The 72,089-nt window shown below is 40.4% G+C and overlaps 2 protein-coding genes across 7 annotated transcripts; one reads left to right on the top strand and one right to left on the bottom strand.

The window, feature by feature from the left end:
* Positions 1 to 7,652: 7,652 nt before the first annotated feature.
* On the bottom strand, positions 7,653 to 24,372 carry prodhb (proline dehydrogenase (oxidase) 1b). 3 transcript variants are annotated; one of them, XM_061673456.1, is made up of 14 exons: positions 24,044 to 24,372; positions 18,805 to 19,013; positions 16,021 to 16,046; positions 14,389 to 14,496; positions 13,529 to 13,593; positions 13,320 to 13,436; positions 13,155 to 13,228; positions 12,708 to 12,789; positions 11,191 to 11,283; positions 10,943 to 11,089; positions 10,678 to 10,853; positions 10,099 to 10,197; positions 9,927 to 10,015; positions 7,653 to 9,002 (listed from the first exon to the last, which is right to left on the bottom strand). In XM_061673456.1, the coding sequence occupies exons 1-14, from the start codon at positions 24,356 to 24,358 to the stop codon at positions 8,812 to 8,814; spliced, it is 1,791 nt and encodes a 596-aa protein (XP_061529440.1). In that variant the 5' UTR covers positions 24,359 to 24,372; the 3' UTR covers positions 7,653 to 8,811. The 3 variants fall into 3 exon arrangements, with proteins under 3 accessions (XP_061529440.1, XP_061529443.1, XP_061529441.1); XM_061673459.1 differs by lacking the exon at positions 24,044 to 24,372 and adding an exon at positions 21,701 to 21,749; XM_061673457.1 differs by lacking the exon at positions 14,389 to 14,496.
* Positions 24,373 to 30,410: 6,038 nt separating this feature from the next.
* scarf2 (scavenger receptor class F, member 2) lies at positions 30,411 to 59,163 on the top strand. 4 transcript variants are annotated; one of them, XM_061672137.1, is made up of 12 exons: positions 30,411 to 30,916; positions 34,881 to 34,939; positions 35,484 to 35,585; positions 37,222 to 37,741; positions 39,458 to 39,676; positions 39,888 to 40,016; positions 40,998 to 41,101; positions 42,491 to 42,605; positions 42,916 to 43,013; positions 49,059 to 49,214; positions 50,455 to 51,646; positions 52,853 to 59,163. In XM_061672137.1, the coding sequence occupies exons 1-12, from the start codon at positions 30,807 to 30,809 to the stop codon at positions 52,857 to 52,859; spliced, it is 2,811 nt and encodes a 936-aa protein (XP_061528121.1). In that variant the 5' UTR covers positions 30,411 to 30,806; the 3' UTR covers positions 52,860 to 59,163. The 4 variants fall into 4 exon arrangements, with proteins under 4 accessions (XP_061528121.1, XP_061528119.1, XP_061528122.1 ...); XM_061672135.1 differs by having other exon boundaries at positions 42,889 to 43,013; XM_061672138.1 differs by having other exon boundaries at positions 50,455 to 59,163.
* The last annotated feature ends 12,926 nt before the right edge of the window (positions 59,164 to 72,089 follow it).

Below are 72,089 nucleotides of genomic sequence, written 5' to 3'. Positions count from 1 at the left end.
ACTGAGAATTCATTTGTTAACCAGTGTATTTAATGAACCACCGATATTTGTGAGGACACCTATTAATTGATCAAGGCGATCATTGCCCTCACAATCGCTTTGTGACTCCAGCACATGCACTGAAAAAAAAGTCCTTTGAATTTACTTCATTTGAACATGTACATCGGTTGCACATGATTAAAATGTGTTTAAATTGACATAATTTACCTGCTGCGACTGCGTGTCCTCTCCTGTGTATTAAAATAATAAATTGAGTCATCAAAAAGGAGTCAAAGTTTTTGCTATCCTCTTTGATATGCTGATGTGCTTCTATTTGAATTCAAAAGATTTATGACAAATACCACACATACAACATTGACGCATGAACCTTTATCTCACAGGGCTGAGTGTAGGTTACTGTATGAACACATTTGTTATGAGTTCTAAAAAATACATGATATTAACCTTGTGGGGTGGTCATAGTCATCATCTGAGAGAGCAGCGTCACCCACGATCGCAGCAATTCTCTCCTCGAACGGGGTGAGGCCCTCTGCGGCGGTTCTTCTGGCTTTTTTTGGCCACACTTTGGCGGTGGGCAGCTGTCCTCTGCTTCACATCCACCTTAATGTCTGATGACTTATTTTTTAGTTCAGCGTGTGCGCGCTATTCTGTCTCCACTTCATTGAGCAACTTCACATTCAGAAAAAATATTTTTATTCATCACCTTACTCTTTTTTTTTTTTTTTTCTGATCATGCAGAGATCGGCATCTCAGGTGCAGGGTTCATTTAAATATGATTTGCATATTCAAATGTAGGCGTGGACAGGGAGGAGTTGGCTCCTCCAACGTGCCCTCATTTCCACGTTGATTGGAATGTACGAAGGAAATGTGCTTGGTTTCATGAGTATGCAGAGTTTCATACATCTGGATATTTTTGTGCATACGACGTTTTCTGGATTTGAGCGTATGCCATGTTTTAGGAGGAAATACACGCAAGTCTTTGTACATGAGGCCACAGGTGGCCATGATATAGCAGTCATTTTTCATCACTGCAGCTCTCCATTAGACCAAACTAATGACCAAAGCACTGAGCCACTCCAATCATCTCTCACCCCCAAGACATGATAAATGACAGCAGGATCAATGTACTGTATAGCTCCAGACCAGTGTGGACTATAGTATGATCGCACACCTATTTCTGTTCTGCTCTGTGGCCATTTTAGCCTGTTGCAGGGCTTTTCCATGCCACGATAACGAGGCGCTCTAAAGCGAGCGTGCTCGTGCGAAAGTGTGGTCCACACGCTGGTTGTCAACCTCCTCAGACGTCGCAAGGTGGACCAGAATTTCCTCAAAGCCGTCGAGAAGTCTCTCTCCATGGCCTCACTGAACTCCCGAGTTTTTGTCTCAGCGACGACCAAAGCTACATTCCGCTTGACCTGTCGTACCCATCAGCTGCCTCCGGAGTCCCACAAGCCAAAAAGGCCCGATCGGACTTCATCTTCAGCTTGAAGCCAGTTGGGCTTTCTGCCACGTTAGGCACCAAACACCTTAGGGCCAAAGCTCCGGTCAGCGACCTCAACAATGGAGGCATGGAACATGATTCACTCGGGCTCAATGTCCCCCCGCCTCCCCCAGGACATGGTCCAAGTTCTGCCAGAGGTGGGATTTGAATTTCCTTCTGACAGGGGACTCTCCCAGACATTCCCTGCAGACCCTTCACAATACATTCGGGTCTGGCAGGTTGGACCGGCAACTTCCCCCCCCACCATTGGAGTAAAATAATCAATCATCAAACTGCAGCCTCGGGTGTCCTGGTGCCAAGTGCACTTATAGGTTTACTATATAAAAAAACAAAAAAAATGATTATGCATGGGTGTCTTTGAGGCTGTGTTGGATTGAGATTCATTGACTAGCAGTTGTTCTGCTTTTTTTCCTCATGTTTCCTCAACTTTGTACCACACGCACACACACGGACACACACACACACGCGTTGTTCTTTTATCCGGTCTTGGCTAATTCGTGCTGAGCCATGCCTATTACTTTCAAAGTTAAAACAGCATGCATCTCAAAGAGGGGAGATGAAAGTGTTCTAATGATCCATAATACATGGACGCAACTCATTGGCACAGGAAAATAGGCTTCGGTGTTGGGGGGAGGGGGGTTGAAACACAGCGTGAGACGTTGAGAGTTTGTCATTTATTATTATGTTGACCATGTAAGAACATTTGACACAGCTAACTCATTTAAAATTTATATTTACCTCAACATGTATCGTATACCTTTATAAACCAAATCAGATTCTTTACACTCCAAAATAAAAACAACTTGCCAACATGTTGAGTTGTGGGCTAGCAATTTTAAGGCAAACCATGCTAACTGCAAGCTAATGTCACTATATGGTTTCGTTGCTTTTAGTTATTCACTATACACTGTTTCACCATGACGTCACACATACATCTGGGTGGCAAAAGCTCAAGCATTCTCATACAAAATAAACCATTACATGTCATTTGACCAAGGCAGAGTGATTGAGATGATTTTAGCATTCTTCTCCACCACTTTAGTTCGAATGTGTGAAGTGCCGGTCGAAAAGAAGATGTTACGTGGGATAAATTGCTTCCAATAGACACTAAATTCACATTTCAACAGGTACTTTGATTACAAAAATAGATGTGGTGGAAATTCAGTTAACACGATCACTGAGGGGCTCGCTGAAAAATTATTTTTCTGTTGGCCAGATTAATAGCACAGACGTGCTCTTTTGATGAGGAAATGGACAGCAAGACTGTCGCACTGACATTAGCCAGCTGGCTAGCTATTATGTTTTTCTAAATTACTCAAAAGACAACCCAACCAAACATTTGACACATACCTGTGAAAAGGTTTCTCCCTCAAACCCAATAATGGAGGTCTGTTTTGGTTTGTCCCTTTCCAAGTTACTACTACGCCTCTAGGCAGCCTTTACAACAGCCGCTAGATTTATTTTCCTCACACACAGGTTCCGCTGGATTAACATTGTATGGTGGGGGGAGGAATTTGGAAAATATGTACCCCTTGTGGTTGTATTAAATATCTTGAACTGCAACCTTAAAAAAAACAACACAAGTTCAATTCAAGTCAGTCGAACACTTTCTGCCACCTGGAAGTAGCTTGGTGCCGCTAGTTTACATCCATCCATCCATTTTCTGAGCCGCTTATCCTCACTAGGGTCACGGGCGTGCTGGAGCCTATCCCAGCTGTCATCGGGCAGGAGGCGGGGTACACCCTGAACTGGTTGCCAGCCAATCGCAGGGCACATACAAACAGACAACCATTCGCACTCACATGCACACCTACGGGCAATTTAGAGTCTCCAATTTATGCATGTTTTTGGGATGTGGGAGGAAACCGGAGTGCCCGGAGAAAACCCACTTAGGCACGGGGAGAACATGCAAACTCCACACAGTCAGGGCCGGGGATTGAACCCGGGTCCTCAGAACTGTGAGGCTGACGCTCTAACCAGTCGCCCACCGTGCCGCCCGCTAGTTTACAATCACTGTCAAAAGGTCTATACTTAAATAAGAATACTACATTGTGTATTCAACTAACTTTTTAAACATCACGACCGAAGTTGCCGTTTGTTTATGCTGCATAAAGCAATCACATGTAGCCACGTTAGCAGCACTGCTAACCGTCAGTTTTTTTTAGGCTATAAACCATACAATAAACCACTTTAAATTCAAAATACATCATTTTTCCTATTCTGGGTCTTTATCTTGAAAGCTCGTTAATATGGACTCTCTTGAATGTATTTGCACTCCAGTATGATATTTATATTTGTTGTTTCATCAAAATATAAAATATTTCATCAATATATAATATTTATAGAATACAACCAGATTTTAATTTTTTTATTTTAAATATATATATATATTATTGGCATAGCGGCCATGGTAGCACATCTGCCATAATGTTATTTTGGGTATTTGCTGGTTTAAGCATAATTCAAGACTTTTTAAGTCCACTGCAATTAAATGTAAGACGTCTCATTCACCAAATGTGCACACTACGAAAGCTAAATTTTACATCATTTTTATACAAAATAACGCTATTTTTTACAGTGATTGAAGCTTTCAGGTAGCACAATTTACTAAATATTTAATGTGACTTCCTCAACAGTCGAGCAATAGCAAGAACCTCCCTCTATTACACTTTAAAGTGATGGAGCCCTGACAATCATTGCTACCACTTGAATCTGACCCACTAATTACCTTTATATTATGTGAAAGCTCACTAAAAAAAAAAAGTGGTTGCCCGCAACTTTAGCTCAGTATTGTACAGTATTACCCCATGACAGCATAACTCTCAGCAAAAAGCGGCTGCTTTAAGACAAACTTTGCAGTAAGGATGTCTGGAAAAGAATCAAAGTCTGCAGATGATTTGAATCACTTTGATGCGGTGAAGAGATGATTGAGCCCACTGTGTGTAATATACACACTCTGCATTCCACGCCTCCATTGCACTTCCACTGCTTTTGATTATTCGTGCTATGCAGTGCCTCTCAGCTCAGGCCGGTGAGATTAGTCATCATCTGTCCCATCTGTTGTGTTTATTCATAGGGCTCATTTGTTTACTCGCTGGCTCACATCCGATCGCTGTGGCCAGGGGGATTCCTTGAGTACAGACGTGGTCATATCCTCTCATTTGAACCAGTGATTAATTACATTTGTCATTAATAGCTTCGATGAACAACACCATTTCTTAAGTTATATAATAATTTCATAACTGAATGAAAGGGGAAAAAATGCCCTGACATATCAAAAGGATACAGTATATGTATGTCAAAAAAATAAAAAAATGGACTGAATGTTTTTATGTCAATCTGTTGACCATCACCTTTTCTGTGTCTTTAAATAACATTATACAATTGTATTGTATCTCCTAACATTTATACACCCTTTTCTTAACCATTGTGGAAAACATAATCTGGTCAAGGAGAGATAAAAAGGTTCTTCCTTTCAAACATAGGAAAAGACAACACTGTTTAAAATGAATGCGAATCCACTTTTCCTTATCAAAGTCATCACTCGACGGTGAGTATTGGTGACTCAGTCTCTCGTCTGAAACTAACCATTTTCTGAAGATTGACTATAAAAAGCCCTCATTCATATATTTCAAGATGGTTACCGCCAACAATGAGGATATCCTAAGAGGCTAAAGTGGAAATTCACTGTCCCCAGTAGTCTTTCTTAAATGTGAAGTTGGCATTTTATTTTATTATAGCGTAGATTATGGGCAACAAAAATAACTATTATGATGTTGTCTTATACAACCCCAATTCCAATGAAGTTGGGACGTTGTGTTAAACATAAATAAAAACAGAATACTATGATTTGCAAATCATGTTCAACCTATATTTAATTGAATACACTACAAAGACAAGATATTGTTAGCAAATAATCATTCACTTAGAATTTTATGGCTGCAACACGTTCCAAAAAAGCTGGGACAGGTGGCAAAAAAGACTGAGAAAGTTGAGGAATGCTCATCAAACACCTGTTTGGAACATCCCAGGCTAATTGGGAACAGGTGGGTGCCATGATTGGGGATAAAAGGAGCTTCCCTGAATTGCTCGGTCATTCACAAGCAAAGATGGGGCGAGGTTCACCTCTTTGTGAACAAGTGCGTGAGAAAATAGTCGAACAGTTTAAGGACAATGTTCCTCAACGTACAATTGCAAGGAATTTAAGGATTTTGTTATCTACGGTACATAATATCATCAAAAGGTTCAGAGAATCGGGAGAAATCACTGCATGTAAGCGGCAAGGCCGAAAACCAACATTTAATGACCGTGACCTTCGATCCCTCAGGCGGCACTGCATTAAAAACCGACATCAATGTGTAAAGGATATCACCACATGGGCTCAGGAACACTTCAGAAAACCAATGTCAGTAAATACAGTTCGGCGCTACATCCGTAAGTGCAACTCTACTATACAAAGCAAAAACCATTTATCAACAACACTCAGAAACGCCGCCGGCTTCTCTGGGCCCGAGCTCATCTAAGATGGACTGATGCAAAGTGGAAAAGTGCTCTGTGGTCCGACGAGTCCACATTTCAAATTTGGGCAACGAGGAAAAGAACCATGCGGACTGTTATGGACGCAAAGTTCAAAAGCCAGCATCTGTGATGGTATGGGCTGTGTTAGTGGCAATGGCATGGGTAACTTACACATCTGTGAAGGCACCATTAATGCTGAAAGGTACATACAGGTTTTGGAGAAACATATGCTGCCATCCAAGCAACGTCTTTTTCATGGACGCCCCTGCTTATTTCAACAATACAATGCCAAACCACATTCTGCACGTGTTACAACAGCATGGCTTCGTAGTAAATGAGTGCGGGTACTAGACTGGCCTGCCTGCAGTCCAGACCTGTCTCCCATTGAAAATGTGTGGCGCATTATGAAGCGTAAAATGGAGGTACACCCTGGTGGAGGTACACCCTGGACTGGTTCCCATGCAGCCAATCGCAGGGCACATACTGTATGTATAGACAAATAATAGGAGACAATTTAGAGTCTTCGATGAAACTAATCTAGAAAATTACCACACAAGCACAGGGAGAACATGCACACTCCACAAAGGACAACCGGAGTGGGTATTCAACCTGAACTTTAGAACTGTGAGGCAGATGTGCTAACCACTAGTTCAGTGTCTTAAATAGAATCGATAAATTAATATTTTTTCATCCTGTTTTGCTGCCAAGAGCAAGATATTCCTTGTGTTGTTCTCATTGTTATTGTTTGTCTGTGTATTGGCACACAAACAGGTCAGTGATTCATTGGCTTTGAGAACCCGAATGGCGGTGCGTGAATCGATCAGACTTGTTTTTGTCTTTTCAATCGTTCAGTCCATTTCACATCAGGGCAGTTTTGGCATATCAAGCCGTGTGTGCAAAAATACAACAACAAAATGCTATGGGCTGCTTTGCGGTCGCAGGGAAAGCATGAAGCCAAGGTTGCAGTCCAACAAACAATTTAACAAACACAACCGTGTGGAACCATTCAGTAGTCAACCCGAGGAACCCAAAAGAATGTCTTGCATGAGACAAAGTAAACGTTCATTATGTAAAGCAAATTAGCTCTGGCTTCCTCCATTACTGAGTTGTGTGCTTTAATGGAGGCAGAATTTACTGAGCCTGCGCTGTTTTGACTTGTGGCCTTTTTCACACACAATTATCTTCCTAACTGGAAACTGCAGCTGTCTGTAAGAAGGAATTTCTTGGCAAATGGATGCCCAAAAGGCACATCTTTCATTTAAAAAAAAAAAAAAAAAAAAGATTCCTAATTAAGCCAGTTGAATATAGGAGGACTAGCAACTCTGTGGCGCTTTTCTACAGAAAAACTTAAATGTGACAAGTGTCTTCTGAATGCTGATTATTGCATTGGACCTCTGTGATGTGTAGTGAGCAAAAGTGTCAACTGTAATAAAACAACATTGTTCAGAATGTGGATGGCCCAAATTCACGTAATTATCATGAGGATGGGTTGCCGTCAAGTACTGACTGAGCGTCAATAACATGGTGAAACATGACACGTTATTAAACTAACAGTAAACAGTATTTTGCAGTAATTGCAGTCAAACCCACTGTTGTCATTTACATTTTAATAAGCAAATGTAAAATCCTCAAATGTAAACCGTTGCCTTCACACGTATTTACAAGCAAAATTAATCAATCAAAACCTCCAAACACACACATATACATACATATCTAGTACATAATGCATACATATATCGACAGTACGATTCAGCTTTACTGATGCCATGTCTGCCCCGCAAGTTGAGTGTGTTGTCGAAAAGATCGCAAGCGGCGCCCATCAGTTAATTTTTAAGAGTCAGGGGGGGGGAAAAAATGTTTATTTGAAGTGCTGCGTTATTTTGTTTCATTGAGGCACATCACCTATCAGAGCTGAGTGCACAATTTGAGGTAACTCACTGGCCACAACATCAGGTGCAACTGCACAATGTAATGAGATCTAATACATGATCATCAAGTATATCAAGAATACTGCTTTTACAAAGTTAATATGGACCAATTTCAGAAAGGCATTAACTGCTGGCTACTTCAGCTACATGAGAAGGTTCTTTAAAAAAATTTAATAAATTGCATTATAGCGACGTGATGCACTGGAGTTCTACACCAGTCCAAATTATAATAACAAATGTATCTATGATAATAAAACAGTACTGATACTTGATTGGATCTCACTAAAATGTGTAGGTGTACCAGTGTACCAAGATAAAAACAAGCGCACAGACTTACAAGTATTTGTATAAAAAGAAGATTCCCTCCCTGAATCCTTAGCACAATAACAACTTAAGTAATGTAATGAGGTCACACTGGCTCATGAACAGGCTTAAAACACAGATATACAGAGACACCTCATCGAGGTGAATTGTGGGTGTCCATTATTAAACAAAATAAAAGATGGACAATATAGATAATGGAGTTATTACCATTGAAATGATGCCTCTTAGTTGCGCGTGTTGTTGTCTTTGTGCTTGATGAATAGGTGGAAGAAAAAAAATGGCTGGCCAGGACTTGTTGACATTTTCACGAGTCTGATTAAAGCACTTGAGATGCCCACTTGATTGATACTAGTAATTTGAAGACAAAAGGAGAGCAAAATGAAGAATGGACAGAAATGTAAAGGGGGAGAGCATGTGGGAGACATCAACAACTGATGGGATGGGGGGGGGGAACACAGCATTGGGAGAAATAAAAGAATGAAATACCGACAGAAGAAACATGAAGACAGCAAAAGACACCACATCTCTTCCTCACTAATTTCAGTATGCCGGTCTATAGAGAAGCTCCCTGGAGGCCAATCTACGTTTCAGCTCCTTCCACAACAGTTCTCTCTCCTTTTGGGCACCCTTCATGAAGCCTCGGTTCTCCTGGGCTCTGCGACTCAGGTAGGGCATCACCTCGTTCACTGGGCCGTAGGGGACATACTTGTAGACGGGGAAGCCTGCTTGGCCTTGGGTTGCAGATAAAGTGATGGGAGACAACGGGAAAATGTCAGGTTCATTCTGTGTGGAGTTTCTCACTGGATTCTTCCAATGACATGTTTTCTGCACATGTAAATGAGAGTGTGCATTGTTAGCTGTCTTAGTCTGTCATCCCTGCGACTGACAGGAGATCCGTCGAGGGTGTCGCCGCCGCCTTCCCCAAATCAGATGGGATGTGGCGTAGTTTCTAAAAGGCTGTGTTCCCACATTAGAAAATATCAATGTGTGGTTCATTACGGACTCAAAATTGACCGTCGGTGTAATTGTGAGTGGGAATGGTTGTTTCTCGATGTGTGCCATGCGACTGGCTGGCAACCACTGCAGGGTCTGTCAGCTAATGTTTTTTTTTTTCAGGCTTCTGATTGGGCCACACGTGCTGGAGAATAAATGTGTTCTCTTTCTATTTCAAACCCTGTTAGGTGTGGACGTAAATCATTTTGACCCCCGATGTAGGAATATGTCCAGAATTTATTAGTTTTTTTTTTTATTATTATTATTTTTTTAAATATCCATGTGCTCCACTCTTCTATATCAGATATAATAAAAGTCCTGGGTTTCAAAGCCTCGCCGCACTGGCTGTTTTGTCCCTTCAGAAAACCACAAAAAAAACCACGTCTTACACGAATGCAAGACCCTTTCAAGTGGAGCAGACATCTTCCCGATGCCGCTGCTTTTGTGTTTGATTGACAAACAACAAGGCGAAAACCGACAGCGGCGGCTCACAGAGACAACTTGTCAATGCCAAGGTGACTCACTTAATATGTCAATGCATGGGCTTGTGGTCACGCTGCTAATTCTCACAAGGCAGAGTTTGCCATTAAACCATCCATCCCATTAAGATTTCGGAGGGGAACGTAAGGTAAGCTGTGACTTCATGTGTGTGTTTTGCTCACCCAGTGGGAAGCTGATCTGATCACACATGCCCAGGAGCTGGCCAAAGAACACTTTGTTTTCCCTGGGCAACAGAGCCAGCTCATTCATTCTGATGGCCAGATAGAAAAGAAATTAATAAAAGATGAGCATTTATAAAGATTCAGACGAGGATGACCAGAAGTGAAAATATACCTCCATAATGTGTGTTTCACTGTGGCCTCATTATGGGAAGCAACCATAATGTTGGCGTTTCTGTTAAGAGCAATCTCATCCAGCACGAAATCCAAACATCTGGATATATGAATAAACACACACACACACAAATATTTACTGTCACTATGACATTTTGAGGTTACCAATGATGCGTAATAAACTAGTTTGCACAGCGGTGTAAGAATATGTCGTCACGCTGCGCAAGAAGGAAAGCTCAGTTACAACTGTACTTTCTGTTCATTTGATTGTTTTAAATTTATACCCTACAAGTGTTTTTCATACAAATATTTTCTATGATTAAGACATTGTCCATCACATTGTGCATCATTTGTAACTTCACAATGAACTAGTTTGCACAGCGGCATAAGAATACTTGGTCACACGGCATAGAAGGCACACTCAGTTATCGCCCTATTTACTGTTTTTTATTTTATTTTTTTAAAACTTTAATGATAAGTGGTGCCATCTATACTAAAAATCGTAATGGTTGCCGAGGTGACATTGGTATTGTTTTTAACCAAAAACACTATTGTTGAAAGATCAAACTCCTACGCGTACCTATGGTACGTTCTGTTGGTGGTCTCGTAGTCAGGGTTGATGGGGTCCTCATAGTCAAACTCCAAGGCCCTTTCCCGCTCCTGGCGCATGTAGGCCCCTCGCACCAGCTTGGCAGCAAAGTGCCAGCCCTCACGTCGCGATAACACAACATCCAAAGTAATGTTGTCAAAAGCATCCTGTGTACAAACACTGAAGATGATCAAATCTAGATCTCACAGCACCTTTACAACTGCATAATGTTACAACTGTGATATTGCTTTCTGACCTTCAAATAGCATTGGTAGGTGTTGAAGATGACTGGCTTATCTTTGTTGTAAATCTTCTGCATATCCAGTGTTAGTCTGCGAATGGCCGGCTGCATGTAGGTCTGTTCTGCATCCACCATCAAGCGGACGCCGTTTTTTACGGCGTGCTGTGATTAAAATAAATGGATAAATAATAATAATAATCACTATTTGTTACCACTATGTTTAACACACACTAATACTGTGCAATCAGGCTCTGAGAGATTACTTTTGCTAAAATATCCATGCGCTGCAATATCCTCTTCATTTGTCCCTCCTCCTCTGCAGTGAAGTCTTGCAGTAGAGGCTCCAGTTCACCAAGCTGACCAAACAAGCAATAGGACTATTAAGACACTAATGGGCCCTAATGGAATGACAAAGACAAGGTAGTGATTAACTCCTGATCATTCGCTAACAGGAATTGTGATTTGGTTAGTATAATAACCTCCCCCAAGCACAAAGGCAGAGGGTATTGTTTTGTCAATTGGTTTGTCTGGATCCTGCAAAAATTGCAGAACCATTTTCCACAAAACTTTTCAGTGAGAATCTAAATAAAGCTTGAATTAAAATTTTATCTTTAGTCCATGTTAAGACAGTTATGGGATTTCACCCATGCCCCAGAATGAAAATAGTACATTCAACCCCCGCATTTCTTAAGGGTAGGGATCGAGCCCTGCCGTGAATATCAAAAATCTGACAATGTGACTGATCTATCAAATAACTGACAGACCCCCTCTACATAAAGGGGTTTGTAATTGCTAGATGCCAGCAAGCACTTAAAACTGAGAGGATCATAAAGCATCAGCACCTTGCATCTACCATGTACACAATTATGAACCCATGTTAGGAGTTACAGGAGTTAAATTATTCAGCACAAACAAATCATGTCCACATGAAGCTTATCAATGTTATTAGCTATCATTCTAGCCTTAATAACATGCTAGCACAAACTGATCTGACATCACATATGGGCAAACAAATATGCGCACCAGCACTTTGCACAAATGGTATTAATTCATTAAACTCAGCTTTTGGGATTTACTATACAAACGAAAGTAAATGATGGGGAATACAAGCAAATTGTAACGGCTAAGTAGACTACATGGAGTATTAGTAGCTGAGAGAAACACGAACAAGCAAATTTCCTTTCTGACTATGCACAAGGTACATTCAAGGACCAAAATAAAACACTATCAAGGAATTAAGCCCAACAACAACACCGATATTCCACTAGGCGGGACCAAAGTAATGCCTAAATTCCTCTGGCCTGTGGGGAAAAAAACAGCAAATAGGTAAGATTTTCTGTGAATAACGCAGGACAGGCTCAAAAAACAAAAAATCTGTAAATATCCAAATTCACAGATCCTGACTCGCGACTGCGGGGATTCACTGTACAGTTCCTGGCACAAATGAAAATGGTCCCTCTTCCATGCACTCCCTTTAGCTCACTGAAAGGGGGCTCTTAACACCAGTTTAAGCCCCAGCCCACTGCTATAACTTCACAAAACTTTGTCCAGGGGGTGGTGAAGGGACTATTGTAGAACTCAAAACATCTAAGTGAGGATCTAGATAAAGGTAGAAATACAGGGATTTATTTTCATTTTGAGTCACTTTCGCATAAATGGAACAGCCCAGGATGTCCAGATTTGCCCATTCGAAGCATCTCATGTCATCCATGTCATGAAAGAGAGAGATGGACAAATGAACACAAGAAAGGGAAAGGTACTGTATTTCATCATGACTGACCTGAACATTTGGGACCACAAGCAGTTCCGCCAGGTTTGCTCTGTCATCGAAAAGGCTGTCCCAGTCAAGGAGGTCAAAAGTGCTGCCAAAACAGAGCGTCAGAAATATAGCCAGCACCCATTTAAAGTTGCTGTTTTTTCAGCAGTTTATGTTTTAGCTACGTGATCATCGTGTCCCACTGCTTTACCCCAAGACATATTAGATTTGTCCCCCTCCACAAACATTTTTTGTGTGCAGAAACTAAGTCACAGATTAAATTTGATGCAATTGAAATTGTGTGTGTTTGTAACAGTTGTTATCTCAGTATGGTTCAAAAATGGTCTTGCTTTCTTCATGGTATCTGATTGGGTAAGGAAGCTGCATTTAAGGCTTTTTAGGAATACAACAGATGCTATTACAATGTAAACTTTTACAAATGAGAGATATTCTTACAATATTCATACTTACCCTGAAGTTTTCTCCCTCTGTGCAGTCAGCACACTGTAGAAGTCCCCATTTGCACCCACACTGCTCAAACATTCCTTTAATGCATTAGCATTAAAAGTACAGTACTTTATCAACACAACAAACATTGTGTCTAGAACAAGCTCAATATGAGAAGAAGCAAGTCACCTGCATCTGTTTAAGATCCAACTTTTGCTCTAAGACATCAACGCCATCTTTACCCTGCATGGATGCCAGGAAGCTGAAAAATCGCTGCCATTTCACCAGGACTTCAGAGAACTGGAGCTTGGAGAACAAACGTACTAGATGAGCACAATGCTACAACAAGACGAGTGATTATATTGACGCATTGATGTCGTCCAGCTGAAACATCTCACCAGAAACTGAGGTCGTCCCAGAGCGGTCATTTTGATGGCAGAGAAGCCATCCATTGAACTCCCACCTATTGTAGATGTTAGATAGACATTATTTTAGTACAATACTAGTATAATTCATTTTTTACGACTCGGGTGAATTTAGGGGCGCTCAACTCCCAGTTGCAATGTTAAACATGTTTTAAATTGCAATTGGTACATACATAGCGCAATAAGAATTCTCATTACCAAGAACACATTTTAGTTGGAAATTACTATCGTTTTAATTAATATTTGATTACGCTGCTTAAAAACCTATTTAATCGTTTTCGCTTATGATAGCACGTACCCAGTTAGGTATGCATCATGTAATTTATCATTTTTATTTTTATTATTTTTTTTTAAATCAGCCTAATGACTCAATGTCTAAAATTATTCAGAATTAATTATCACTGACTTTAAAACATCTCACAAAAAGTTAAACTTTTATGATTGAGGGCTTTTCCAAATTGTCGCTTCAAGGCAATGGTACTTCCCGGTTGAGAAACCTACGGACCCCAGGAGCTAAAATAGAAAATAAATAGATATTTTATTCATCCTGTGAGGAAAATTAAGGCTAAGAAAATGACCTCTAGCAAACTAGCTTGTGTTTTTAGAAAACGCACCACTGATTATGTTTCATAAAATCACAACCTAAAATTGATTCAAACGAGACATGTACTACCTGAGGAGTGGAGGATATATATGACAACACATCAGCTATTGCGTTGCATTCTGGGACCAGTCTCATCAGCTATGTATGCATTATACACTAATTGGACAATTTATTCATTGAACATTGTTTTACATATCTTTTAATAGGTAGAGAACCTCTGTTCGCTTACCAGATGCCTCAATACATTTAATGAATGTTTCCATATGTTGGTCGCATTTGCTCTCATCTGCATAGAAATATGTTTGAGATCCACCAAACGTATCTTTGTAGTCCTCACCTGGTGGTGACAACAAAGGTGCAAGCTTGCAATCACACAGATTCATAAAATTAGGTACACTTGCACAAACAGTATAAAAAATCTATATCACAAGACAATACAGCTCAATTTTCAACAGTGGTAGTTATTATTATATTGTGAATGCTGTGCCACAGCAGTGAGCAAGAAGCAGCAGGACAAGATTATAATACAAGTCCTAAAGAAAATATCTACATACTGTAAATACAGCATACACTACTGAATATAGAGCATAAGGCAATATGATTGAAATAGTAGAAAGGAAATGGCAAAGAAGGTAAACAAGAGTTCACAAGTCCTGGCTCTCCGAAGATTATTATTGCTGTCCAATGAAACACGTCCATCATTCCATTCATTCATTTTCTATCCCAGCTGACTTTGGCCAGTATACTGTGTACACACAGGACTGGTCACCAGCCAATTCCGAGGCACAGGCGAACAAACACCCATTCACACTAATGGACAGTTAAGTCTTCAATTAAACTAACATGCATGTTTTTGTAATTTAGGAGGAAAGTACAGGGTGGAACATGCAATCTCTAGACAGGAAGGCTGGAGTCAAGATTTGAACCCTAAGCCTCAGAACTGCTAGGCAGATGTGCTAACCACTGTGCTTTTTAATCCTTAGTAGTAGGGCTGTGCACGAATCGAGTTAGGATTCGATTGGGCCTAAAAATGCCATTACCAAATCAGAATATTCCGACTGTAATCACACGAATCTTAGAATATTGTCATGTCCTGTGTGAGTTGCCTTGTAATTGTCTTGCTTTGCCGCTCTGTGCTGGCATTTTAGTGCAATCAATTATTTTCTGTTAAATTCCAGCCTCTGGTTTTCATGACACCTTCAATTCATAGTGCACAGTCTGCTGAAAATTGCGTCGCTTCTACAGACATACAGCCGACTCCAGTAACTCCAGTTCTCTCACCATTTCCTCTCACTGTTTGTGCCTAGGAGAAGCGTCCCTTGTGAGTTGTATTCTGCTTTTCTCTAATGTAACGGCTCTAAAGCGCTTAACATAAGCGTAATAAAGCTTAACCATGTCCGAAAACTGCCATCATTCGTCAGCAAAATTTATGTGGACAGCTCTACTCATGCACACTTCAACCTCTGAAAATATCAAAACGATAACCCCAATATGACGGATTTTGTGCACGTTAAGCCTTTTCCTCTCCATAGGCGCTCACTATACAGAAAAAAGCATCTCCTAATGTCCAAAAACTGAAATTCGTTACTGTTAACATGAATAACAAATCAGGATTTATAGTGCTGGTCCAAGCCCTACTTAGTAGGGCTTGGACCAACAAAGTCTTTTTTGTCAGTTTTATTTTCTGGTAAAAATTTGAGCAGATAAAAAGAAACACCTCACAAAATGTTGGAGATACAGTACATGCTTTTAATTGGACCATATGACAATCACTTACCAGCAACCGATAACACCGTACCATAACCAGGAATAAAGTTAGTGCTGTATATTGTGTGAAAGAAAATCAAGTGAGGCGACTGACCTTTCTCTTCACTGGATGCATTTGAGCTAAATGAGAAGAAACAAGAGTGAATTAAGCACTTTCAAAAGTAGAGTTTTAAGGGCTTTATCTCTGTTAAGTGTTTTATTTAGATTGCTTCATCACCATAGTTGTTTGCTAGCAGGACCCTTTATAGCGATTTAGAGGGGAAGGGCAAGGATTCAGGATTCTTTTTTTACACTATTGCAAAGATTGCAAGGACATTTGCCTTAATCCTAATGACAAAATGGAGGTACGGTACATGCTGGTGGTGGGTACTTGTGAAGGTGTGAACAATGTGAGTTACATTGTCAAGTCAGTAGCACTGCCAGCCCACTCTGTAGCTGAGGCCTATTTGAAGCGAGTCAAGGTGAACGAGTTCAGAGTTGCGATCCACACACGTTTGTCACCTGTCGTCTTATCACAGTCAATCTTCAAAATCTTGCGTCGAGCGCGAGATCTCTATTGATTTTGAAAGATCTAATCCAAGGTATTTGAGGTCAGACTGCTAAGTGATGTCAAATTACTGTACATTGGCTAAATTTACACTGCAGGTCTGCAGTGGATATGGAAAGTCTACACACTCCTCTTCAAATGCCAGATTTTTGCGATTTATAAAAAAAAAAAAGAGAGAGAGAGACCAAAATAAATCTTTTGAAAACATTTTCCACGATGAATCTGACCTATAGCCTGTACAACTCAATTGAACAGAACACAAATATTTCATTTTTATTAGAGTTGTACAGGTTATAAATTCACATATTAGTGCGTGTAACATTTTTTAATTATTTATCTTTACTCTCTCTTTACTCTTTTACTATTTTTACTTATATTTAATATCGATGTTTCCAATTACTAAACACTTGAAACAGCCCTCACGTAAACAACTACACAGCATCAGGCAATGACAACAGTCCTACCATCCATTTTCTACACCACTTCAAGCACACATTGAAGGAGTATAATCCAGTCCAACCATTTCTACAGGAGTCAGATTGGCAGCTTCTTCTTTTTTTATGCTGCCATTATCCATATCCTAAATCACTGACTTGGAAGCAAAAAATAATAATTTGACTGTGGTCACTTGAAATCCTTTCTACAGTAACCTACTTGAGATTGAATTGAAAGAACATTTGCCAGTTCCATCTGAGTAGCACAATCCACTTTATCCCAGTTGCTTCAAGACACGATTAATCAACAATTCCACACGATGATACCATGTAAAACATGATGTTTTGAGATGGACCATAGAAGTAATTATGCAATGTATGGAAAGGTTAAACTTTAAGTCAGCTGTCAGCGTACGTCAGCATCACTAAAACACATACACACTGCAAGCTTTTATTCTGTCCTTCATTAAACTAAACGTTTGAAATGGAAAAGGTCAGCGTTACTATGAGAATTAACCTGACAACTCCATCTGTCTTGTTGAGTGTAAATGTAATTAGGAGAGAAAAAAACTCAGTTAGTTAGTTCAAAGCCATCATGCATGGCTTTTGACGCGCTCCAAATAGTGTGTCCTTGCTGCTGCTACTTCTGTCCGGACACAGCGTTCACATGCTTTTACATGATGTCATATCAGCCGCGTGCTCCTCATGTGACATAATTCCTAACAAGTGAGACATGCTCTTCAGTAGCCAATCACAGGAGTGATATATTTGCTGTATGGTTTTGGCATCAAACAAGGATGAAATACCATTAAAATGTTCCCATTTACAATAAGCCTGTGCCATTAGTAGTGGGTAATTTTGCATTAGGGTCAAAATCCAACAGATAAAGCTAAAGTAAATGCCTGTGTGGATTAGTGCCATTGCGACAAATTATTATTATTATAACACTTATTATTATTTCAATCCAAGGAACAATAATTTCTCCAATTCCTTCATGTTCCAGACTAAAAGGTGAACAGGAAAACATATTTTCGTAAAATTTTGAGTTGCATAAAAAAATAAAACGTTGACTTTTCATTATTTTGTTTATTATTTATGATTATTATTCCTCCCACATCCCAAAGACATGCATGGCAGGTTAATTGAAAACTCTAAATTGTCCCTCGGAATGAAAGTAAGTGTGAATAGTTGTTTGTTTAAATGTGCCCTGCGATTGGCTGGCAACCAGTTCAGGGTGTACCCCGCCTCCTGCCCGCTGTTAGCTGGGATAGGCTCCAGCATGCCCGCGACCCGAGTGAGGATAAGCGGTAGAAAATGGATGGATGGATGGATGTATCATGATTATATTTTATATATTGATATATTGAAAGGTGGTGAGTGGGTAGCACATCCGACTCACAGTTCTGAGGTTGGGGTTTAAATCTGCACTCCGGCTTCGAGTTTGCATGTTCTCCCCTGTGGTTGGTGGGTTTTTACCGGGTACTCCAGCTTCCTCCCCTCTTTCAAAATATATGTTCTTATGTTAATTAAATACTATATTGTGTAGGCTCCCACTCACTAGTGAGTAAAAGCGGTATAGAAAAATGGATGGATGCATATCTACTGGTAGATTGATATTTTATATCTGTGTAATTTTTATATTCCATACATCATTATGTTTGAATGTCAAGGTATATATTGTATTTGATTATTTAAATAAAATTTTTTAAATGCTATTGTGTGGAAAAAGTTTTCATAAAAATATTTTTTTACCAAGAATTTGTCACTTTTGCTCAACCAATGTATATATAATAAGGCCACTGAATTCAGTTTTCCCAGTACAATATGATTGTTGCTAAAACTATTTTGTGAGTAATACGCAGATATTTGTGGAAATACAGTAGTACAACTTTCTTACTACATTGGTGTCTGTGGATCCTCCTCCTGGATGATGTCCTCTTCCACACTGTAGTCCAGCACGGAGCCCACACCAAAGGCCAGATTCTTCTGGATGAGCGGCCTGATGGTCATGTGATCCTCGCCGGCCACAAACTGGCCATAAAACGTCATCTTCATCAACTGATCAAAGCCTTTCTGCCCCAACACCTTTTTACCGAAATCCATTATCTGAGCAGGGAGAGACAGGGTGATGTAACCCTTTCATGAATCATTTAAACACATTCAGTTTGGCTAGTTGGAAAGAACTACTGCAGGTATTGCATTTTTTCGCTCAGCTTCACAGTTTATTGAATATTCTAACATTGTGGGTGCCTGTGTTGCCTCATCAGGAGTATTTGACAACACTTAGATGATGGAAGGCGCTACGGAGCTCATGTCAGTCACAATGTCCCTACAGTGGCAGGTTCTGTCTCGGCAAGTTTTGAAAGGAACCGTCTAGTCTGACAAGACTGGTTGTGCAAAACTTTTAAAGCAGCGATACATGTCTTTATTAAGAAGGGAAGCTTCTTTGCAAGTCTCAAGGCAGAAATTCCTCTAAAACAGGGACACATAAAGAAAGGCAGCCCATTTAACTCACCTTGTAAAGTCAAAGGTGATAAGCGTGAAAGGGAAGCCTTTTTAAATCTCTATAATATATTATATACAGTATGTCTTATGAATGCAAAATAATACTACCTGCAATTTCTGGGATAATCGCCAGCTTCAAAGTGACCTTTGTGTAGAATGAGATGTAGAGTGGCACCTCTGAAACCTATCGCAATCCATTCACTTCCCTCCATCCATTTTCCGTACCGCCTCTCCCCACTCAGGTCGCGGACGTGCTAGAGCCTATCCCAGCTGACTCTGGGCAAGAAGAAACTGGTCGCCAGCCAATTGCAAGGCACATATGAACAAACAACCATTCGCACTCACATTCACACCTACGGGCAATTTAGAGACTTCAATTAACTTACCACACGTTTTTGGAACGTGGGAGGAAACCGGAGTGGGGAGAACATGCAAACTCCACATAGGCGAGGCCGGATTTGAACCCCGGTCCTCAGAACTGTAAGGCAGATGTGCGAACCAGTTGTCCAACATGCCACCCCATTCACTTCCAATGTGCTAAATTTTGTAAAGACACTGTAAAGTGAATTGAGAGAATAGTTTGGAAATATATATACATGCCCACAGCATTTGAGAGTGGAGAGAACGGCTTGATTTTTCACAATTTTGAAGCCTCATTTTATATACTTAGCATTATTTTAAATCAGCATTCTTCTTTGTGGTGTGTGAAATTTTAAAAAAATTATATTTTACAGGGACTTTAACCCACTTCTCAGAATAGTTGGCAGGAATTTCGGCCCATTCCTCCAGACAGAACTGTTGAGCCAAGCATGCTAGCACATGCCTTTTCATAAATTCATAAATTTTCAGTAGGATTGAGATCAGGACTGCGATGGCCACTCCAAAACCTTTACTTTGCTATCCTTAAACGACTATGTAACCAGTTTGGCAGTATGCTTGGGTGAAGTGTCCTCTTGGAAGACCCATTTGCACCCAAGCTTCTTTCCACGTGATGCCATCTATTTTGTGAAGCGCACCAGTCCCTCTTGAAGCAAAACAACCCCACAACATGATGTTTCCAACGCTGTATTTAAAAGTTGTGATGGTGTTTTCAGGCTTGCAAGCTTCTCTCTTTTTCCTCCCAAAGCAAAGATGCTCATTATGGCCAAACAGTTATATTTTGGTTTCATCAAACCACAGGACGTCTCCAAAAATATATGTGCTTGTCCCTTTACAAACTGTAATGTATTTCTTTTGGAGAAATTGCTTATTCCTGCCAGAGTGGCCTTAAAGCCCATGTCGATATATAACTCGTTTCACTGTGGATAATGACATTCTTTCCACTTTCAGCCAGCATTTTCACAAGTTCTTTTGTTTTTGTCCTTGGGTTGATATGTACATTTCAAAAGCACATTCATCTCTGGGACAAAGAACCTGTCTCCTTTCTGAGTGGTATCATGGGTGGGCAATCCCATGGTGTTTATACTTGCATATAATTGAACAGATGAATGAGGTGCCTTCAGTCATCTGGAAATTGCACCCAAGGATGAACCGCACTTGTGCAAGTCCACAATGATTTTCCTGATATCTAGGTTGAGTTCTTTTGACTTTCCCACAATGTTACTCAAAGAAGCAGTGTGCTTCCATTGTGTCTTCGAAGACATCCACAAGTGTGTCTCTAATGAACTCAAATGTTGTCAATAAAGACATGAGTTGACCTAAAACGGGAAAAGAAGTCTGTTTTTATCTCAGACAGTGAGAAGAAGAAAAATGTCTTTTTATATTGTGTTCGTCAACTTCTGGTTTCAACTATATGTTAGGTTCATTGAAGACTAAATAATGTGAATGTGAGTGTGAATGGTTGTTTGTCTGTATAAGCCTTGTTTGTCTATATTGACCGCCGACCAGTTCAGGATGTGACCAGTTCAGGATGTACCAGGCCACTGTTCCAAAATGAGCTGGGATAGGCTTCAGCTCACCCACGATACTAATGAGGACAAGCACTTTATAAAATGGGTGGCTGTTGGAGATGCTCGTCTACTTCCTGACTACTGTCAAGATGCCCTTGAAATAACATACAAAAGCGATTAAGCCCTAAAGTTGAGGATCTGTTTAGTTTCGGCTGTACAGTTAATTCTACTCTGGTTTTATTAGTACTAATATTGTATTAAGGAGCAAAGACAAAGGTGTGCCGATGTAGCAACAGCCTCTGTTCTGTTGTTTCCATTAAATGTTTCCTCTCCCACAGAAAGGTACCAAAAGAAACCACACAAAAAAGCAAAGTTATGCTGAGACCTTTCATGACATACCTGACATTCCTCCTCTAGGCATATTGTTGCTGTTAACGTTCAACTTTTCTAGGTTCCACTCTATAGAAAATGGATGAACTGAGGAACCTGTGAATGAAACCAAAGTGATGTTGTGTCGTGGCCAGTCATCCTGTATAACACTGACGAGAGGGTGACGATAAATGAAAGCAACAAGCGCTCCACATACAGGGGCGCTGGCTTGCCTGTAAAAACAAGTTGTAATTTGAGAGGTGAGAGTTACATGCTAGCCCGAGGCTCGCACGCAACTGGAGTTGTTTTGCTCATCTCGTGTCTGAAAACAAATCATGAGAATAAATTAGAGTATCTTTTTTTAGCTGTGTCTGAGGAACTGTTACATCATTGATGATGTATCTGTCTTACATATAGTAGAGCAGTTATTGGACTGTTCATTCGGTACAACATCTAGTGAGCTCCAATACAGCAGCTGAATTAAACATGCAAGTGTCAAGCTAAAAAAAAAGCTAGTTTGGATTGAATTTTACAATATCAATATCTATGTTGCATTGAATCATACTGAGAACTGTTTCTAGGTTAGGGTTAGGATTTTATTCTTAATGTTTGCCCTCCAGCTTGCAAGGTAGCCAACTGTTAGAAACGCCTCATACATGATATAGGGATTCACCGATACCACTTTTATTCAGACATGGTAGCGTTCAAGTATTTACATTTGAGTACTCGTCGATACCAAGTACCGATACTTGATCATAACATTACATCTCTCAATTGTGATGAAAATGTGTTTTATTTTAATCAAATATTGTTTCAAAAATTGAACTTATTGAACTAAGTTTTACTAAAACATAACCCTTTTACAAAAATTGAAATTAGATTTAAATTATAGTCATAATTATTATATTAGAATAGATTTTAAAAAATTACTTTGAATTATCGCCACACAACTGACATGGCTCCTACTCCTCCTGCAAAGTTAAGTATGTGTTGCTTCTGTTATGGACGACACCCAGGGGGCAGTGTGCTTGCACGCATGCAGATGACGTAGATTTGATAAAAAGGCACAAAGAACACCGTCACGGCTAAGCTACAGTAATATATGTTGTTTCTTGTATAGTAGAAATAAGATATGCCTGTGGGTGTTGTTATCTCATCTCTCTGTATATGTTGCGGCATCATTTGTGTTCGACTTCATTATTTAAAGGTTGTTTCGTATTTTGTTAGCTTGAAGATAGCTGACTTTTGTCAGAGGTTATGAGTTTTCTTAAATATGCAACGTGCAATTATCGTTATTTTGTGTTCGTTTTACAGTAAACTTCAACTGAATGGGCCAAGGAGGCACGGTGGGCGACTGTTTAGAGCGTCAGCCTCACAGTTCTGAGGACCTGGGTTCAATCCCCGGGCCCCGCCTGTGTGGAGTTTGCATGTTCTCCCCGTGCCTGCGTGGGTTTTCTCCGGGCACTCCGGTTTCCTCCCACATTCCAAAAACATGCATGAATTGGAGACTCTAAATTGCCCGTAGGCATGACTGTGAGTGCGAATGGTTGTTTGTTTCTATGTGCCCTGTGATTGGCTGGCAACCAGTTCAGGGTGTACCCCGCCTCCTGCCCGATGACAGCCGCGACCCTAGTGAGGAGAAGCGGCTCAGAAAATGGATGGATGGATGGATGAATGGGCCAAGTAAAAGCTTGCAGCAAGCACACATTGACTCTTTTTTGAAGAACTGTTTGTTATCTGCCAAACTGCACACTGCAAGCTTTGAGAGGACAGAATAGTCATGTCATGCTCTCGTTATGTGGTCAAGGATGACATGGTCGCAGATGCATTTCAGTCGCTTTATTCTACGAGCGGTAGACTCCCTGACTTGAGCCAACATCTGATCTTTGCGTTCAAGCTTGCTTTCCTTTTGCGCTTTCTTGGATCTTTGTTGACATCAGAACCACCAATAACCCTTTATGGCCACACTCGGAGATGAGAGATGTCGGAGCAATTTTACGAGCACCAGTGCAACGTGCAGTATCGGCACCAATACCGATACTGGTATCTGTACATCCCTAACATGATACATATTGTGCAAATGTACTAATCTGTTGTGTACAGTATGTTATTGTGTTTAGTATGTGTGATAACTATTCTTGTTATTACTAATATTTTGCTTCATGGTCCAAATAATTTTAAGTGAACAGTGGCACTTCCTGTTTCAGAACCATGTAGTACTGTGTAGTATTGAAAGTATAGTAATCTCATCATATATAACAATATTTTGTTTTACGGTGCCTTTAATTTGAAGTTGGCACAAACATTGACACTACATTGGAGGAAAGTGTGGTCAGTATATTGAAGGCCAGGGTTAAGGTTACACGTCGTTACCTCTTGATTCTTCTCAACCAGGAAGTCGTAGGAGCACATCTTGAGAACCAGCAGGCTTCGAAGGAGCTCCAACGAGTCCTTGCTTTTATAAGCCTCTCTGGTCTGCTCAAAGTCCACGGATATCCCACCGCTGGCCCGTCCAGAAATAGCAGAACGTCCTTCTGAGTCAACATGTCGACTTCCGACGTCGACCTGCGTGTGCTGGGCTCGGCTCGCCGCTTTGGTGCCGACGGATATCCGCGGTCTTCGGCCGGTGAGTAGCCGCCGGAGGGGCGCCTCGGCCCGGGCTCGCGTGACAGCTGAAGCCGGCAACATGTGAGTCCAGCAATGGTTCTATCTATCTATGACGCTCCAGCGGGAAGGCACGCTGGAAGCGTTCCTTCGGATGGGAGGCTCCACATCAGTGGGGGAGTGTCTGTGTGACACATTCTTGTACAGAAGTGGTTAGAGTAGCCACAAATTGTACTCAAGTGAGAGTAGACTTACCGAGGAATACTATGAATCATGTGAAAGTAAAAAGTAGTCCGCTAAATAATTGAGGACCATGAGCGAAATGAGTGAAATAACTACTCCAGAACTGAGAAACTACTGAGTACAGACCCTGACAAATATAATTTATCAAAAAAAAGTTACTTAAGTAAATATAAAAGAGTAATGTAGCGTGTTACTAATCACCTTTGCTCATGTAAAGCCTCATTCTGTACTTAAGTAGAATGTATCTCAAAGTAACATAATAAAAGTAGTGTTTCTTCTTGAAAAAAAGAGCAAAGTTCAAATTATGTTGCATTAAAACTACTCTGAAAAGTAAAATGTATCCCAAAATTACTTAATTGTAACAGAGTAATGTAGTGTCTGACAAGAGACATCATCAGTTCATGTAAAGCGTCATTTGTTTATCTAAAATACTACTGATATTTCTTACCCCAAGTCAGCGAGAAAAGACTACAGTTCACCGGCAACCCAAATGTGGACCAGATAAGCTATGGAAATGAATGGATGGGTATTCTTTTTCCAAGGGTTGGGAGAATCTCTCACTGAATGTTTTGAACTCCTGTTTCCATTCCAGTGTCGTATTGAGCAGAGTAATGCTGCCTTTAGAACTTTGCCATAGCGTAGATCTGCGTGGGAGAACTGCAGATGTCATGTTGTACTTCTTTTGACAGCAAACTGCTTGACTAGACAGTCTATCGACAGCTGGTTGTAGCCAATTCCATTTTGCCTCAATTGAATTCTTTCTTCACGGTCAACTGATTGTCATGCACATACTTGTTTATGATCAATGTTGTCAGAGAGGTATCGAGTTAACAATTTTGAGTCTTATTTGACTTTGTTTGCTATACTGCATCGCTTATGTGCACACCCAACAGATTTTATTTACCCCCCCGGCTCAAGTGAAATAGTTTTATGTTTGCATAATTTTGATGATATACAAAGGTTAAGTCTTCCTATTTGAAGATCAGTGAAAAAAGTTATGGCACTGCAAACAGACTTTAAATGAAGTCAATCGTCAATTATATACTGTACATGCTTAGGCAAAATGGTTAGCCCCCCTCCGCTAAAGAAATAAAAAACGACTTAAAACTGACAAGTTAAAAAAAATCATTAGTGTCATAGCATAATTGCTATTTAACTTAGTCACAATATCAATAAAAAATAGAAATGTGCTTGCTAAATATTTAGTTTTTTCCTTGTATCTCTGCTTCTCAGTCATCCAAGTCATGCTAATCCACAAACGTCAGATTGTTTTTGTCTTTCCAACTGAATCATTTCAAAGTCAAACTAATGCAATTGGCCATGACAGCTCCTTCCACAGATGTTCAATAGCATTTGAATCAAGACTCATCGAAGGCCACTTCAGATTACAGTGTTTTGTTCCTAGCAATTCATTGGAGTTTTAGCTGTGTGTTTTTGGGTCTTTATCCTGCTGGAGGGTTAATGACCTGTGACTTAGACCAAGCTTTTTCTTTCACTGGTCAGCATATTTTGCTCCAAAAGGTCTTGAGATTTCACTGTACTCTGCACAGATTCAAGACCCCCTGTGCTGGATGTAGTAAATGAGCCCCAAACATAACCAAGCGTCTTCAGTGTTTCATATTAGTTCCAATGTTTTTAATCAATCAATGTTTATGACAAGTCTCACCAGCTCTACTGTATGTTTACAGACTGTTAAATGAAACATACAAATAAAAGAACACCCTAGGTCAACGGTGTCAAACTAATTTTTGTCTTGGGCCGCATTGTAGTTATGATTTCCCTCAGAGGGCCATTAGAACAGTGAAACCATATAAATGTTTCATCACCAAATCATATTGCCTTACACAAAAAATTGACGGATAACTAGTTTTGAAATCAGAAGACAAGGGTAATAGTTTTTTTCAAGTAATGTTTAAGTTACTGTAGAAGAAGGGTTTGTTAACAGAAAAATGCAATATCTCAACATTATTGTTTATTATTATGACAATTTGGAATGTAGGTACTGATTTTAGCAAAAATCACAGAAGTTGACAAGCATGATTTGCTTTCGCGGGCCACATAAAATGATGTGGCGGGCTGCATCTGGCCTCCGGGCCTTGGGTTTGACCCCTATCCCAAGGTTCTTCTGGGGCTGCTTAGCTGCATTCGGCATAGGGTGTCTGAGCAGGTCACAATGAAATCTCAAGACCATCAAGGCATTCTTGAGCAAATTGTGCTCCCCAGTGTCAGAAAGCTTTCTCTTAGCTGCAGGTCATGGCTCCCCCAACAGAATAATGACCCAACACACATGCTAAAAACTGCCATAATGGCAAAGACATCAGACCCCCACATATTCACAGTCGGGCACATGCGGATTCACCTATTCACAGATAATTTTTTTCTTTTTTACTATTTTTTGTTTTTGTTTTAATGTTTTGGTTTTAATAAATTTTTGTTCAAAGTAATTATAATGGGCGTCAATTATTTGCAAATTTGTCCTATTATAAATTTATAAATTTATAATAGGACATAATAGGATATATAAATTTGTCCTATTCACTTTCAGGTCCTGTCCTTATCTCTCGTAAATAGCGGGGGTCCACTGTATTCTGTAGAGGACTTCGATCTAAACCTCTACTGAACATAAGGAGAAGAAGCTGAAACATGAAGTTTTGAGAAGCCACAGACTGCAAATTTAATTTCCGCTTGAGGGATTATAATCAGTAAATCAAATCAAATTAAAATATACTGATTAAAATGAAATTTTACCCAATATTAATGCATTCTTTCTTGTATCTTGCACCATCCTTCTAAAAAAAAAAAACAAAAAAAAATAGGGGTTTTGTATTGTTTGTGTAATCGAACTAATTGTAGTTGTACTCCTATTAAACAACATTCAACAAAAGTGCTTGTGTTGAAGACTTTTGCTTGTACATAACGAAGCATTACATTATAACATTATGCTTTGCTACGGGCACATTGACACACATTTAAAAATACATCAGGGAGGTACATCTTGTTATAAGTTATTTTGAGGGGGATCATTACCTCTGCCAAGGAGGGTAATGTTGTGTGTCTGTAAGCACTAAATTCTTCAAACACAGCAGGCTTGTTTTCATGGTGGAGGGATGATGCTGCAGCCAAAAAAGGCCATTAAATCCACAAGTGTGACCACAGTGATTCTCAAATTGTGGCAGTAGTACCCCTACTGGTACACAAAAAAACAAAACAAATGTTATACAAATGAGAACCAAATGGTTCTTGAATGTTTTTTATAATATAACCTCTAAATGACTCAATGGTGCTGAATAGAATCATTGTAACTATATACAGTCCCCTCCAAAAGTATTGGAACGGCAAGGTCAATTCCTTTGTTTTTGTTGTATACTGAAGATATTTGGGTGTCAGATTAAAAAAAAATGAATATGAGACAAGAGTTCAGAATTCCAGCTTTTATTTCAGGGTATATATATTATAAATATACACAGTGGGTACTGAAAGTATTCAGACCCCCTTATTTTTTTTTACTCTTTGTTGTATTGCAGCTATTTGGTAAAATCATTTAAATTTATTTATTTTTGCTCATTAATGTACACATCGCACCCCATTTTGACAGAAAAAAAACAAAATTGTTGATTTTTTTTTGCAGATTTATTAAAAAAGAAACACTGAAATGTCACAGCCATATGTATTCAGACCCTTTGCTCAGTATTTAGTAGAAGCACCCTTTTGAGCGAATACAGCCATGAGTCTTCTCACACCTGGATTTGGGCATCCTCTGCCACTCCTCTTTGCAGATCCTCTCCAGTTCTGTCAGGTTGGATGGTGAACCTTGGTGGACAGCCATTTTCAGGTCTCTCCAGAGATGCTTAATTGGGTTTAAGTCAGGGATCTGGCTGGGCCATTCAAGAACAGTCATGGAGTTGTTCTGAAGCCACTCCTTCGTTATTTTAGCTGTGTGCTTTGGGTAATTGTCTTGTTTGGTGAACCTTCTCATCAGACCAGAGAATCTTATTTCTCACCATCTTGGAGTCCTTCAGGTGTTTCCTAGCAAACTCAATGTGGGCTTTCATGTGTCTTACACTGAGGAGAAGCTTCCGTCGGGCCACTCTGCCATAAAGCCCCAATTGATGGTGGGCTGCAGTGATGGTTGATTTTCTAGAACTTTCTCCCATCTCCCGAATGCATCTCTGGAGCTCAGCCACAGTGATCTTTGGGTTCTTCTTTACATCTCTCACCAAGGCGCTTCTCTCTCGATTGCACTGTTAGGCCTCACAGCCAGCTCTCGGAAGGGTTCTGGTCGTCCAAAACGTCTTCCATTTAAGGATTATGGAGGCCACTTTGCCCTTCGGGAACCTCAGGAAGTGCAGCAGAATTTCTTTTGTAACCTTGGCCAGATCTGTGCCTTGCCACAATTCTGTCTCTGAGCTCTTCAGGCAGTTCCTTTGACCTCATGGTTCTCATCTGCTCTGACGTGCACTGTGAGCTGTAAGGTCTAATATAGACAGGTGTGTGGCTTTCCTAATCAAATCCAATCAATATAATCAAACATAGCTGGACTCCAATGAAGGTGTAGAACCATCTCAAGGATGATCAGAAGAAATGGACAGCACTTGAGTTAAATATATGAGTGTCACAGCAAAGGGTCTGAATACTTATGGTTGTGTGATATTTAAATTTTTATTTTTTAATAAATCTGCAAATATTTCAACAAATCCATTTTTTTCTTTCAATATGGGGTGCTGTGTGTACATTAATGAGGAAAAAAAACTTTTAGCAAATAGCTGTAATATAACAAAGAGTAACAAAATTACTATTACTATTGTACACTAGTGGTGTACAATAGTGCTACATGGAACTAAGGGTGATATATAGAACCTCTGAGGTACCTTTATTTTTTTTAGACTTCACACTTATGCCGTGTGAAAGAATCACTGAATTAAAAATATAAATAAAATTTACAACTTTTCAAACATGCACAACAATCAAACATATTAAATAAAATAGAGCTATCAGTCTGTTAGTTGTGCAGTATTCAACTTTTAAGTACACTACAATGCAATTGCATTTAATTTTTAAGACCCATTTGTTTTAAAACTTATTTTTGCGCAGTTTTATTTAACTTTAACATGGAATGCTTTTTAATTGAATGATTTGTATTACCGTTTTTCCTTTTGCTAAATTTAAACGCAGTGTGCATAATGTTATGGTGGCTAAATGTTTTTTTAATGGATTACAGTACATTTATTAAATAAAGATCAGTTGCATTTAACTTGTAATTAAAGTACAATACATTCAGATTTAATGTTTCAGAACTGTTTGTTTTTAAACTTTCAGTTGCAATACATTTTAATTAATTATTATTGAAGCGCATTTTTTTTTTCATTTCTACATTTAAGTGCAGTGTTAATGCTTAAACTGGATTATGTGACAGTGTCTTACAATAACAAGCAAGTTTTAGGACTACGACCTTTTTTGGGGGGGGGGGGTACTTTGTGTAAAAAGTTTGAGAACCACTACTGCAGTGTCATCAGAAGAGGGGGCTATTGTCTAGCCCCAAGAACGACCCTCATTTAGAGGCATTTCATTAATGGTGCACACAACTGCATTTGGAAGTGATGAACACTAGCACCCAATTCACTAGAAACTACAAAAATGTTAGGTTTCATTACTGCCCATGATAATTATTGGACATGTAGCTGGTCACATGAGTCAAACGGTGCAATGTTTGTATTGGTAGTATATTCCGTTACACTACATGCGCTTCCTTTATATTTTAGCAATCATGTGTTGCAGTTTTTCGTCCACGGGTTAGAGGGCAGACCTTGTGGCGCACACTCTATGTAAATTTGGTGGCGCACGCATGGCGCGCACAGCAAAGACAGAGGAACAAATCAGGAATTTCCCTCCTGCCACTCCTGAGAGAGAGCGCAAGAGAGGACAAAAGTGAAGTAGTTCTCCTCAGAGAGGGACAGCCTTAACCGGGACCTAATACTTTTGTACTTTATTTTTATTTTATTTTTTATTTCACCACAGTTAATCATAAGGGATGCATGATTTCTTTCCTTAAAGTGAGCCCGGACGCATCAGTTTTGCACGCTGCCCTCATTTCGAAGAGTGTTTCATGGAAGTAACGGTGCAGAATACGAGGACGACGTTTATGAGCAAAACTGCCTTTCTTGCTTTTCCCAAACTTGGAGTCGTAGTGGATTCCTTTTTAACAACCTCATTTGGAGAGAGATTTGGATTAAGTGCGCAAAACCAAAGTTTGTGTGTGGAATAAAAAAGGAAGGATGCTGCTGCTTGTACGATGGAAGTGAAGAACTTTTTTGCTTTTGCGGCGGTGGTTGGTCTCCTTTTTAGCGTCGTTGTGAGCCAGCAACTGAATCCCAAAGGCAGAAATGTATGCAAAGCAGCAGGGTAAGAGTCATTTTAATGCTTGTTGAAGAAAACCAACGTTTCTTTCTGTCATTTCTCTCCATCTTCCAGTGCATTCTTCCATATTTCAAGTTGTAATGACCTCGAAAACTACCCATTTCTAAAATCCTTTAAGTCTGAGCGTGTACTTTGTGACCCAAATTGTCTATTGGCTGCACATGACTCATTTAAAGTTGTTAAACTCCAACACGAGCTTCAGTTGAGAAAATACATTTTAAAATCGCCTTTTTTGAAGCCAGAAAGTCTCAGTAACACTATCATTTGTTATATTTTATTCAAACCGCTTTATTTCGAGCAATGTTTCCCCAGTCCAGTCCACAGTTGCAGCAGGAGGAGGAGTCCATTCCATTGGTCACAGTGGCGGTACAGATGTGTGCATCTGTGTGGTGCAATGTTTGTCTTGCAGTACAGCGGGGCTGTTCTTAACTCAGATAGATAGATAGATAGATAGATAGATAGATAGATAGATAGATAGATAGATAGATAGATAGATAGATAGATAGATAGATAGATAGATAGATAGATAGATAGATAGATAGATAGATAGATAGATAGATAGATAGATAGATAGATAGATAGATAGATAGATAGATAGATAGATAGATAGATTAGATAGATAGATCACTGTGACTCTGAAGTGAAGTTTGATTGTAAACAAACAACTGCACCATTCATTCTTCCATCCATTTTCTATATTGCTTGCTTGCCGGTGAGCTGGAGCGTATCCCAGCTGACTTAAAGACTGTCACCAGTCATTCACAGGACACATACAGTCCCCTCCAAAAGTATTGGAACGACAAGGTCCATTTGTTTGTTTTTATTGTATACTGAACAAATTTGGGTTTCAGATAAAAAGATGAGTATGTGATAAAAGTTCAAAATGTCAGCTTTTATTTCATGGTATTTACATCTATATGTGTGAAACAACTCAGGACAGCACCTTTTGTTTTAAGCCACCCACTTTTTGAGTGAGCAAAAGTATTGGAACAGACATTAAATTAACTTAAAGGGAATAACATTTAATATTTGGTGGCATAACCCTTACTTGCAATAACTGCATCAAGCCTGCGACCCATTGACTTCACTAGATGTTTGCATTCTTCATTTGAAATGCTTTTCTAGGCCTTTACTGCAGCCTCTTTCAGTTCTTGTTTGGTTCTGGGGTATTCTCCCTTCAGTCTCCTCTTCAGGAGGTAAAATGCATGCTCTATTGGGTTAAGGTCCAGTAACTGACTTGGCCAGTCTAAGACCTTCCTGAGCAACTAGAAACACCCATCAGTCACATGTTCCAATAATTTTGCTCACTTGAAAAGTGGGTGGCTTCAAACAAAAAGTGCTCTGTCCTGAGTTTTTAACACATCTAGATGTAAATACCATGAGATAAAAACTGTAATTCTGAACGTTTGTCTCATGTTCATCTTTGTATCTGAAACCCAAATGTCTTTAGTATGCAACAAAAACAAATGAATTGACCTTGCCGTTCCAATACATTTGGAGGCGACAGTTTACGAGACGAACAATCAAACTCTTATTCACAACTATGAAAAGGTTAGAATCGTCAATGAATCTAACACGCATGTTTTTGCAATGTAAAAAAGAAAGCCCACGCAAGCACAAGGAAATTTGAGATTCAAACCCAGAACTTCAGAATGTGAGGCAGAGACGTGCTAACCTCAACCTGCAGGACAAGGCTCTCTGCACAATACACAATACTATGTATGCATTTGCTGTCTTGAAGATTTACTGTATAGCTGTTGAAATGAGGCCAATAAATATGGAGCCATCCCAACTTGTTCATGCATTAACCATATCACACGTGTGGGCGATAATAGACGAAAAGTGTTGTAAAAACTGTACTGCTGCTTAACGACATGAAGATTTGTTGCGGTACCTCCAAAGTTGACTTTCTGGGCCGCATATTTTAGTCATCAGTATTTTGGGTTGCTTTCTGTATGTTTTCAGTGCAAGCCTGGCGCATTTCACTGCTCTTTTGTTTGTCATCTTGCCCTTTCATTCTGTAGCCAACAATTACTGCACTCGCCACTCACCACCAACTTATTTTTCCCATTGCACCCATTACAGTATGTACTTTATTTGCTCTGACCGCAGTCAAATGAATGGGGGGAAGCATTTAAGCGTTTATCATCACATGTCAGCATTTCCAGGGGCACGTCTTTGCATTACAAAGTCAACTGTTGAAAGTCAGTGATGCCTTCAGCACTCACTGCATTCTTGTATTCAATATGGGAAGGCTTGTGATGACTGAAAAACTGATACAGGAAAATAAATTATGAATCACTAAAGCAGAAACTTAGGCTACATCCAAAAATGTTTTATTTTAATAAATTGTCTTTTTAGAAAAAAAAAAAACATCAACACTATATTTTTCCACTAAGCAATACAACCGGTCAGGTGCATTCCACAACAGCAGGTGGTGCTATAACCCCTAAATGTAACTAACGTGACAATACTAAACAAGTCTGCCTGACTTGTTTGATTGAATATGAATGACATAACAAGGCCACAAAGTTCCATTCCAGCCCTGTAGGTGCAACTGCCTCTGCTGGTTCTGAATGGTCACTGGCCCACTGGACGTCAATGCAAGTTGCCTGTAACCATTCAAATAAAAAAATCAATTCCTGCATCCCCACCGTTGGATCTTTAACCAAATGTAATATTTAAATCAATGTGCAACAACCCCACAAAGTTTTAAGGAAATTGGTCTTCTTTTTTTTGTGTGTGTGTGCTATCCTGTCCCCATTGCAAGTGGACTGTAACTGTGAAACTCATGACTTTGAACCTTAATTTGGATCGTCACCAAAATGTATATAATTCTTGTTCAGTATAGGTGACGTCCCTCTCTACATTTCATGATCATTTCAGTTTCATAATAATTAGACACGCAGAATCCCGTGAACTAACTAACAAAGAACAAACTGACAAACAGCAATCAAAACCTCTAGCCCTCAAGGTTGGCAAAGACAAAAATAAATTAATAGGTAGAAGTTTTGGGCCGGAGTTACCGGAAAGTTAATTTCCAGTGACCTTTACGGCAGTTTCTGGACGAAAGGCCAAAACGCATATAAAAAATATACTGTAAGTTCTTAAAAATACTTGTGGTCTGTTGAAAATGGATTTAGTCGCTCCCAAGCACTGTTTTTGTGCCATAGCTTGTGAACACCCAATCTTTCTCCATGAGTTTTAACAGGCATTGGCGCTGTATTAAAAGGTCAACAAGGGTCAACTCTGTACACATTGGTAGTAGTTTGTCATAATTTGAAGTGGCGCGGTTGCGCAAAATAAGTTGAATACAGAATAATGCATAATAAAGTCATAAACACAAGGTTCCCAAAACTCCTTCTTTTGTTGCAAGTGAAAGCATGCAGAGGTTGATCTTTACCACGCGCCTCTTTGTCAGGATAAAAAAAAAAAAAAAAAAAAAAACAGCCTCGCTCCCTGCACGCCGACTCTGAAGCAAGCTGCCATCTTCAAACACTATGGGGGCAGCTGACGTGTTGCAGAGGCCCCGCAAAGGTCACGGTCGTGGGAGGAAGAGGAGACAAATTTGTCCTTTCCTGACAGAGCCAAAAAAAAAAAAAAAGAAAGAAAAACTTGGCAGACAACTGTTATATATTTAGACTCCTCCACTGTTTTCTCTCCAAAAAGGCCCGGAAAGGCTAAAGAGGCTGATAAACATAGAGATAATTCCAGTTGTGAGGGATTTTGATTGCACTGTACTGGTGGAGAGCCGTGATTCATATAATTAGACCACCATGTGCTCAGCATGTGCATCACACTGATAATGCCTTGCAGTGTTTGGTCTCCCCAGATGTGACCAAAACAGTTGGGTGTGGTTGCAACAACTTTTATATGTCCGTGTGTTTCATAACAGGTGCCTCACCATCCCCCCTCCCCTCTGATTTACATTTTGGGAATTCTTTTCCAGATCTCCAGGGCTGGTGTGCTGCAGCGGATGGGCTCAACGAGGGGATGATTGCCTCACACGTATGTACAACGCAGCACAATTCATTCAGATTACAGGGATGTCCAAACTTTTTCTACTGGGGTCACACAGAGAAAAATGGAAGGAACAAGGGGGACACTTTACCTGGTAATAAATTGTTGGGAATAAATTAATAAAATTCAGTTCAACAACTCGCCGTGCGACCAGTTCACGCAGCGCTGCCAGTGCCGAGAGAGGATGTGGGGCCCCAGGTGTGACCGATTTAAAAAGTGTAATAAATAGGTGTAATATCTAACATTCACTTTTGTTATTTTTTTAAGGGTTTTCTATCATTTAAGATTTTTACTTTTTCTTGTACCCTAGTGATTAGGAATGTGTTTCATTTTTTTATTAGAATATATGGCCGGCCAATAAAAACTGTACAGGGGGGCGCAAATGGCCCCCAGTCTGGACTTTAGACACCCCTGGATTCATACAATGCAGAATTTAATTTTATTTTTAATTGTGTTATTTATTTTATTATCCTCATTATAATTTCTCACGGGGAAATGTTGAATAACGCAGCCACTTTTTGTTTCCCCTCAGCTCTCTGTGAAGGCAACTTCACCTGCAAGGAAAACGAGGTGTGCGTCAGGCCTAACGAATGCCGCTGTCGCCATGGATATTTTGGAGCGAGCTGTGACACAAGTAAGGCGCCGTGCACTACCTTGTCAACATTTGTTTTTTTTCTCTACCATAATACTGTGCAAAGGTCTTGGGCCACCACTATTTATTTTTATTTTTTTAACTTTTCCACTGGAGTCATTTTGACATATTCAAATAGTCACTGTTAGACTACATACGGTCTCAAGTAATTATCTTAATTAGGCCTACATTCAATTTAAGTGTTAAAGAGGTCCAGTCCTGTAACATAATCCATCCATTTTCAACACCGCTCGCGGGGCACTGAAGCCTATCCCCGCTGACTTCGAGCGAAAGGCGGACTGCACCCTGAACTGGTCGCCAGTCAGTCACAGGGCACATATAGACACGGACAACCATTCGTACTCATATTCATACCATCACTGAGTGGGTACTGAACCCACGCTGTCCGCACCAAAGTCAGGCGAGTGTACCACTACACCATCAGTGACTCTCCTGTAACATAATATATTTTTAATTGGTTGGATGGTTAGTTAGTTAGTTAGTTGGATCATGCAATCGGTGCTTATCAGATTAAGATGTCTCGCTGTTTGCTCTCAATGGGACAGTCAAGTTAGGTCGTCATAGTTTCTGCTTTCTTTTACAAACCCCCGTTAGGCTTGGCCGAATTCATACAACAATGAGAATACAACATTGTCATTTGTTTAACTGTTCTTTGCCAGGACTTCATTGATATCCAGGCTACAACTTTTCACTTGGAGGAGGACTGTACTCTTTTGAAGGCTTTTATAATTAGTGTTGGATATAGTGTTCATCCCTGTTTTTTGGAAAGTTAGTTGGCAAGATAATGTGAAAAACACAAAACCGTGAGATAAAATTTGTTCGGATGATTTTTTTGTTTTGACTTGTGAGCAAAAATCTGAGATACAAGCACTGTATGACAGTGAACTCAACGCCACAATAAGCAGCAGTTTGGCAGATAGAGAAAAATTCTTCAAAAAAGAGGCTTTCTTGCCACTCCCAGTTTTAAGTTTACTGTCAAAGTAAAGTGTTGTGTATTTAAACCAACCACTTAACTTTGCCTCAATCTAGTCTGTTTAGCTTAATGCTAACAAACACTGCAAAACTCCATAGACGGTTAATGAATAGCATCTATGTGGTGCTTTCAGAAATGTGAACACAACAAGTGGACATGTGCAACACATGTAGACAGACAATATAACAAAATTCACAGGCATATATATTTTTGATCCCTTGTTAAAAAATGACTACTATTACTGAAGCTTATTGAGCCAGCTGTGAAACTCTTCTTTGTGTCTGTCTGATTTAGATTGCCTCCAGGTGGCTAAGGTGCGCACACCAGAAGGAGCAGCACAATGTCCATTGAATTGAAAAAAAAAAGTGTCAAAAACAGTTACATTATTTACATTCTATTCAATTATGTCATTGTGATATGTTTTTATAAAATGCATTTTTCAAAATTGGGATTAATCACATTTCCAGTCATTTCAATGGGGAAAGATGACTAGAGATACAAGTGTTTTGGGTTCTGAGTGTTTTGTGCTCTCGAAACGAAATTCACCTTTATCTCAAGGCACCACTGTATTGATATAGATTTTTCTTTTGCACAGAACTGGACATTCGAGATGCCAACTAATATATCTGTATTGTCTGTAAACAGAGTGTCCCGCCCAGTTTTGGGGTCCAGACTGCAAGGGTAAATGTAACTGTCACCCAAACGGCAAGTGTGATGACTTGACTGGAAAGTGCACGTGCAACCACAATCGCTGGGGGCCCAACTGCGAGAACTCATGCATGTGCCAAAAGGGCAAATGCGACCAAGACACGGGCTTCTGCACGTGTCACCCGGGAGTCTGGGGCCCTCAGTGCAACAATAACTGCTACTGCAGCGTCAATTCAGTGTGCGACCCGATGACGGGGCGCTGCCTGTGCAGCCCCGGCTGGACGGGGCGGAACTGCGCCATCCAGTGTAATTGCAACAACTCGCCGTGCGACCAGTTCACGCAGCGCTGCCAGTGCCGAGAGAGGATGTGGGGCCCCAGGTGTGACCGATATTGCCAGTGTGTCCACGGAAAGTGCAGCCTGACGGATGGCTCGTGTACCTGCACGCCGGGCTACCGTGGGAAGTTTTGCAGAGAGCCTTGTCCTGCTGGTTTCTACGGGCAAAACTGCAGGAACAAGTAAGGAACATTTACAGTCAGAATGCTCTTATTGTAATGAAAGGTTTTGTTCCACTCTGAGGTGTAATACGTATATGTAATGTAAAAACAATTGCTTTACAAAACCAATAGCAAAAGAGAAAAAAAAGTATTATCAAAAAAATGAAAATAAATACAGTGTGAAGTCTACACAACACTATCAGATAGACATTTACATCCTCAATTTCAGTATTTGTTCCATGAAATTTTATTAATTTATTCCCAACAATTTATTATTTTCATTTCATGCATTGCTTTTGCCTGTAGTACTTCCAGTCCATGTATGTGGCTACAGTATAGACTGTTTGTCCAATCAGATTCAATCTAATCTGCCCAGGGCCTTCAGAATCAGTGGCCGATGTAACTTCAACTACTGTATTAGCGATGGGACTGTTTCTTTAACTAACCATATTTCGAATCTACCTCATAGAACAAAAGAATATAAGCATTTTTTCTTCTGATTGGTAGGTCAGAGCCAAGCCACGTTCAACTTGTAAAAAATGTCTGTAACAGGTACCAAATGCACAGCCTGCCACTGGATCTAAATAATAGCTTCATCAAGTTTCACCAATATTTAGTAGATCAAGTGTATACAACATAAAACAGGCCTCTTATAAAAAGAACAATGTAAAAAAAAGTTTAAAAAAACTAATAAAGTAAAGTGGCAGCCAGAATTATACGACTTACGAAATAGACTTTCTTCCATTCTGCATTGTATCAGGTTGACGAACATTAAAACCTAGAATATAGTAATAAAAAGGACGATGTAAAAATGGACATATTGAAAAAAATAAGTTGTCGTCCTAATTCAGTTAAGTGCACCACGGAAGCAGTAAAGATAAATTTAGTGTACTCCTTGCTAAGAGCCTTTCTAAGATGCCTAAATTATACGCAACATAAAAGCACAGACCTTCGTGATGTAGAGTTGCATATAGTATGTAAAAATAGTACAGTACTCCAATTACAGGTGAGTGCACAGTGGCAGCTGCAATGATAATAATTGAAAGTTTTCCATACTCTAAAATACATAAGATAAATAGCATGTATAACAGACAAGGTAGTAATAAAAAAAAATAACAATGTAAAAATGTACATATTATTTAAAAATAGGTTGTAATGCTAATACAGGAAAGAGCATATTGGCAGTAGCAAAGTGAAACATAAATCAGACTTCAGTAATGAAAAGAACAATCTGAAAATAGACATGTAATTTAAAAAATATAGTAGTCCAAATATAGTTAAGTGCACGCTGGCAGCAGCCAAGATGTTAAATCAAGCGCAGGAAACGTGCTGTTTTATAGATGCTAAACGTTCACTTACCTTATATGCTGCATGATTGGTTGCAGTTTCATAGCTTCAATAAGATGTGATATACGCTGCAGCTGATAACCCTTAAAATAGGCTTAATGAAGCAGCTGTAAAGATTTGGAAATCGGTGTTCACATTATCCCATAACCATTAAGCCAAGACGTAAAAACGATTTAAGCCTTAGGTGCTTTACCTTTCACGGACTGCTCACCTCAAACAATTCAGTTGCTATAAACTGAAAATAATAAAGTTCCAATTCAATGTTATTCAGCCCATTAAATGATCATCAGGGCAGCAAAGCTTTAAATCAAACCTGTGGCCTCCTGCATCATTATAACTCCCTCGCAGAGGAGGAATCAATTTGAAGAATTGACCCAAGTTGTTCCTCAGGTGCGGCCACTGCAAAGGCCAGCAGCCGTGTAAGGTGACGGAGGGAAGCTGTGTCACGTGCGACAGAGGCTGGAACGGAACGCGGTGTGACCAGCTCTGCTCCAAAGGCTTCTTTGGCGAAAACTGCCAGGAAGTGTGTCCCACCTGTAAGGACGGCCATCATTGTGACCCCATTCAGGGCAAGTGCTCGCACTGTAACCCCGGCTGGATTGGGGACAGGTAGGAAAACACGTTGTATTTTCATGTTCTCTTCGCCTTGTCATTTGAACACAGAGGTGGCTAAAGTACTCACACTCTGTACATAATAGCTGTGACTTTAACTAGTGGCTGCAGTAACACTAGTGTACACACTGCGATAAAGCCCCGTGACTAACGCTGCTGAGCTCTGTAATGACCGCTGTTGTTGCATTCTTTTTTGTGTGTGTGATAGGTGTGAGGTGCGCTGCCCCAACGGCACGTACGGCGAGAATTGTGAGAACAACTGCAGTCACTGCTTCAACGGCAACTGTCATGTCGTCACCGGAGAGTGCCTGTGTGACCAAGGATTTTACGGGACCTAGTAAGTCGTGAGCCCAACCATAGCATTTTGCACATAAAATAATCTTAGGCTACATTAACTCTCCAGAGCACCGCCGTTTGCTCGAAACGTAATGTGCTGTTGGACTTTGGCCACGTTTTCCCCCGTGTTCAGGTCTTGCTAAATTGTCTCATAATCTATCGCGGTATCCCTGACAGGGCATGGGGGGGCGGGGCCTCTGAGGCTCAGAGGCTCACAGGCCCACTACGGCCTGCAGTCTCCTACAGACGCCTGTGCGTCCCCTCTCGTCACGTTGTGATGGGGTCCCTCACGTTTGGTCAAGGCTTTCTATGGAAGAATCGTGGAGGTCGGGCAGCTTTGGGGCACTTTTGGGGCCACGGCAGATTTGAATGAAGCTCCCGGCTTCAGAGTCGGCGTCAATATATGTTTGAAAATATTCGTTTTCTGTTAACAACTAATTCACTAATCCATCTCTTGGATCAAAACATGCCAAAGAGCCCGTTATTCACAGGCACACTGCCGGCGAATACTGTACATATGCCTCCCGTCCCACTAAGGGCCACCTCCAAGTTTGGATATACCCTATTGCATTCTGTAAGGTTTAGTTGTGTTCACCACATTTTTCTACGGCCGACTAGGTTTCTCGGCCGCACCGTGACTTGCCTTGGAAAATATTTTGACAGCTTAAAAATCTTGCAGAGCATCCACAGCAATCACGGCCTCTGACGTTTTCCCATCCCGTCTCCAAGTCTCATGACCATCCCCGTTTTGTCTACGGTGGCCAAAAACAGGGCTGGCCCTCAGCCCTGTTTTTTAATTCGCGTTCCAGTACTCGCCATGCTGTGTTGTATGCGTCCATTTTTATGTTCCTTGAAGCTACATGCTTGATTTTCTTTCCCGTTTCCCTGCTCTTTCCTTCAAGTGATTAAAAACTGCTTGAATTTGATCTTGTAGAAGGTGTCTGAAACTGAATATCAAACAAAGGTGTTATCTCATCTACAGCTGCAATATGACCTGTCAACCTGGAAAATACGGAGTGAACTGCAACCAAACCTGCTCTTGCCATGACAAGAACTGCGACCCCGTGTCTGGTGCCTGCTATCTTCGTAAGAAAAATATTTATTTTCAACCGCATGCGTTGTCCTCAAAAATGAGCATGTGTTATTGTGAGTGAGACAAAAAGCACATTTGCTTAGGATGTCCAAAAAGCCATAAGCCACTCGATCTGACTGTATCTTTAGTGACTGACGGTTGGCTGTACACACAGTACCAAGAAACAATTTCTGCAGCCTTGTGTCTGTAGTGAGAGAGTTTACACAGCAAAGGTCTTGATAGCTTTTCCAGACTTGCGTCCCAGTGCGCTGCATTCGTTGGCGCCGTTCCCGTCGAGCCGGAGCGATAGGAAGGAAGGGGATGGAGAAAAAGGGGAAGAGGAAAGTAGAACGATGAGTGGACTGTTTAATAATTCGACTTGACGGCAGCAGCCAGGGAGGACATTGTTGAAAAAGGCTCAACAGTCAGAGCAGCAGCAGCAAGTTTGTGATGATCGACTCAGACCTTGTGATGCCCTCAAGCCTCTTCCTGTCCTTTATTTCCCAACTGTAAATAACCACACGCCGCAACAATTCATCTTGTCTTAATGTGACAGCGTAAAGGCACATGGGAGAGCCCATGTTACCTATTAAAGCCACTATATGGAACTTGACCTTAAGATACACTTCTTATTGTACATTGGCTTGTACTAGAAGAATAGAATCTCTGCCTTTATCGTGGCCCAGCAAATCAGTACCTTTAGTTGGGTGTTTATGCTGATGGACTACTGACCAAATGGATGACTAGATTAACTTGATTGGTTAATGATCAGTTACTTAATTGATTTTTATTTGTTCAAGTTTTATTTCAATGGGAAGTGCCAGTGTTGTATAGATCACAGTAATGCTACCCAAAGGACCATTGCAGAGGTCTCTGTGGATGTTGCTGAACGTCCTATAGCTGACATGATTTGTATTTATTTATTTATTTATTGCCAAGACACAATTAATCAACCGAACAATTAATCCTCGACCAAATTCTTCATAATGAACCGATCAGTCGATTATTATCCCCATCCTTACTTTAGCCTCTTCTGTTGTGTTAGCACTAGCATTTGGGCTAGTTTTACTCTTGTTTGCAGTGCTTATCCAAACTTTGGGGAAACGACCAGACGTTATTTATTTCAAGACTCGGGGCTCCGTTTTCGGAGACAGCGCTTCTGCAGTGGGGTGCAAATGCCGGCGGATTCTGTTATTTGTGCAAGCGCAAGGCTGGCTGCGCATAATCAAGAAAACCGGTATAGAACATGGTTGGGTTTGTAGGGAAAATGAATGATTTCTGTATCAAATATAAATAAACTGCAATGGAATCCTGTTTTCTATTAGTTCTCTAATTTTGGTTTAGAGTCAACAATTTGTCCTGTACAGCACCATCCAGAACTCTTTGTATCTCTTTTTTTGCAGAGCCAAACCAGCGGATGGGTGTGATTGCGGCCGGAACGCTCGTCTCCTTTTTGGTGATCGTCCTTCTCGCTCTGCTGTGCTGCTGCTGCCTCTGTCGGCACAAAGACGACCACAAGTGAGTGAGGTGTTTTCTCCACAGAGGTGCATGGTGAGAAGTCAAGCAGAAGCCCGTTATGAAAACAGTAAAAAAATAAAAAATAAATGGATGTAGGATTGTTAGTGTCTCTCCAGGTAGGAGCTTATTAGCAGATAAATACATGTAAAGCGCAATCCAAGTGTTTTACATGTTGATAATACTGCATAGGGAGCAGTGTGAGCAAACCTGAACACAGGGCCAAGTCTAATAAACCCTCTTTTAAATGATTCATTTGTATTTCCATGCTGTCATCCTACCTCAGATCTAACCCAGACAACTCTTCCAACAGCAAAAAAGCCAAGCGGATTCTGTGCGGACGATTTAGCCGAATCAGCACTAAACTTCCCCGTATTCCACTGAGGAGACAGAAACTGCCAAAAGTAGTTGGTAAGCCCCAAAACTCTCTTTCATATCCCACACTGAGCCGCCAGACAGTGCCTGTCTTTTTTGCAACTGTGCTTTCTGGTGCTAAAAATCAAATCATTTGGAGCTTTGTTAAAAACTGAAGACTTGAACAGTTACAGGGTTTAAACAATGCATTTCTTATTGTCCTTTCTAGGGTTTACAGTTAAAACTTCAAGGTCAAACAGAGCCTGTTCAAGGATGCTGGTTGACCTACAATTTAAGATAAATTAAGAATCCTCATAATACCCCGTACTTCCCCAGAGGAGAACTTCAAGTGTTACAGCAGTGTGGTGTAAAGCAGCAAATAATAAAAACATGCAATAAAACAAAACTGTTATATAAATCACTTTTTTAAGATAAAGTGGCATGTAATTGGTGTAGCAGATGAATATAAATGATCAAATAACCCAATATGTTTTCATGTAGGAAATGATGAAAATAACTGCCACACCATCATGACGCCTTTATTAACTGTTTTCAGTAAAGTTTTAGAATTAATTTAGGTCGAAAACAAATGTTAAAAATGTAAATCATATTAAACCACTGCTAACATTAAGGCATAAAAGTCATAAAATTGTCAGTCTTAACTTATTGCTAAATCGTGTGTAATGAATAAAGGTGTAATGCAAATGTGAGCTCGCGGATCCAGAACATTTCAACATTCTTAACTGTCAGACGAGTGTAAAAACGAATCGTAATTGTATTCGGTACTTACAAGAAAAACCATGAAACACTTATTCCTAACTTTGATGAAGAATGGTGAATGTGTAATGAGTTATGTCATAAAATCAATAAATCATGAATGGAGTCTCATTCTTGAACGTAACTTCGGGTGTATATTATAAATTTTGGAAAAAAAGCCCCCCACCCAGAAAAAAAGAAAAAAAAGAAAAACCCACACATTGAGGGAATCCTTTAATGGCCGCTCCACTGAGATCTCATGGGGTAAACTGAGCTTTTGTTCAATATGCTGACATCTATCTTGTCTGAAGTTTTGCGCGACGTTAGCAGCTTGTATTTCCCTCCCCAAAAATGCTCAAAGTCAGAATTGTACGTCTTTAGGGATTGTTTGATTTTAGAGCTTACGTTGTCGTTGCAAATTCCAATTTTCAACTTTCGGCAATATGGTATGACTGGCTTGCAGCTGAATAAAGGGTCACACATCTTTTGTATAGCCCGCTAAGGAAAATGGCTTCATTTTTCTGTGTCCTTTGCTACCTACGTTTGCCGCTTAGCTGATGATGATTGAGAAGTGTGGCAACTGCCAGACAAATATGGGCTTTCATTTAAAAGGAATGCACCGATTTTAGAGCCCCTTATTGTTCTTGGCACCCTCCAATGACCATGTGTTTGTGTTATTCCAGCCCCAAACTGGCCCACTTGTCTTTTTCCTCCTGTTTTCTATACTCCACATCCGTTGTTGTCTTCACCGAGCAAAGGGTTTCTCGGTCTGAGGTGGAGCACGTGTTATTAAAAGAAGTCCGGCGGTTGTCGCGCAAGGGTAGAGGCCCACTGGTGTTGGTGCTGAGAGATGAGCCATCAAAGGTTACAGTGTTGGGGTGGACGCAGCAGGCCCATGTGGAGGTCTCGTGGTCTGTGACAGATCCGTCTCCGACCTCATTCTCTTCTATTCCAGGATGTCAAAAAATGCTGATCTGTTCAACTCTAATGAGCAGTTGAGCATTGAGTTGAGTTGTTCTCTTATTGCGCCAGAGATAAGTTTAGTTTACCACTGTATCAAAACAAAAGGTCTTTCTGTAATTATGGCCTACTAATTATGGCACAATCGCTAAATAATCAAAATATTAGCACACCTCTGCAAAAAGTGTTTTTGGCTGTGTTGGTTTCTGTGGACAGTACCATGTAGAACTCTTTGCTTGGTTAGTTTGATTACATTTTCCACAATTCATCAACTCAACACCTCTAATTTTGTCACAATATGACGGTAGGATTATGCAAAAAAAATAAAATAAAAATTAAAAAAAAATCTAACCCTAGAATCAACCAAACCCTCTACATTAACTTTAATAACAAATGATTTAAGTGTCTGGTGAGGCTGAAGTCTTACTGCTTGGAAAGGTTACTTACTTCATGTAACCTCTAGTGTTTATTATTCTTCTCTTCTGACATTCTAGTTTTCTTAATAGCCTTTGTTGAGGCTACTCCTTCTTTTGGAAAGTGTTGCTAAAAATCGTACTGTTCCAACTCAGACATTCTGTGCGACCTGAGAGACGTATTTTTTCTAGAAAATGCTGGTCAAATTCCAGACTTTACGAGCTCATTTAACTTCCTAACCTAAACCTATTTTTCTTGTTTACATGGCAAAAAAAATAAATAAGGATATGTAAGTTTGACACTGTGGTAGGGCATTTGCACATTCATAAGTAGTTGGATCCAGCAGGCAGAAAGTCAATGCGGCGCTTCCCTGACCGTGTCCTACATTTGATACCGCGAAAACGTCCAAGTGAGCAATGAAAGAGTTAAAAAACGATGACCTGGTTTCTGTTCCACGTCTGAGCAGCATGTGCTTCCTAAGTGATCCAGCTGATTATTTAAGCTCCAGTCAGACTCCACTGTGACCTTGTTCTGCGCCGAGACAGGCATGTCTTTGTCATCACAATGTTGGCTATCAAAATGCTTGTTTTTAGAGGAGCGTGTCTTTACCATATTAGTATTCCGTTTTCTTCACAAAGATTCTATGAAGTTTTACAGTGCATTTAAGGAAAAGAAATATGCTCTTTTACAGCCATGTCATCTCCATAAATGCTTCCAAATGCCAAGATTACGGTTGTAGTTTTCCAAGATTATGGTTGTATTTTTTTATTTTTTTTTAAAGACTTTATTGTACTTCCTGGTTTGTCCTATCCATAAGTTTGGGCCGCAGAAGCATGGTCTGCCAACATTTAGAAACTCTTGACTGAGGCTACGCAGTCCTGCACACACACACACATTCCAGAGGGGGCCCGACGGGGCTGGAAACAGGAAGTGGTCAAATTTACCCCAGCCCGTGTCAGTACTGTGATTTATCCCCGTCAGGGCCAGTGGCAACAGATGTGGCAATGTAGAATGAAAAAGGAACAGGGGAGGGAGGTGGGGGCTTGTTACTTGCAATAGGAACACTAAGTCACCTAGCCCCTCTTGGCATCTCTAAAGATGTGTTCACTTTGCTTTTTGGCATTCCACTGAAAGCTTATTTACCCCACGCCCTCCACTTTCACGTCTGTGGAGCATTCCTTACATCCTTTTGCGTCCAAATGTTTCCTCACGGACGAGTGCTTGTGTGGAGCACCACCCATTTCTTTTGCAGCTGGATTAATCCCAGGACACTTGACCAGGATTGCAGATGTGTGCGTTTGTAACAACATTCCTCTTCACATTCAGCCCCTTAATTGGCCAAAAAAATGGGCCTGAAACATTCTCACACCCTTAATACTTCTACGCCTCTTTGAAGATGATGTTCAGGTTCGACTTGTGATCCAGCCAAGCAGCCGTGTTAGATTTTTTAGTTGTTATGGTATTGAAGACAAACATCTCAGAAATATTTGAATTCTTAACCCAGGGTAAAGCCTTTAAACCAGTGGTTTTTAAAGCCGGGGTCCATGAGCACTAGCTGCGGGTGCTACAAAATAACTTGTAATAAATAGGGTTGTATCTTTTTTTTAATTTTTTTTTTTTTAAAGCGAGTACCTACAAGAGGTTGAACGAAGATTTTGTGGGGTTGGCTATAAAGTGATGAAAGAGCAGACAAAGTTAATTCATCTATGCAATATTCTTTTCAGTACAGTAGGCCTCCACAGAGCATTACAGTCCGACAATGGCAGCAGACGGACGAGTCGAAGGTTAGAAGGTAAAATGGCCAATTGGAAGACGAGATATCAAAAAGACGTGATTAGAGATTAGTCGACCATCAATTCAACCCCTAGTACTTACTGTACACATGGAGACCTGCGCACCCCCCAAAAAAAAACAATTCATTCATTAATTAACTAAATAATATGATTGTGACATATGAGCTTTTAAATCGGACATCCTTGCATGAATAAAGTTGGAAAAGGCGTATTATTATAAGAAGAATCAAGGTATCTTTTCCAAAACAAAAGGTGTAATATTGTGAGAATTAATTTTATTTTTGTACTCTTGAATTTCTTGTCATCTTTGACTTTCATTTCATAGTTGTAATTTATCTTGGAAAAATAACACTTCATTCTCGTAAGATTATGACTTTTCACCCCGACCAAATGGCTCTTTGTTGACTTTAATCCTTTAGTCTATGTTTTTTTTCTCAAAAATATATTGTAACGCTTAATGTCACATCGCCGCTTTTCTTCTAGAAAATCGGCATCATTTTAAAACCTATGGCATTTAGGAACATATACTGTACAGTACGGTAGTATGGGGAGGTCCTTGGAAAAAAATTTCCCTTGTAAGGGGTCCCTGGACCCAAAAAGTAGGAACCCCTGCTTTGAACTAGCTTTAGCTCCAAGTCTGTAAAAATGACCCCCGTCCATCCCCCTGAGCAACTGTGTGGTTGAGCTCCACAGCTGCGACATGTCAGTAATGCCTAAGTGTGGAGAAGAATCCCAGCGGCGTCCAGTCTGCAGAATAATCCGCCCCTCAGGACCCATGGTGTGCATGTGCTTATTTGAAGAGCAGCAGTTGTCGATCACGTTGCAAATTGTCCATGTGTTGTCCTGTTGACTAACATAACTGCAGTCCTTGCATAGAGAAGCTGCTTGGTATTTCTCGCTCTAAGCGATGACCCTCAACAAGGAATCTCGCACATTCGTTCGACACGCTTGTGTTGACTTGAGGCTACGGAAAAAGGCACATCGGAATGTCACATGGCTTTAGCAGGAAATAAGCTCGTACCACATTTTCTCAAGAAGTGGCCCCTACTCTAATAGATGCCATGTCTCAATTAGTCGCAGCGTAAGTCATTCCTTTGAACAAAGAAAAGAAATCCCCCTTAATCAAATAGACATCTTTCTTTTACCCTCAGCATTGTACAACATTAAGCCTTGATGAGTGGCGGCCCTGGGGGGTACCCCTATTTTGGCCGATCGCTGCTTGTTAACCTGACATGCGAGAAAAATGTGCACAGTGGTGAAGTAAAATGCTTTGATGGATTTAAGTGGATAATACTCAAAATCGGTGGGGTAAAAAGCAATAATGTGTTGATTTCATTGTATTTATTGATGCTATTTGTACTGGCCTGGTCAGGTATGTGGTGGCCCAACACAATGCCATACGGGCCCAAGGCCGTCGAGCCACCGTTAGTGTTGGACCCTCAGGAAAATAAATGAGTAGTAACTGTAATTTGCTTACACTACACACACTGACATTAAAGAGTTCAGCCATTTGAACTATCTTCCATTATCTGAGGACTAAACAGGCCTGCAAATGGTCATGTCAAATAACACTCAGTGCAGTTTAGACCTGACCTGAACTGCGGCCATGCAGACTGCTACTGTATGGCTGTTTGAACTCCAAAGTTTTGTGCAAGTTTAGTTGTTCCTGAATAATTAGGTCAAAATTCAGAATTGAATGACCTCACAGGGCTTTTCAGCTTTGTAAAGACACACATTAACAATAAAAATAACATCTGCGTATGATATTTTCATAGCAGAATATAATTTTTCAAAGGCGTAATGTATCCTTTGTAGTCTGCTACAATTTGGAAGCTGTTTAAAAGCAACAATGGCTGGCGATAAGTTTAGAAGAGTTGTCTTTGAGTTACTAGATTATCAGTTGTCAGTCAGACTATTGTCTCAAAAAGCTACAGTAAATTTAATTTATAGCCTGACAGAAAGTCAACGGCCAACTTGATTTTGGCATGTGGCATCAATCACTGAGAAAAACTCCAAATCCTGAAAATCACACTCACTCTGTTAACTGACATGTAAAACCAATACCAAGTCCATTTCCTACCACTCGGCAGCCTTTGTGAGAGCAGACTGTTGTTCTTGTAACATGGTACAATACCCTCTCTCTGACCTCTGAGCTTCTGCTTTTGTTTTGTGTTCCCAGTAGCCCACCACGACCCCGAGCACAACTTCAACTGCAGTTTCATCGAGCCCCCATCGGTGGCCGAGCAGCCCTCCCCTCCCTCCTGGTCCTCCCAGGAGTCCTTCTCCTCCTTCGAGAGTGGCGACGAGGGCCCAGTTTACTGCGTGCCCAATGAAGGTGAGTCATTGCGGGGAATAACTAAACACATTAGTTATCTGCGCTGATACATATACATGCCAAACGTGTTGTTGGCATAAGTGGCCTCTCCACTCACACACATGCTGCTGACACACATGGATCCCCTGACGCGGTGACTCATACACTTCTGCAAATCTCATTATGGGGAGCCGTGCCTCTCGTCATGTGCCATCTGTGTCTTACTTTTAGAGCAAGAGGAGTCTAAACAGGAAACAGTACGGTCAAGTCAGCATGTGGCTCAAATCCAAACTTCACTTCTTGATGTTTCGGGGGGAAAAAACACTTTCCATCGCTTTCTACGCGGGAAGTGCTGGATTTGTTGGATTTAGCGCACTCGGGTTTTCTTATTCTTTCCAACATAAAGAGATTATGGAGTAGAATTAGAGGGATGACAATATCAGCCATGTCAAATCTCTTCCAACTCTTATGTATGTGTCTGCATGTCAAGAAATCATTGCTTGAATGTGTTGATGACAGGAATATCTCAAAACAGTAAAAATGTGGTTACCCTCCAGAAGTAAAACTTACTAGCGACATCATGTACTGTATTTCCGTAACATTGACATATACTGTAGATATAAATGAATGATGAAGAACATACAGTAATATACATTCATTTTCGACAACCACAAAAATCAGCAACACGCTGATGAGTTGCTGGTCCAAGAAATTGCCCTAATTTTTTGCCATATGTAAAATAAACACTCTCCACATTCTGATCTTAGCTACAACATTAACTACAAACTGCTATTTTTTAGTATTTAGAAGACAGTGGAAAGATGTTCTTTTGTGACACACCACTTCAAAATCAAAATAGTATTTTTAATAGAATCATCACCACTTTTCTCCCCCTTACTGCTATCAAGGATAAATGCGATGCAGTCCCCCAGACACCGTACAAATATGCCCTATGTGGGCTGTGAGCGTCTCATAGGAGCAATCTGATTGGAGGCCATCATTGCCATGTCTCTGCCAGATCTTTGCTTTTCTGGCCATGATCAAGCCTTCTTGTTTGCGTTTGATGAGTTTTATTAGGCTATTATGCTCCATTAAAAGAGAGAATTACAATCAGATATTGATGGGATCTCAAGAAGGCAGTATCAAGTTACCAAACTCACAGGAACTCACTGGAATATCGCTAAAGTGACTTAAATTCCCAGAATCCAATCACAAATGTGGTTTGATTTTTAATGCAAAAATTCCTGTTTATGTGTCGCAGAGTCTGTGAATGAAAGCAAGGAGAAGCGCAGCCACAGTCCAGAAACTGAGAAGCCAGAAGCTGCTCCCACTGTTGAGGATGCAGGAGAGTACACCTCCCTTAAGGATACCAGTGTCGTTAAACCGGAGGGCGGTGATCAACCTGTGTTGAAGTCCTCGGACAGTGAAGGCTCTACCAGCGGTTCAGAGTACGCAGCTGCAACCCTCTACGCCCGAATTGCCCGTCTCTCCAAGCAGTCCAAGGAGGAGGAAAATATTGGCAAAGATGGGGACTTACCAAACCCAGAGTATAAGCGTAACGGAAAACCACCACCGTCACCTGGTAAACCCAAGCCACGGCCACCAGACCCCTCAACCAAGCCAAAGGTATCGTGGATCCACGGAAGCACTCCCCAGCCAGAACAGCAAGGGCAGGCTGGGATTAAAGCCCTCACCGTTCCGAAAGAGAAAAAGAGGAGCCCCAGTGACGTCTCAGCCAAGAGTGAGAAGAGCAGTGATCAGCAGAGAAAGCACGACGGTGACACACATGGCTCACCCAATAAACACAAACCTCTTCGAGGCAAGAAGTCTGGGGATGAGCACAGCAGTCCCAGTCACATGGAGCACATCAATGGTGTGGTTCAGAGCGCCCTCAGGAAGATTAGTAACTTCCACACCACTACGTCTGAGAAGAAGAGTACTGATACTTCAAAAGAGACCCACAAGGATCCCCCTAAGAGCCCCAAGGTCATCCATCCCCACATGAACTCTGAGGCCGCCACCCTCCTAGCTGCTCAGCTCAAGGAGAAAACCCAAAGCATCAACAGGAACGAGGGGACGGGCCTGACGAAGACCAACGGACTATCAACACCCAAGGGAACCCGGGAGAGGCCCACACCTCCGCAGAAAGCCAAAAGGACCCCGTCCACAGGCTTGAGCCAGCAGGGATCCACTAAGCCACTGCTGCCCACCTCCAACAGCCTCCAGAAGATGGTGGCGCCCATCACCACTGACCACGGGACCCCTGAAGCCAAGAGCCCGGAAAAGCAGGACTTGAACGGCTCAAGGGCGGGGGATCCGGTGGCCGATGCTACACCGAAGAAGACTCCCATTAAAAAGCCACCGAGGAAGAAAGGCAAGGAGGCTACTTTGGATACGCCAGAGAGCAAAACACCCCAGCAAAAGACAGCCATCATGCCACCCCAGATGGTCAAGTAAGTGTGTTTATTTCACAAATTTGCTGCATTTGTATGCAAAGAGACTAAAAATGTATTCGTTGGAAACTGACACAAGTCTGCAGTGACACCAGGGCCTACGAACGTGTGATGAATGTTTTTTAACCAAAGATCATCATATCATATCTATATGCATTCCACCATCTGTATTTGTTTCAAAACACAATCTGTGGCCAATGCTTCATTCAAGAAAACTGGGAAGTTGGATACATGCCAGTTGGAGCTTCGCGGTCTGATCTCATTCCTTACAAAAAAATTTAAATTAAAATAAAGTTGCCAACTGTGATGAAAAAAAAAATGTTTGCGAAGAGACAGTCAATAGTTCAGGCAAGAAATCAAAACTTCTTAAAAAGATTATCTTGCATTGTGTCTACTATTGGGCATTTGGATTTCAATTTCCTTGACTATAGGGAACACAAACAATCTATGAATCAAATAATTATTTTTAAAGATGGTGTTTATTGGGGTGGAATAATCTCTCTCTTTAATTTTTTTGAATGCCAGTTCAATGTTTTAATGCCAGTAAGAATAATATTGCTGGAAGAGTTTCCATGGGATGGATGTTGCTCTGAACTAACAGCAATCACCTCTGCTGGTTTAGGTCACACAGTGCAGTCTGTTTCTGTCGTCCATCCATCCATTTTCTGAGCCGCTTCTCCATGCTGGAGCCAATCCCAGCTATCATCGGGCACGAGGCAGGGTACACCCTGAACTGGTTGCCAGGCAATCGGAGGGCACACATAAACAAACAACCATTCTCACTCACATTCACACCTAGGGGCAATTTGGAGACTTCAATTAACCTACCATGCATGTTTTTGGGATGTGGGAGGAAACCGGCGTGACCAGAGAAAACCCACTCAGGCACGGGGAGAACATGCAAACTCCACACAGGCGGGGCCAGGGATTGAACCCCGGTCCTCAGAACTGTGAGCCAGACGCTCTAACCAGTCGTTTACCGTGCCGCTGTTTCTGTCGTTTCACTCAAAATGAAACAACTTCCATGCGGGTATAAAACGACAATACCTAGTCAGAATACATACATTCCCCTAACTCGTGACAAACCTGTTGCACTTTTCCTGGTCAGAAGTTGGAAATTTGCGACTTCCCAGTTTTCTAGAATGCAACATTAGTCAAACCAGCAGCTCTGCAGTGTATCATTCTGTTTATAAATACTCTTCACAGGTACTAAACATACTGGTTCCTCTGAAGATGACAAGCTATTTTTCTCACATTTCTGTGGACCAGCATGCATGATAGAAAAAACATTTTTTTTTACCTTTTGTAGCCAACTCAATATTTTACACAATTCTGAATTAATGTAACAGATGCAGGGGTGTGAAGGAGTGAGCAAACTCAAGCAGTTTGCAAAATAGTAAGACATAGACTTGAGTACAAGTCCGGAATTTACAGTGATGCTTGCTGTCCAGATGCTCCTGACCTATAAACAGAAAGTTTTTTTGTGATGTTTAGTGTTTCACTTTTTCTTAGCTGTGAAAACCAACCAACCAACCAAGTAGAAAAGGTTCCAAGTTACAAAGACATCAGCAGATTTGGAGCAGATTTTCTTGATTTTGAGTGTTTGGACAGGCACCCAAATCACCAGAATGTTGCTCCTTGGACAGAAATCAACATATTAAGCTGAAATCCCAAGCCAACGTTGGGCTGCGTGAACTTTTTGTCATGCTTATGAAACCCTTTAAACCGTCCATTTTCCAAACCACAGTCATCTGGTGTTCGCGCAAGCTGCATTTAATAAAACATAACTTTGGTGTAATGTTTTGTCTATGAACGCATGTGTCAAGAAACGACTGTTCTCTCAAAAAACAGATGAATGAATGTGATAAGGACCTTTTTCTCTTGTCTGTTTCTGTCATCAGGTTATAATAAAGATTTTTTTAAAAAAACATCAAATGTTTTGGCCGAAAGGATCATATTGTCATTCAATGCTGAAGTAACAAGCTGCTTTTTAGGGTGAAACTAAATGGTAGCGTGTTAAAGTGTGCCTCGACTGTGGATCAGTTTAAGCAACATAATTTTATTAGCTAGTCTCCCTTGTTTTGTGTTGGTTTTAAGCAAAAGGTGGAATCACAGGTACTTAAACTGGAATGATTCATGTTTTTTCAAGAGGAAACGGTTTATTGTTCAGGGTGTTGTTGAATAACTATTTTGAAAGTTTGTCTTTTTTAAGGTACAAGTTCCTATGTTACTTTTGCATCTTTTTCAACATGTATAAATTGTGTACTTTTTACTGTCTTTGTAAGCTGTGCTTATATGACCCTCTGTGTTTTTTCTCTGTGTGTGTCAATGAACTGGCCTTCATGTTGTATGTTCCAAAGGAGTATTAGGGCCACACTGAAAAGAGAAATTGTGAAATTATGAGAAAAAGCTGTAAAGTTACAACTCCCACACAAATTAACGCAACAGTCTGAGACGAACAGCTGCCATCTTTCCTTCGTGTAATGCTATTAATTATTCTCAAAACTTTTTTTTGTTGATGATTGAACAAAGACAACAAAAGAGGTGTTTTCTTTATGTTCAGGTCTTTCTCAAGAGCAGACAAATGTTTTGACAATCACATTAAAAGCCCTATAAAGTGAATTCAAAGATTTGTTTCTCAATACTCGTGCTCAGACTCACTCTCTGAATCCCGATTTGGTATGTACTGTATGTTGACAGTAACGAATGACTTCCAGTTAGAATTGAATCGTTACTCCTTGTACTGTTCCAAACTAAAGAAATGTCATTGTCCAACTAATACAAAATCCAATTAGACTATTTCAAAACTATTGATTGAACAGAAAAGAGAGTACTGTGGCACAGTTTGACTGACGCTTCTCCCTCCGGAAAATATGTTCCTTTAGATAGTTTAAAATGGCTTACTTTAACCAGGATCCGTCATCCGATGTTGTGCTGTAAAATGTGTAAATCCACGCTGGCTGGGACCAGCTGCCTCCTTTTTGAACCAATTTGATTTCATAAATTTCCAGCTCTGGAAAAGAATGGAAAATGGAAAAATTGTGTGGAAATATATTCATGTTTCCAAGAATGTTACAATAGCTCTATTTTCTAAAACAAAATGTTTTTTTAGGAATCTTGGAAGAGCAGCTACAATTCTGTTTGTGCGAGACCACGCAGTATTATTCCATGGTCTTGGTGAATACTTGATTCTGATTGGCTCAGAAAATTCCATCAAACATCCCATCGAATGTCTCAAGCAGTTCCTGTCAAAACCTAATTTCATTGTTCCAAATAAATGCGCACCACCCTTTGCCGTTAGATTATACGAGCAAACATAGCAACCTGACACAGTGAGATTTTCTGATAAGTAAACATACTTTACTCTGATGATGCAAATTAGCTCATTTAAAACAATAGTGAATGATTTAGTCATTCACTTCAATTGGTAATTACAACACCTTTCATGACTGGGATGCTGCTGAGGAAGTGAGGCAAAAATGAAGTGACAGCAGAATGAGTTAACTCATTCAGATTTAAACCAACTCGCAGACAAGAAGGGATGAAATCAATGTAAAGAAAACAACTAAATTAAAATGCTGAGACACATCCTGGCACAAAAACTGACAACTGAGAACTGAACACATCACTGTTGATGTTTTGAATGATACCCTGCGACACTTTTAAGCCGCCGTCCAGTCAACGAAGACCGACAGAGACTACAGCGTTGCTAGCCTGATAGCTGGCCTCAACCACACATAAATATACCGAATGTATACGTAATAAGGAAAACTGATTTTATCGTCATACCTGTGGTTGTTATTTAACATTGTAAAACTAGAAAAAGTATTTGCTGGAGTACTGAATAGCGTTTACATTCCCTTAGAAAGTTATGGGATTGGAATAGTCATAGTCAAGCCCTCAGACGTTGCAAGAGAAAATAAATTGTTTTATTACTATATTATTATAAACAAAGGCCGAAAATCCATCTATCTATCCATTTTCTGAGCCGCTTATCCTCACTAGGGTCGCGGGCGCGCTGGAGCCTATCCCAGCTGTCATCGGGCAGGAGGCGGGGTACACCCTGAACTGGTTGCCAGCCAATCGCAGGGCACATACAAACAGACAACCATTCGCACTCACAGTCATGCCTACGGGCAATTTAGAGTCTCCAATTAATGCATGTTTTTGGGATGTGGGAGGAAACCGGAGTGCCCGGAGAAAACCCACGCAGGCACGGGGAGAACATGCAAACTCCACACAGCCGGGGCCAGGGATTGAACCCGGGTCCTCAGAACTGTGAGGCTGACGCTCTAACCAGTCGCAGCGCTGCTCAGAATAAAGTAAGAAGAATGACATCCTAAGATTCGGTCTGATTCGAGTCTGAAAATTCTGATTAGATGATCGCATGAGTCACTACCCATTCAGGAACAGGCAAACATGAACTGTGTAGTACTCAATTGTGGAGGTACTCTAGCGTTAAAGTGTTTTTCACCATGTCGGTTTTTCTGACTTTTTGGGTGGCGCCCAGTGACACACTTGGGCATCCGGCATGAGTCGCTCCTCCCCCACTATCTAACAACTTGAGCGCCATCGTTCAAATCAGTGGTTATCCCGCTTAAGTGTGTGTTACGTAGTTATTACTAAGCGTATTTCTATCTACCGCTACAGCGTGCAGTTAGCTAGCTGGCTATGCCTTACATCTTATATCTTGCCTTGATGGCACATTTTGCAGAACAGCTCTGTGCCGTTCTTTAAATTCCCAAGAGAGGAGGCTAAGCCTACGAAAAGTCCACTGCCCGTTCGCCGGCCCAGCGGAGCCCCGGAAACATGTTAGCTCGCAAGCTAGCTGGTGGCTGGTGCCTTTCGTTGCGGCGTGAAGAGCCCTGCAACGACCCGGTAGGATGTATTCCAGCCAGCAGAGGCTTTAAGCAGATATATTTTCACAGCGCAAACATGTAGGGATGTGTAGGTATCAGAAAGATGCTAGACAAAGTAGTATTAATTTTTCAGCGGGGCATAGTTTCATGCATTCAACGTACAAACGCCGTTAGAGAGCGGAGATAAGGGCTTGATTTTTGACAATTTTGAAGCCTCATTTCATAGAATATATTTTTTTTTAATCATTCAAATTTGGCAGGGCTGTTCACACTCTTCTATGTGGTGTGTCAAATTTACAAAAAAATAATAATCATCATTTGTACTTTACGGGGACTTGAAATCACATGATTGTTTGTCAGACTTAAATGAAATAATTATGCATAGTTGTTTTTTGGGTTTTTTTGTACAATTTGTGTCTTCATAATATTTGTGATATGCCTTTATCGACACCCAAAGGAACAAAAATTAAAAGGTTGTCTTGGCTAAATCAGGCCGTTTGAGAGGGTGGCCCGGTCTCATGCAAGTGACATACTGCTGAATTGTGATTAGGGATTTTGTTACCATGGCGCCTCGGGGCTGAGCTTGAGGCGACTGTTCTTAAAGCCCTGAAGGTAAAACAACGACTGCAAACTGCTGTGAAGCCAGCACTTCATCACCAAGCCGACAAATTGCACTTGTCAATTACAGTGTTTGTTGTAGTGTTTGACCGCTCTGTGTCCAGACTAAAAATGAATGGTGCATGCCCAAAGCCCCCACTGACCAATTTAAACAAGTCAACCATTTTTTTTTACTGTGCGGACATAATACTCCTTTGTACTATGTTACTTTTTTTTATTTTTTTTTTACTTTTTAATCAAAATTCCATCCTGTAAAGTTCACAATGTAATTGTTCTCTGTTGATGTTATTGTTTGTGGAACACTTAACTGCATGATGCAGAGTATAATTATATGGCATTAACAGCTGCACAGGAAAACTGTAAACTCCACCTACCCCTTTTCCATACAAGAAATGATTGTACAATATGATGATACCACTGACGAAACCATTGCATACGAAAAACCATAACGTGTAATAATGATGTGGCAATTTTTAAATTGGGGGCTTGCATTTGTGTACAGGAGGGCCTCAAATGCTGTAACACTGTTACCAGCTGTAAAAGTGTATTTTGTCCTTTGGGGTTTGTTTTTAAGCATATTTGTATGGTCATTAAGTCGGTGTTCTCATTTACTTACCTGGAATTAAAAAAAAAAACATTTTTTAAAAAGCAATGCCACTATTGTGAGACCAGCTGTAGCTTTTTGTAGGGCACGGAACCATATTTGATCACTTCAATTTGAGGCTGGATTAGAACCATGTGATGTTTTTCACAGAAAGCTTGGAATAAACCTGAAAAGTTATAATTCAATAAAATCAATAACTGCTTGTTATTATAAATAAGATCATTTTTATTAAAAATAGAGAAAAACATTGAAGTAGAAAAATATTTTGTATTAGTGTTTCAATGACTGGCTTTTAAATCAGTTTCTAAACATCAGATTATTTGTTGTGGCCTTCTCAGGGATGCTTGACCCATATTCAGCTATTATTCCAGACAACACTCAGCTAGAACATCTGTGCTGTAGAAAAAAAAGTACATATTGACTCATAATCCAATAAACGTCCAATTGTCTTTCATCCTTGATATTTGACCCTTTCCTGTGGGTCCAAGCAGCAGGGTTCTGGGGTCGACAACCGCCCTTCAAAGAGGCAGAGGAAACCAGGGAACTGTTAGTTTGGATCGCTCCGGGATGGGGGACAAGAGCTCCTTTCACAAGGGGAAACAGTGGAATGTCTGTAACAGGACGCAATCACGCGCTGCGTATATGTCCTCCTTAGCGGGACATAGCCGAGGCTGTGAAGACATTGAAGGAAGAGGATGCACATAAGAATGGATGGAGAGATCATGTGGTTGGTAATTGGAGCCAGAAGGCAAAACAGCTTTGTTTTCACTTCATCTGTAATTTTTGGAGGGTTGAATGCATGAATGCAAGCAATTTTGAGAACAACCAAAGTGAAATGCAATCTGTTATGATGGGCCAAAACATTTTCTTCATGGGAAATAGACATAGAAATACAGTGGTGCCTTGAGATACGAGTAACCTGACTTACAAATGTTTGTAGATTAATTTTTTTGCTTTGACTTGCAGGCAAAATTTGGAAAGATTTTGGTAGTCAACTCACTCACTTGACAACAAAGTAGCAGTTGGGCACATAGTCAAAAATTCTTTAAAAAATGCTTCAATCTGTTCATTGCTGCTCCCAGTTGAAGTATACTGCCAATCTCCACTGTCCAAAGTTGTTCAGGGCAGATAAACTAACGGGTTCTCTGTACACCCTTTGGCGATTTGGACACAGAGTCGTTTATTGGTAGGTCGACTGAAAACTATCACTTCCGTGCAACATGGAGAATGGAATGGGATAAACAAACACAGGAACTCAAATAAACAGCCGTGTGTCAACGTGACTGTGTGGGTGTTCTTTTTTTATTTTTTTTACACCAACTACCACCTAAAAAAAAATACTTAGCTCTCTTAAGTACCACCATAGTGACCAACGTAATGAGTTGTACGGTAAATGAGATGGAGAAAATGGCGGAAATAACAATAAATCCAGTGACCCGAGCTTTAGGACACAATACAAATAGCGTAACTTGACGTGGTAAAGAAAGCACAGTGATGGACGAAGATTGAATATACCAGGTTAATTGAAAGTGGCAGAAATATGTTTGATTTAAGTAATCGAACAATACAAATGTTAGATTAAAATCAAATATAGCCACACATGCTTCACTTGTAGTATGTCTCCTCCACCTCCTCATAATAAGCGAAGAAAAGGTTTTATTGACGTGAGCATTGTGAAATATATTCACATATTGTACCAGTGGCGGGCAGCGCATTTGGTACATGGGACTTAAGAGGGGACTTAATTGACTTAATCCTCTTCTTGATACCAACACTATCACGTTGCAGTTATAAAACCATCAATATTACACAAAAATGCAATACAACAACATGCAACTGTGGCACGTACATCATCAGGAGCAGTTCAAAATCATTAATATCTAATAACCTGACAAAAACATTTTTAAAAAATCATCAATCATGAGAGATGCTGATAATTGAATGTATTAATATGTGCAAATTGCTAAAGATGCGTTTTTTTAGTTTAAGTTCACTGCAGCAAGGTTTGCTCTACGCAACCAATCAGAGGATGGGAAAATGCTGAGGTCATCGAAGGCCATCAAACTTTTTAAATCTGATTGGTTCAAGAAACAGTCCCACAGTGTTTGTTACATGGGCCAGCACTCCTGGTAATGAAGTGAAGAAATGGGTCCAAGCATGAAGGGGAATGTTTATAAGACAGTGGTGAAGCCAGCCATGATGTACGGATTAGAGCAGAGCTAGAGGTGGCGCAAATGAAGATGTCGAGGTTCGCTCTAGGAGTGACCAGGTTGGATAAAATTAGAAATGAGCTCATCAGAGGGACAGCCAAGGTTCGATGTTTTGGAGAAAAAGTTAGAGGGAGCAGACTTCGATGGTTTGGACACGTCCAGAGGAGCGATAGGGAGTATATTGTTAGAAGGATGATGAGGATGGAGCTGCCAGGCAAGAGAGCTAGAGGAAGACCAAAGAGAAGGTTGATGGATGTAGTGAGGGAAGACGTGAGGGCAGTTGGTGTTAGAGAGGAGGATGCGGGAGAAGGAAAAGATGGAAAAGAATGACAAGCTGTGACGACCCCTAACGGGACCAGCGCTCCTGCTTGAGAAGGCCCTGGGCAGATTAGAATGACATGGCAACACATAGTGGCTCGAATCTGATTGGACAAAAAAATTAACATTTACATACATGTACTGGAAATGGTGAGGCTAAGTGAAATACCATGAAATGAAGAGAACAGACTGTTATAAATTAATATTCATGGAGAAAAAAATACACCTCTATTTTTTTTTTACCTCTATTTTTTTGTCTTGATTTGCAGAGTGAAGAGCGCTAGCTATGCCGGTGACAAACTTCAAAATAAGCAGCAGTTTGGCAAACAGTGAACAATTCTTCGTCAAAGAGGCCAAGTGCTTTCTTCAAGCTGCTTATTCCCACTCCCAGTTGAAGTTTACTGTACAACTAAATATCCAACAAAGAGAATTTACACACGTTGTGTATTTAACAAAACCACATTAACTTAACGAAAGTCTGATAGCTTAATGCGTGCACAAAATGCCATAGACGGGCTAACGAAACGAGCAGTGATGCCGCAATAAGTATAAACTTTTAAAAAACTTGTTTTTTAACACAAGCGGTAGCAAAACATGTAGACACACGGGTATATTCCTTATCCTCTGCATGAAGCGATTACTGTTACTACAGCTAAGTTGTGACAGTCTTCTTTTGTGTTTCATTGTCAAATTTGTCAAAATGTGTCGTAGGCCTGTCTTTATGGACAGTATTATACTTCCCCCTGGTAGCCAAATTGCGCACAGCCAAATGAGTAGCACATTGCTCATTGAATTATAATGATATACAAACTGTTCAATTCTTTACATTTTATTTAATCATTTCATTACTGTATGTTTTTAGGAAGTACAATATTGTAGAGTGCTATTTATTTGATTTTTTATTAAAAATGTAATAAAACATTTTGTTTGTGTGTTTTTGTAGAGCAGGAACAGATTAATGGCATTTTCATTCATTTCAATGGGGAAAGATGAACAAATTAAACTCGAAAGTCAAGTCACCACTGTATTGGAGTTTCAGTTGTAAATGTAGGTCAGTGCTTGTGATAGCGTTTAAGCCAGCAGTGAAGGCCTTTCTGTCCGTGACCATCCACATAACGTACAGTAAGTACATTTTACATTGTACTTTCCTTCTCTGTCCCCCGTTCTGAACTTGATTATCTCTGAATCAATCTCGTCTGTCACTTTTTTTAAATACTTGGCTCTGTGTAATTGTTTTGGGTCTGCAACCCAACATCACACAAAGGAGCGACTATACGCTGCAAGGCAAAGTGTGGTCAAACAGTTGTGGTTAGACGTGTGGGAACGGGGGGCTCAGTGACATGTTGTCCGCCAGTCCAAACATGACATGGAGCGCGCCAGGCCTATCGAAACAGCAGCGCTTTAAAAAAAATTAAAAAATTTTAAAAAAAACGCAACCACCAATGAGTCAGCCAAAAACACTCCGGACCTAGAAAAACCAAGTGTTTCCATAGCAACCGGAGTCGATTGGAACCACATCTGGTAGCCATTTGAGTCCCCGCGAGGAGAGGAAGAAAGAAATTTATGAGCGAGGGGGAAAAAGACAAATATTTTCTGCAATGCAAAGCAGAAAGAAAGCGGAGTCGAGTTACACTTGAAAGCGGTTGAAAATATTAATTTGAGTCGAGAGTCGATGATGGATGAGGCTTCAGTCAAACCCGTGCGAGTGGAAGAAACATTCGAGATTTGCAGAAAGCTACTTTACACTCACCGCCAGTAGGAATGATTTCATTTTTGATTATGCGACTGACTTTTGGAAGGCCAGCCTATCAGACATGAATGTGTTGTCATTTCCTGCTATGCCGTCATTTCCCTTAGATCAGATACCAGCAGAGGAGTTTTGTTTTTATCTCTTACAGTATCAGTGTTTGCAAGAGATGTGAATGTGCTCTAATTCTAGTCATCCTTACCCTTTTACACGTCCTTTTTCGCAGGAGTGGGAAGTAACATTACTGTACTTAAATGGATTTTTCAGGTATCCTTACTTGAGTATTTATTTTTCTGACAACGTTTTACTTTTACTCCTACATTTAAAACCAGATACAGGTATATGTACTTTCGACTCTTTATTTTGTCAACGTGTTACTTTTTTCAACCTCCGCAGATGATGACACGTAAAAACAAAATAGAAATAGAGAGGTAAAATCAACCATGGTTGAGATCCCGAGTTATTGACATCTTGGGGTCTTAAATGTTGTAAAAATAAAGAAATAAATATTAACGACGACTATACAGGTACTTCTACTTAAATAAAGCATTTGAGTACTTTTGTAACCTCTGCTTTCTTTGCCCTGTGGATATGCAGTAAGTCTGAACTACTATTTACTGGAAAAGGGAGCTAAGTCTTCTCACAAGGCAAAACTGCTCAAGGGATGCCAGCATTAAATGCATGTGTGTTTACATTTACAGTCACATCTACTTACTGCACACTGTCATTACCGTAGACCCCAAACTCCCTTGCAGCGGCAGCGAGCTAAAATCGGCTGCACTTGATGGCACAAATGAAGGGAAACCGCACAGCAGGCCGACCTCACAAATGGGCGCTCAGACGAGTAATGATGTAGTGACACTCGGCCACAAGGAGCCTCCAAAAAGTCTCTTTTTAGTTCGTCTCACAAAGACGGTTCACGATTTCTCTTTCTTGTACGTAAATGTAAATGCGACCACCGAAATGTTTAGTGTTGTATATTACGAGCATTTGTGGGTCAAATGTTTGTGGGTTAAACATTTCCTCTGAGGTTTTGTTATTTAATGTTGCCGGGATCAACCTAAGGTTGCCAGCCCCTATACTATTTGTGAGTGCATTTGACCGAGATGTAGGTACTTATGGGCTCGTGCACATTCAGCCTTCAACGGTGGAATAAACAGATTTTGAGTTTGATTCCTGATTTTTAACATCTTAACCCAGTTGTTCTCAAAATTGTCAGTTGCTCTGTGTCAAGGTCAGCTTAGTCCAGATTACTCCTGTTTTGGTTATAAATGTGGAGATGTGGAGATTCTGCTGCCCAGTGCAGGGGCAGCTCTATCCTTGTTGGGTACAGGACTGCTGGCCAAAAATCTATAATTGCTCAATATATTTTTACAGAGTGTGATGGATTGGTGTTAGCATTTTAAATAAATTATAGTTGAAGAACGTCAGTGTGGCCCCTGCATCCTGTGATTTTTTTGGGAAGAAACCTGCTCTAAATTGTCCATAGATACGACTGTGAGTGTAAATGTTTTTTGTTTTGTTTGTTTGTTTGTTTGTTTGTTTGTTTTTTGTCTAAATGTGCATGGTGGTGTCCTGGCTGGTCCATCAGCTACAGTCTACATACAAAAAGTAAGAAAAGTAACTGCCAACAATTATTTCGAGGTCATTGAGTAGAAATCAGTCAAATGTGTGCTTGTTTTCAACGGTTTTGCTCTTTCACAACTTCACCCAGCCAGTGCTTGTGTGTGTTATTCCCTCACACTGCCATCCATCTGCTATCTGCGCACTAAAGTTGGACTTAATGAGGATTGAGGTTTCCGTTTACACGTAATACCACAGGCTGACCCAACTTTGAATGACCACTGTGATTGGCTAATGTTTGAAAAGAGGTGGGCCTTGGCATTATGGAGACATTCTACAGGTTTCACATAACTCTTCTAACAGTGTACATCCCTAAAGTTTCTACTTGTGTCCCTAAAATTTTAAGTTAGTGCCCATTGTGGTGTTCCCATAACTTTGACAAACAAACAAAAAAATTACTAAATTACGTAGTTGAAAAAATACAACTGAAACAATACACCTTACCTTTTTTTTCATGCCAGAAGCTGTTGGTTTTTAGGCTGACGAAAGACAACGCATTTGCAATGAATGGTTCGCGGAATCAACAACATCAACATTTTTAAAAAAAAAACTAAATTTAGGCCATGTATTTGGAATAGCTTCCTTCCCCGAATCGGTTGCCTCATTGTCATTAATTGTGCCTGGGGCACTGTTCTTCCAAAAAGTAAAAAGTCGTCTCGAAAATAAATACTCAAGTAAAGTACCTATACCTGAAAAAAAATCTACTTAATTACGATAAAGTGGTTGTTAGTTACTTCCCACCACTGTTGGTAGGAAGGGTGTGCTGTTAATTTTTACATGATGGCAGCCGTGCGCCTCACGTCTACGTCAGCTTCTACGTCTCTACACCACTACACAGGACAACAGTGTGGCCATTATGGGAGCCATGTGTTTCTGATTATGCGGGTAGAGATTAGAGGGAGGGAAACAGCGGTTGGTGTCTGCATTTATACCCCATTCCTCCCGTTCATCCTCCCCTCCGTTGCTTTTCTCCCCCCGCGGGGTTTCTCTGATGCGGGCCGCCGAGTGAACATCAATCAACAAAAATCACACCCTTCGTCAAATCCTCTGTTCTTCATCTGCTATTATGTCACTACCGGTCTCATCTGACAGGTAATGCAGTTTCACCTTTGCTCCATCTAGATCAGTGGCGGTCCTGGATCGAATGGCACCCTGTGAAACGCCCCTAGATAAAGTATTTGTACTTTGTTACTTCCCACCACTGCAGCCAACTGAAGAGCACAAACACAGAAAAATGCAACCACATGCCATTGTTAACCACACTGATTTCCTGTATTTTGCGCAGTCATCAGTTTAATCTCGACCAGAACATCACTTCACCCCTTGAACCTTCACATGGCAATGAATTTATTCTAACCACTCATTATTACTGCACCTTTCCTGAATGACATCTTCCACACGACCTTCTTTATGAGCCCAGCAAAGTGAGCCGATCCTCAAACTTTGAGGCTCCAGAACTGGTATTAACTTGTATTCACATAACTACTACTCTGCTCATGTTGACACTAGCACATGTGGAGACCGCAGCTCTAAAACATGATATTCTTCCATATATCATCATTCCTGCGCCAGATGTGGCTAAAATGTGTTTGTTTTTTTTTTTTTTAATCTATTCTTCAGCATGGCTGGTCATGACCAGCTTGTTTTGGAAAATGAACTTTGATTTTGACCCAAAATGTGAAAAAATCTACATAAAAATAAAAATATTATGCTCTCAAAAGAGGAATATGATGTTGCTGCATTTAGGCTGGAATAGTCACAACAATGCATGATATGTTGCCATGATATGTAAAAAAATAGGAGTCAAAACCTTGGATGATACGCTGCATTGATTGATGTGGCAGAAAATAAATGGAATTGAAAAAGAGGGGTCCTATGCTGGCTAAATGTTGCTTTATTGCAATATTACAACTACAAAGGCCACAACAGTGCATGATACACTGCATTGCCCAGTATGGTAGAAAATAAACATATAGGGCTCTATTTTCGTGACCAGCGTAAATCCAGCGGCATCCAGCGAAAATCTGCAGGTAGACCAGGTTTTTGTAATTTCACAGATCTGCATAAACCGGCATATTTAAAAAGAAAGAACTGTGTCATGAGTAACTTGCACATCTCTGAAGGCACCATTAATGCTGAAAGGTACATACAGGTTTTGGAGCAACATATGCTGCCATCCAAGCAGCATCATTTTCAGGGACAACACTGCTTATTTCAGCAAGACAATGCCAAGCCACATTCCACACTGGTTACAACAGCGTGGCTTTGTGGTAAAAGAACACTAGACTGGCCTGCCAGCAATCCAGCTTGTTTATACTATATGTGCCCTGCGATTGGCTGGCGTCCAATTAAGGGTGTACCCCGCCTCTCACCCAAAGATAGCTGGGATAGGCTCCAGCACGCCCGGGGACCCTAGTGAAGATAAGCGGTATGTAAAATGAATGAATGAATAACGTACGAACTTCACTGGAATTGGGGTTTGTATTACGCGGAAATCATCACAACATTGAAGTATATGCTGTATGGAAGAAAATCTAAATGGAATTGGAACGTGATACACAGCATTCAATAGTGTGCAAAAAAATAATAAACTACATAAAGGTTCTAAATGGAATTGGAGAAATCATGGTGCTATGCTGACTAAACACACTTCCACTTTACAGACACAACATTGCATAATATTCTGCATTGCCCAGTAGTTTTAGAAAATAAAGGATATTAGGAATCTACAGAAAATGGAATCGAAAATAGTGGGTAGTAGGCTGGCTACATACCAGGCTAAATATGCTTCTCCTTTGTAGTATTGAGATGGAATAGTCATGGCACTGCATGATATCCTGCATTGCCCGGTATGGTGGAAAATAAAGAGAAGGGATCAAACTGTATTTTCTTTTCGCAAAAGTTCATAGCTGACTGTCAGGCAGACTTTGCTACCTCAGGAGAACAGGAAGCATTTTAAAACCCAAAGCTCATGAAGAGGCAAAGGTGTTCCGACTTTTGATCCTTTGCCAGCCATCGCGATTCCAGGGGGCTCCTGGAAAGACGCCACTCGGCAACGTCTGTGTTCCATACGAGCGGGGAAATGGTCTCTTTTTTCCACTCTGTCAGCAGATGTGCACAGCAGCATCACTGCTTGGCGCGTGCCACGCCAAGCTGAAAAGTGCTGATCCACAACTCATGTGGGATGCATCCACACATTCGGAAGGGGCGACACATCCCTTCTTCTCCTTTCTCACCCAATTGAGTTACCATAACCCTTACATACGCTTTGGGTCAACTTTGACTTGTTTTGACTTTTGATAGCAATTTAAAACATACCCTAAAAGTCATTCTTTCACTCTGAAATTGAATGGCTTTTGCTAAAGTGAATGAAAATACACCAAAAAAATATATATTTAAAAATGTCATTCTTTTGTACAGATGATACAAAGTTTATGTAAACTGAAATTCGACCTGCGTCTACTAAAATTTATTTTAGATTGCCCTGTGTATGTTGCATCAAGAAAAATGGTGCTAATGGTGGGAATCTTGATGCTGTACATGCCACAAAACGTATATTTTTATGGAACCGCAGTAACAGTGTTCAAGAGGGCGCTTGAAACAGTCCAGACAACTGTTGGTGTTTCCACCACATTTGCACTGATTCCCGTGGGATTGAGGAATCTCGAACCAGTCGTAGTCCAAGTCGTGTATACAAACTTTGTACATGTATTTTTACTGGACAATGGGGACAGTGTTCATGGGGGATTTGGAAACAGTCCAGAGAACTGTCTGTGTTTCCACCACATTTGCTCAGCTTCCCCTAAACATATGCACCCGTGGGTCTTGAAAGGGTCATCGGGGAATCTCAAAACAGTGAATGAGCATTAAAATCATCATGGCTGTCATTTAAAATAGGACATTTTATTGGAACTCAACAAAAGAAAAACAATACAGACATAGCTATACATGGAGACGGTATCAGTTCCTCAGTAAGCCACTATGATATTTGGTCGTTCTTCGCAGAGGATAAAGAATATATGCCTGTGAGAATGGTTATATTATTACTCTAAATGTATTGCTCCACCTTTTGTGTTCAAATATCCATTGCTTGAAGGGTTATGGAACCGTGACACTGATGCTATTCGTTAGCTCATCTATGGTGTTTCCTATTATGTGTTAGCATTATGCTAGTGTACTTTAAGGCAAGGTTATGTGGTTGTTTTAGATACATACAGTGAGGTCCAAAAATATTTAGTCAGCTACCAATTGTCCAAGTTCTCCACTTAAAAATATGAGAAAGGTATACCTCACCTATGAGAGACAAAATGAGAAAATAGAAATCCGGAAAATCAAATTGTCTGATTTTTAAAGATTTTTATGAGCATTTGCTGGTGGAAAATAAGTATTTGGTCACCTACAAACAAGCAAGACTTCTGGCTCTCACAGACCTGTAACTTCTTCTTTAAGAGGCTCCTCTGTCCTCCACTCATTACCTGTTTTAATTTGAACAGTTTGAATTCGTTATCAGTGTAAAAGACACCTATCCACAACCTCAAACAGTCACACTCCAAAATCCACTATGGCCAAGACCAAAGAGCTGTCAAAGGACACCAGAAACAAAATTGTAGACCTGCACCAGGCTGGGAAGACTGAATCTGAATCTGCAATAGGTGGGCATCTTGGTGTGAAGAAATCAACCGTGGGAGTAATTATTATTACAGGCCTCTCTCATTTTTTTAAGTGGGAGAACTTGCACAATTGGTGCCTGACTAAATATTGTTTTTTGCCCAACTGTATATACAGTAATTTTCTTTGTTTTATACTGAATTTGACAATAAACTTCAAATGGGAGTGGCAAAAAACAGTTTAATGCCTCATTTTTTAAGAATTATCTGCCAAACGGCTGCTTCTTGTGAAGTGAGTTGAGTTCACTGCCACCATACAGCTAGCACTCATATCTCAAATTTTGGTTCGTGAGTTAAAGCAAAAACCCATAATTCGGGTCACTCGTATCCCTCTCAGCAAGGAGAGCTTGAGGCCCTGCATGTTTATGAAGGCCACGAGCGGGGAGGGCTCCCTGTTTTATTCCCTTTTACTTGACACATCATATACAGAGGGCCACACTCTCAACCTCAGATGTTCTTGTCTGGAAAAGATTACATTAAAGACAAAAAGACAGCATTCCAAGCAGGAACACTTTTTATTGTTACTGGAAGCATAATCGTTATGTGGCTCGCATTGAGACGCACGCTATAGCCAGCAAAACATCCAGGAAGTGTCGTATTTGTTTTACTGTCGTCTCACTGGGACAACGTGCCTCCGTCCTTTCCACATTAAGGCGATTCAATGGATGGAGATCATTCAAAATGGATAACAGTCTTAATGTGCTGTGCTGCATTAGTAGAGCGGAGACAATGCTTAGGTCTACCTTACCAACCCAAATACTGTAAATCCTGCTATTTGGGCATTGGTGGGCCACCACGACACCACAGTATCAGCAGCACCAATCTATAGTTACAACCCAAATTCTAACATTTTAATTATTTTAATAAAATTTTATTAATATTTAGAATACTAAGATTATTATTATTAGTATTAGTATTAGTATTATTTATTTTATTTTATTTTAATACCGTAAACTACAACGAAGCTTATATTGTGGGCGGGGAAAGTATGTGTTCTAATACAGACAATATTTGAAATAAATCATTTAAAGACAAATGACCTTACACAGTTTATTTTTGCAAAGAGGTGAGATAACATACAGTGTGGAGCATTATGGTGATATCTGGCAAAAAGGAGGTCTCAAGCACAAATCTTTATTCTGTCTCCACATTCAAATCAATTAACACACGTAAACAGCATAAGTCTTCTTCGTGTAGAGTTCCACACATTACCATATGCTGCTGGTCAGACCTGTTAATGACGTCCTTGTAACCCAATATTCTTCCATGAAAGCGACACAACTGAAAAAAGTCATACATATAAGATACAATATTTTCCACCACTCTTATTTGGAATACTGCACCTATTTTCTGAGCTATTTTCGTATAGGAAAAACTATTAAATCTAGCACTTTTAGCGAAACAAATGATTATAGGCCATCTCACTGAATCGGTCCCCATTGCAACATAAGGAAATCCAATCTATAAATGCACAATAGAATTAACTTTAAAATTAATACTTTATTAATCTGGTTGTATGTTTAATAAATACAATGTCAACCAATAATTTCAACTCCCCTGAACACTGTCCCAATTTCCTAAAATTAGCCTTTAACATGAAATATAACAATTTACTGTAAATCCTTCAGAAATGTTTTTTTTTTTTTCATATTTTTGTTACTTTTTATACCAACTAGACTTTAAGTATATTTTCTTTCAAAAAAAATTATTTGTTTAAATTCACAATTGGAATATTCCACAAGTTACTGTATATGGTCCACAGAAAGTTGCATGATTCAAATCCTCTGCAGGCCATCAGAAGGCCAAAAGTAAGTTTACACGTTATATCTTTGTATGATGATATTTCAACTATGACTGGGGGCATTTAAATCTCAGCACAGTTATGTTACCAAAATAATTTTTATGTTGTTTATTTATTTTTAAAATACATATTTTTGTTGACTCACTGCAATGTGCTTCGTGTCAACATGGTCTTACGATAAATAACATGTGACTATATTCTTATTCTATGGTAAAAAGTCACTTTTGTTACTTTCAGTCCTGTTACTCAAATAAGGCGTTTCAGGACAAGAAAATAATGATGTAAAAAAAAAAATTTGTTTTTTTAAGTTGCCTTAGAACGACCAATACACAGATGTTTATTATCAGATTTAGAGTTGAATTTTTTATTTTTTATTTTAAGAGCATTGCAACAAGCAAGGCGGCACGGTGTTCGACTGGTTAGAGTGTCTGCTTCACAGTTCTGCGGACCGGGGTTCAATCCCCGGCCCCGCCTGTGTGGAGTTTGCATGTTCTCCCCGTGCCTGCGTGGGTTTTCTCCGGGCACTCCGGTTTCCTCCCACATCCCAAAAACATGCATGGTAGGTTGATTGACAACTCTAAATTGCCCGTAGGTGTGAATGTGAGTGCGAATGGTTGTTTGTTTGTATGTGCCCTGCGATTGGCTGGCAACCAGTTCAGGGTGTACCCCGCCTCCTGCCCGATGATGGCTGGGATAGGCTCCAGTACGCCCGCGACCCTAGTGAGGAGAAGCGGCTCAGAAAATGGATAGATGGATGGTTGCAACAAGCAATTGGTACAGATTCAGTAGCATGGCCTTAACAGGTATACATGGTAATAAATGCAGGCTCCCATAGTAAAAGGGATCACTTTCTCATGAACCAGCAGGCTTTGTAGTATTATGATCTTTTCATGTTGCGAACACTTTCTGGGGCGAGGTGACCTTTCCGTAAAAACCATCACAGATTTTCTCATGACCAAGCAAAACAAAGCATTCCCAGGAGCAAAACAAGTGCCAGGTGCCAGCTCCAAGAGATCTACAAGACTTTCCAAAAGCTTCAATCCTTGCGGTCTAAGAATAGCAAGAGCGATATTATTCCTTACAACAGTGCCCACCTGCTGCCTCCTTCAAGCCAGGACTTTGCTGAACACCCACAAAAGACAATCCAGCATCCAATATTTGATCTTTATCGTCTGAGGTGTGCACAAAAAAAGCAAACGATGGCATAAGTCTCCATACTGCGTGAGGGGTAGAAAAGTATGATTGAATTATTGATTCAGACATGTGAGTGATGTTATTTTAATGAAATAACCTTGTTGGCATCATCCCTAGGAGTTTTCCAACACGAAAAGTATTTTAATCAATAAATGATGTGCTCTTTCCAGTACACTCGTTGTGTTAAACCCATGAATCTGTAATCAGACCAATATGGTTCAATAAATCCCCACTAAAACAGCACAAAGTGAATTTCTTTTAACAATAGTCTGCTTTTAATGCAAAGCGAGACATTGTTCTCATCCAATAGCCAGATGGGATTCATATTTGTTCTATTTTCCATTGTTTCATTTGGTTGGCCTTTTGAACCAGTCAGTACAGTAAAATACATCCATCAGTTTTATTTACCACTTATCCTCGTTAGGGTTCCGGGTGAGGTGTAGCTTATCCCAGCTGAGTTTGGGTGAGGTACACCCTGGGTTGGGTTGTAAGGCTATCGCGGGACGTAATGTATTGACACACAACCATTCACAGTCATCTTCACATGTTCTGCCCCCGGCAGTGAAATGGTTATCTGAAATGTATTCAACAGCCATTTAACAGGGCTACATCATTTTATCATTATCTATAATTTAATTAAATATCGGACAGGGTTCCTGTGTTTTTATACTGGCAAAATTAGATTTAAGAAAAAGAAAACATCAAATAATAAAAAAAAGAGATTGTTTGAGACAGTGGGGCTTATAAATGATCTGAATAGTACCACGTCTGCCTTACTTTGGGCCAGGAAAAATCCTGCAAA

Source organism: Phycodurus eques, chromosome 3 (assembly GCF_024500275.1).
Source record: "Phycodurus eques isolate BA_2022a chromosome 3, UOR_Pequ_1.1, whole genome shotgun sequence".
Taxonomy (NCBI): Eukaryota; Metazoa; Chordata; class Actinopteri; order Syngnathiformes; family Syngnathidae; genus Phycodurus; species Phycodurus eques.
Note: the sequence above shows the minus strand (reverse complement) of the source record. Positions and strands in the feature narration are given on the sequence as shown.

Bases quoted from the DNA above. Each gene is read 5' to 3' on its own strand.
- scarf2 (XM_061672135.1), top strand. From the start codon at position 30,807: ATGGAAGTGAAGAACTTTTTTGCTTTTGCGGCGGTGGTTGGTCTCCTT. The intron at 34,940-35,483 runs GTATGTACAACG...GTTTCCCCTCAG, and splicing joins AGGGGATGATTGCCTCACAC to CTCTCTGTGAAGGCAACTTC. The intron at 41,102-42,490 runs GTAAGAAAAATA...CTTTTTTTGCAG, and splicing joins GTCTGGTGCCTGCTATCTTC to AGCCAAACCAGCGGATGGGT.
- prodhb (XM_061673456.1), bottom strand. From the start codon at position 24,358: ATGTTGCCGGCTTCAGCTGTCACGCGAGCCCGGGCCGAGGCGCCCCTC. The intron at 14,497-16,020 runs GTCAGTCGCCTC...TGTCACCACCAG, and splicing joins TGCATCCAGTGAAGAGAAAG to GTGAGGACTACAAAGATACG. The intron at 10,016-10,098 runs GTATATTTTCAC...TCTGGCCATCAG, and splicing joins GTGAAACACACATTATGGAG to AATGAATGAGCTGGCTCTGT.